The sequence below is a fragment of the Triticum urartu genome, chromosome 2A (genome assembly GCF_056163025.1).
Source record: "Triticum urartu cultivar PI428250 chromosome 2A, HENAU_Tu73, whole genome shotgun sequence".
Lineage (NCBI taxonomy): Eukaryota > Viridiplantae > Streptophyta > Magnoliopsida > Poales > Poaceae > Triticum > Triticum urartu.
The window spans coordinates 655,430,091-655,501,014 of NC_141874.1; the positions used below are offsets into that span (position 1 = coordinate 655,430,091).

The 70,924-nt window shown below is 48.0% G+C and overlaps 6 protein-coding genes across 8 annotated transcripts; 5 read left to right on the forward strand and 1 right to left on the reverse strand.

Moving 5' to 3' along the window:
• The first annotated feature begins 6,336 nt into the window (after positions 1 to 6,336).
• LOC125530929 (F-box protein At5g49610-like) lies at positions 6,337 to 8,205 on the forward strand. Its single transcript, XM_048697234.2, has 2 exons — positions 6,337 to 6,437; positions 6,544 to 8,205. The coding sequence occupies exons 1-2, from the start codon at positions 6,400 to 6,402 to the stop codon at positions 7,892 to 7,894; spliced, it is 1,389 nt and encodes a 462-aa protein (XP_048553191.1). The 5' UTR covers positions 6,337 to 6,399; the 3' UTR covers positions 7,895 to 8,205.
• Positions 8,206 to 10,259: 2,054 nt separating this feature from the next.
• LOC125537697 (PR5-like receptor kinase) lies at positions 10,260 to 20,779 on the forward strand. The gene is made up of 3 exons (XM_087542012.1): positions 10,260 to 10,483; positions 19,135 to 19,597; positions 19,643 to 20,779. Exons 1-3 carry the CDS (start codon positions 10,260 to 10,262, stop codon positions 20,777 to 20,779), a joined length of 1,824 nt encoding a protein of 607 aa, XP_087398138.1.
• Positions 20,780 to 33,982: 13,203 nt separating this feature from the next.
• Positions 33,983 to 36,962, forward strand: LOC125539482 (PR5-like receptor kinase). 2 transcript variants are annotated; one of them, XM_048702939.2, is made up of 2 exons: positions 33,983 to 35,932; positions 36,504 to 36,962. In XM_048702939.2, exons 1-2 carry the CDS (start codon positions 34,047 to 34,049, stop codon positions 36,505 to 36,507), a joined length of 1,890 nt encoding a protein of 629 aa, XP_048558896.1. In that variant the 5' UTR covers positions 33,983 to 34,046; the 3' UTR covers positions 36,508 to 36,962. The 2 variants fall into 2 exon arrangements, with proteins under 2 accessions (XP_048558896.1, XP_087400892.1); XM_087544766.1 differs by lacking the exon at positions 36,504 to 36,962 and having other exon boundaries at positions 33,983 to 36,312.
• Positions 36,963 to 46,335: 9,373 nt separating this feature from the next.
• LOC147986455 (uncharacterized) lies at positions 46,336 to 47,511 on the forward strand. Its single transcript, XM_087542013.1, has one exon. It carries the CDS (start codon positions 46,336 to 46,338, stop codon positions 47,509 to 47,511), a length of 1,176 nt encoding a protein of 391 aa, XP_087398139.1.
• Positions 47,512 to 52,778: 5,267 nt separating this feature from the next.
• Positions 52,779 to 54,193, forward strand: LOC147986456 (uncharacterized). Its single transcript, XM_087540055.1, has one exon. The coding sequence runs from the start codon at positions 52,784 to 52,786 to the stop codon at positions 54,131 to 54,133; it is 1,350 nt and encodes a 449-aa protein (XP_087396181.1). The 5' UTR covers positions 52,779 to 52,783; the 3' UTR covers positions 54,134 to 54,193.
• A 737-nt stretch (positions 54,194 to 54,930) lies between these two features.
• LOC125539483 (uncharacterized) lies at positions 54,931 to 57,996 on the reverse strand. Of its 2 annotated transcripts, XM_048702940.2 has the most exons (3): positions 56,623 to 57,996; positions 55,507 to 56,032; positions 54,931 to 55,406 (listed from the first exon to the last, which is right to left on the reverse strand). In XM_048702940.2, exons 2-3 carry the CDS (start codon positions 56,029 to 56,031, stop codon positions 55,110 to 55,112), a joined length of 822 nt encoding a protein of 273 aa, XP_048558897.1. In that variant the 5' UTR covers position 56,032; positions 56,623 to 57,996; the 3' UTR covers positions 54,931 to 55,109. The 2 variants fall into 2 exon arrangements, with proteins under 2 accessions (XP_048558897.1, XP_087400894.1); XM_087544768.1 differs by lacking the exon at positions 56,623 to 57,996 and having other exon boundaries at positions 55,507 to 56,595.
• Between the last annotated feature and the right edge of the window lie 12,928 nt (positions 57,997 to 70,924).

Sequence of the window (70,924 nt, forward strand, 5' to 3'; positions counted from 1 at the left end):
TCCCGTGATCTCGTAGTGAGACCGCGGGTTTGGTTACTCTCCGATAAAGCTCACGAGGTTCTTCATCTTCCTTCATTGCAAACTCATCGGCCTCATCTTGTACCACTTCATAGTTGGAGCGTTGAATGCTTGCGCTTCCCCGGTAGAGAGACACGACACAATGCCATGCATCTTTGGCCAAGGCGAAGGGACGAAGATGAGGTAGGTCTTCAGGTGGAATTGCATCTTGAATGATGAAGAGAGCATTCTCATTGAATTGATTGTCCGCGGCTTCTCGAGGAGTGAAGTTGCTTGGATCATGTGGATAGAAACCTTCTTCAATGATTCTCCAAAGGTTAGTGTTCACATGATTTAAATGACGTTTAAAGCGGTAAACCCAAGAATCAAAATCCTCATTTTTCACAATCTTAGGGGGAGGACCGGCATGATTCAAATGAGTGGAAGGAACCGGTCCACCATAAACAAGTGGTGGTTCCACATGGGCAAAGATGTCGGTGCCATTCTTGCCACTAGAAGAAGGAGCCATTTCACTACTAGCTTCCCCCTTGTCAGGGATAGCATCCGTCACCTTGTTGGCGGGATCACCCACTTTCAACGGTGCGGTGGATAGTTTAAGCCCCTCAAGAAATTTAGTAAACATGCTTTCAACTTCGGTCATCATGGAGGTTTTCAATGTCTCCAAGGCCACATTGAACTCCTCACGAGAGACCGAAGTTCCCCCATCTCCCGTAGACGAGATCGGATTCACACCGGAGTGTTCCTCCACACCGTCTACGGTATCAACCATACTCTTTGGACGGTAAAGTCCTTAATAAAGAGACGAGGCTCTGATACCAATTGAAAGGATCGATATGGTTGACTAGAGGGGGGGGTGAATAGGCAACTACCATTTTTTAGCTTTTCTTTACCAAATTAAACTTTGCATCAAAGTAGGCTGTCTAGATGTGCAACTAGGTGAGCAACCTATATGATGCAATAACAACAAGCATACAAGCAAGCAAGGGAAGAAACACTAAAGAGCTTGCACAAGTAAAGGTAAGAGATAACCAAGAGTGGATCCAGTGAAGACGAGGATGTGTTACCGAAGTTCCTTCCTTTTGAGGGGAAGTACGTCTCTGTTGGAGCGGTGTGGAGGCACAATGCTCCCCAAGAAGCCACTAGGGCCACCGTATTCTCCTCACGCCCTCACACAATGCGAGATGCCGTGATTCCACTATTGGTGCCCTTGAAGGCGGTGACCGAACCTTTACAAACAAGGTTGGGGCAATCTCCACAACTTAATCGGAGGCTCCCAACAAGACCACCAAGCTTCACCACAATGGAATATGGCTCCGAGGTGACCTCAACCGTCTAGGGTGCTCAAACACCCAAGAATAACAAGATCCGCTAGGGATGAGTGGGGGAATCGAAAATCCCTTGGTGGAAGTGTAGATCGGGGACTTCTCAACCACTCCCGAGCAAATCAACAAGTTTGATTGGCTAGAGAGATAGATCGGGCGAAAATGGAGCTTGGAGTATTTAATGGAGCTTGGGGGAGGAAGAGGTGGGTGAGAAGGAAGAAGGGACTCCCTTTTATAGTGGGGGCAACAATCCCGTTGCCCCCCACCAACCAGCCCCGCACAGGGCGGTACTACCGCTGAGAGGGGGTGGTACTACCGCCAGGACAACGGTACTGCCGCGCCAGCCAGCGGTACTGCCGCGCTGAGGAGACTAGTAGGGAACGGACCCAAATGCGGTACTACTGCGGTGGTAGGGCGGTACTACCGCTCCTGGAACGATACTACCGCCACTACAACCGTGACTAGTGCCGCAAAACCCGACACGAGAAAAAGACCTCTCGAATCGAGGCGGTAGGAGCCAGACTGCCCAGCGGTACTACGGTAGTGGGGTCAAGGGCGGTAGTACCACTGTGGAGCGGTACTGCCGCTTGTGACCCTTCGGTCGTAGTACCGCAGGCAGTGTGGTACTACCGCTGGGGCGCGCGCACGAGAGAGAGAAGGAATCTCTCAAAGATGCTGAGGACAAGGCGGAGGTGCCAGGCCCCCAGCGGTACTACTGCTGTGGAGCCACGGGCGGTACTACTGCTGCGGAGCGGTACTACCGCTTGGCTCCTCAGCGGTACTACCGCTGGGTGCGCGGTACTACCGCTTTGACCCAGACAGGACAAGGAAGAGAGGAGAGATCTCTTCAATGGAAAGGAAATGCTCGGAGGGTGAGAAGCTGATGTGTACATGATGATTCCACCCATGCAAAACCCCAGCGGACCCCCTCTTGATAGTACGGTGCCCTCTACGCAACTAGTCCATCGAGAAAGAAACGAAAAAGCTACACCGTCTTGAAATACACTCCGAGGGGAAGAAGGCGTCTCGTGCCAGGGGAGAATCTGTGAATTATTCAAAGCACAAGATTAGTCCGCAAAAATGTTGTCATCAATCACCAAAACTACCTTGAGAGAGATATGCCGTAACAGCAAGGATTTTAAAGGCGGTTTACTTCCCATCATGTTTTATCTTGAGTGCAGAATTGGGTAACCACCCCAGTCAGATTTGAAGAGCGGTCATGAAAGGACAAGATGCACTTAAGCAGGGTTTGATATGGCACATTGGCAATTGAGCTTCAGCTCAAATTTGGTTAGATAATTTGACTCCTAGGGATGTTATGATGAGACCATTTGGATGCCGATCGCCAATCCTCCTGTTCTTGTTTCGGAACTAATTGATCATACATCTGCTAGATGGGATATTGAGAGGCTCGACGAGGTGTTTTTACCAATTGATATTCCCGCTATTCCTAAAATACCTTTTTTAAGAAACTCTTAAAATACCTTCTTTTTAGACAACAACAACAACAACAACAAAGCCTTTAGTCCCAAACAAGTTGGGATAGGCTAGAGGTGAAACCCATAAGATCTCGCAACCAACTCATGGCTCTGGCACATGGATAGCAAGCTTCCACGCACCCCTGTCCATAGCTAGCTCTTTGGTGATACTCCAATCCTTCAGGTCTCTCTTAACGGACTCCTCCAATGTCAAATTCGGTCTACCCCGCCCTCTCTTGACATTCTCCGCACGCTTTAGCCGTCCACTATGCACCGGAGCTTCTGGAGGCCTGCGCTGAATATGCCCAAACCATCTCAGACGATGTTGGACAAGCTTCTCTTCAATTCATGCTACCCCAACTCTATCTCGTATATCATCATTCCGGACTCGATCCTTCCTCCTGTGGTCACACATCCATCTCAACATACGCATCTCCGCCACACCTAACTGTTGAACATGTCGCCTTTTAGTCGGCCAACACTCAGCGCCATACAACATTGCGGGTCGAACCGCCGTCCTATAGAACTTGCCTTTTAGCTTTTGTGGCACTCTCTTGTCACAGAGAATGCCAGAAGCTTGGCGCCACTTCATCCATCCGGCTTTGATTTGATGGTTCACATCTTCATCAATACCCCCATCCTCCTGCAGCATTGACCCCAAATACCGAAAGGTTTCCTTCTGAGGTACCACCTGGCCATCAAGGCTAACCTCCTCCTCACACCTAGTAGTACTGAAACCGCACATCATGTACTCGGTTTTAGTTCTACTAAGCCTAAACCCTTTCGATTCCAAGGTTTGTCTCCATAACTCTAACTTCCTATTTACCCCTGTCCGACTATCGTCAACTAGCACCACATCATCTGCAAAGAGCATACACCATGGGATATCTCCTTGTATATCCCTTGTGACCTTATCCATCACCAATGCAAAAAGATAAGGGCTCAAAGCTGACCCCTGATGCAGTCCTATCTTAATCGGAAAGTCATCAGTGTCGACATCACTTGTTCGAACACTTGTCACAACATTATCGTACATGTCCTTGATGAGGGTAATGTACTTTGCTGGGACTTTGTGTTTCTCCAAGACCCACCACATGACATTCCGCGGTATCTTATCATAGGCCTTCTCCAAGTCAATGAACACCATATGCAAGTCCTTCGTTTGCTCCCTATATCTCTCCATAAGTTGTCGTACCAAGAAAATGGCTTCCATGGTCGACCTCCCAGGCATGAAACCAAACTGATTTTTGGTCACGCTTGTCATTCTTCTTAAGCGGTGCTCAATGACTCTCTCCCATAGCTTCATTGTATTGCTCATCAGCTTAATTCCACGGTAATTAGTACAACTCTGAACATCCCCCTTGTTCTTGAAGATTGGTACTAATATACTCCATCTCCATTCTTCTGGCATCTTGTTTGCCCAAAAAATGAGGTTGAAAAGCTTGGTTAGCCATACTATCGCTATGTCCCCGAGACCTTTCGACACCTCAATGGGGATACAATCAGGGCCCATCGCCTTGCCTCCTTTCATCCTTTTTAAAGCCTCCTTGACCTCAGACTCCTGGATTCGCTGCACAAAACGCATGCTGGTCTCATCAAAGGAGTCGTCCAGTTCAATGGTAGAACTCTCATTCTCCCCATTGAACAGCTTGTCGAAGTACTCCCGCCATCTATGCTTAATCTCCTCGTCCTTCACCAAGAGTTGGCCTGCTCCATCCTTGATGCATTTGACTTGGCCAATATCCCTCGTCTTCCTCTCTCGGATCTTGGCCATCTTATAGATGTCCCTTTCACCTTCCTTCATGCCTAACCGTTGGTAGAGGTCCTCATATGCCCGACCCCTTGCTTCACCAACAGCTCGCTTTGCGGCCTTCTTCGCCATCTTGTACTTCTCTATGTTGTCTGCACTCCTATCCAGGTATAGGCGTTTGAAGCAATCTTTCTTCTCTTTAATCGCCTTCTGGACATCATCATTCCACCACCAGGTATCCTTATCTTCGCTTCTCCTTCCCCTGGACACTCCAAGCTCCTCCAAGGCCACCTTACGAATGCAAGTCGCCATCTTCGTCCACACATTGTTCGCATCTCCTCCTTCCTCCCAAGGGCCCTCCTTAATGACCCTCTCCTTGAACGCTAGAGCTACCTCCCCCTTGAGGTTCCACCACTTCGTTCTAGCGACTTTGGCACGCTTATCCCGCTGGACACGAATCCGAAAGCGGAAGTCAGCAACCACCAGCTTATGCTGGGGTACAACACTCTCTCCAGGTATCACCTTACAGTCTAGGCACGCACGCCTATCTTCTCTTCTCGAGAGGATGAAATCAATCTGGCTAGAGTGTTGGCCACTACTAAAAGTCACCAGATGTGATTCTCTCTTTCTAAAGAGGGTGTTAGCTACAATCATGTTGTAGGCTAGAGCAAAGCTTAAGACATCTTCTCCTTCTTGATTCCTGATGCCATAGCCAAAGCCCCCGTGCGCCCCTTCAAAACCTGTGTTAGATGTAGCCACGTGGCCATTGAGGTCTCCTCCTATGAAGAGCTTCTCACCAATCGGTACACTCCTAACCATGTCTTCCAGGCCTTCCCAGAACTCCCTCTTGGTGTTCTCATTGTGGCCTACTTGCGGGGTATACGCGCTGATAACATTGAGAACCAAGTCCTCAACTACCAGCTTGACCAGGATAATCCGGTCCCCACGTCTCTTGACATCTACCACTCCATACTTGAGGCTCTTGTTGATCAAGATGCCTACGCCATTTCTGTTTGCAGCCGTCCCTGTGTACCACAGCTTGAAGCCGGTATCCTCCACATCCTTCGCCTTCTGTCCTCTCCATTTGGTTTCTTGGACGCAAAGGATATCAACACCTCTCCTCACCGCTGCATCAACAAGCTCCCGAAGCTTCCCTGTCAGAGACCCTACGTTCCAGCTACCTAAGCGAATCCTCCTAGGCTCGGCTAGCTTCCTTACCCTTCGCACTCGTCGAGTCAAATGCGAAGACCCTTGCCCATTTTCCACTACATCCGGGCACCGATGTAGCGCGCCACTAAGGATGCGACGACCCGATCCTCGCTCACTTGCCACCGTATCCGAATCAAGATACAGCGCGCCACCTTGGGGGTGACGGCCCGGCCCTTGCCCATTTTTCACCACACCCGGGTTCCGATGTAGCGCGTCGCTGAGAGGGTTACGCCCCAACGAAAATCTTTTGGGTTTCATCTTCATAAGAGTGGCTAAGTTTTTACTTTGGCTCGCCAAGCCTATCACAACCCTCCTCCTTTACCCGGGCTTGGGACCGGCTATGTTGAGACAACATAGGCAGAGTTAAATACCTTCTTTTTAGACAAACTCTTAAAATACCTCTGTCTACGAGGCTTCTTTTTCTTTTTCTTTCTGAGGGGGGTGTACGCTAGACAGAAGTGGAGGGGCCAACGTGGCCCTTGAAGTAATGTAGAATGTAGGCCTGATAAGGCCCAGTATTTCGCTGCTACCGATTGCGGCCCAATATCAGCCACTGTCTCCTACGCCGCTTAACATTTCTGATTCCCCATCGCCGCCTACGCCGCTGAGAAGCGCCGTCTCCATGAACAACTGCAGCCTACGGCGCCGCCTCACCCCAAGGTATTTCTCCTCGCGCGCACGGAGACATCGCGACCTACTTCCCCATCAATTTGTCCTTCTCCCCAAGATTAATTTGTCCTTCTCCCCATCAATTTGTTCTTTGAAGCGGCGCCATGGAGGAGAAGAGCTCTGGGTCTGGGCAGAAGAAAGAAGCGAGCACGGCCAACCTGCCGGCGGAGGATGCAGTGCTTGTTCCTTTAAGCGGCGCCATGGAGGAGAAGAGTTCTGGGTCTGGGCAGAAGAAAGAGGCGAGCACGACCAACCTTCCGGCGGAGGAGGCAGTGCCGGCAGCGGCCAGCCTCCTCTCGGAAGACCTCATCTTTGAGATCCTCTCCCGCCTCCCCGCCAGATCCCTCCACCGCTTCAAGTGCGTCTCCCCGTCCTGGCGCGACCTCATCGCCAACCCCGCCAACCGCAATAAGCTGGCCCAAACCCTCGCCGGCTTCGTCTACAGCACCTACGACAGGGTTGACCCCCGCTTCCAGCGCTTCCACTTCGCCAACGTCTCCGTCGGCGCAGCCCCGCCGGCCGACCTGTCCCTCCCTTTCTTGCCACACAACAAATACTGGTACATCGCCCAGCTGGACACCTGCAATGGCCTCCTCCTCTGCCTTGCCTACATGGCCCCTTCTCCTTCCACGGACATGGATTCGACGGTTGAACCCCATTTCGTCGTGTGCAATCCGGCCATCGAGAGGTGGGTCGACCTGCCCCCTATCCCAGAGGTGCGAAGCGACCATCGCATCTTCGCTCGTTTGGCTTTTGATCCAGCAGCGTCGTCCCATTTCCATGTTCTTCAGTTTGAGGAGACCGTTCTGGAGAAACGCATCACGGGAGTGAACATCTATTCTTCACAAACTGGAGCCTGGAAGCATAGACAAAGCCGGTTGGTTGAGAGAATTAGCCTGTGCACTGGCCTTACAAGTGTCTTCATCCACGATATGCTGCACTTGCTTGGTGTGCGGAAATCCATGAAGAAAAACGACGATGCGGTGCTGGTAGCAGTGGACATGGAAGGGCAGGTGTGGAAGACTATCTGTGTGCCATCAGGTGGCTTGAGTTTTAGAATTGGATTGTCACAGGGGTGCTTGCACTATGCTACCACACCCCTAGCTACTGTCGACAAGAACCAGAAGAAGAAAAGTAAGGAGAGTAACACACTGATAGCATCACTCTGGTGCATGGAGGATTATGATAGTAAACAATGGATCCTGAAGCATAGTGTCAGCAATGTTGAGTTACAGAGCGTAACTAGGGTGGAGTACAAGGTGGCTGCTATTCATCCAGACTGTGACATGCTTTTCTTGGATTCATGTGTTGATGATACATTGGCATCATACGATATGCAACATCGGAAATTCCGTCAAATCCTTAATCTTGGGGAAAACAAGGCAACACTATTTGTACCCTATGTTCCACTTTTCTCAGACTCGTTAGCAGGTGCAAATGGGCAGTAGTGTTATCTACAAATCCAAGCTTGTGTTTCCACCAAGAATTTGCTCTTCTGCAAGCTGAACAGTTTGTCTGTTGATTTCTGAATCCACCTAAATTTTGTCATCCAATTGGCTGGTGCTCATGCTTCTGCTAGCTTGATTTTCTGTTTAAAGCAATCCCTGGTAACCTTAAGGATTAAGCATATTGCAATTTCAGAGAACGTTGTTACTGTTGTCTGTGTAGTTATTATCCTGGATACGAAGTCGTTTCATGTGGTTGAATTATTCTGGAATCTGATTTTCTTGGCCATAATATTTAAGGATTATCTGTCCTAGCTCCTAATATTGGTGAGTGTAGTCTGTAAACTTTGAAGTCCTCGGGAGTTCGGTGATGCATTACCATTGAGCATCAAGAATTTTTTATCTACTTTAGCTGTAGCTAAGGAATGCAGTCTGCTGCAGTTTAACTTCTGCTACCCAACTGAATAATTCCATCAACGACGAAAGAAAACACCAGCTTTCCTAAGAAGTTTTCTTGCTGTGTGAGAAAAACAAGAAAAGTCTACTTCTACCCTATGTTCTTCTGTTCTTGGAGTCATCAGTAGTGCAGATGGGCAGTAGTGTTATCCACAGACCACATTTGTGCTTCCTCCAAAAATTGGCTCTTTCCTAGGCTGAATTATTTGCCTCTTGATTTGTGAATCAACTTAAATAATGCTGTTCAATTCCTCAAAAAAATGCTGTTCAATCTGCTAGTGCTTACATTCCAGCTAGCCTGATTCTTTGTTCCGAGCCATGCCTGCTGCTTAGAGAGTAAGCATATTATAATTGCAAAAACAACATGGTTGCTATTGTTGTTTCTAGCTATTGCCATAGACATGAATCTGTTCCATGTGGCTTGGTAAAACTGTGATCTGGCTTTCTTGGCCATAATATTTAAGGAATATGATTGCCCAAAACTCAAATATTAGTTAGTGTACTGAAAGTCTTAACCAGAATTTTCCTGTATCTATTTGATCCTGGTCCTCAGCGATAATGAACTGCATTAAACAATTTCCTTTCATCTAGTTTTGCTGTAGCTAATGAATCATGGTGAATCCAGTTGAACTTCGTCGGTTACGTTGGATCATGTAATCTTGATATATTTTTTGCTCTTGGTCACTGTTGAAATGCCTATTTGATCTTAGTCCTAAGCGGTAATGCACTGTGACTATAGATAATTAATGAGTTCTGATGAATCCAGTGGAACTTCTTTTGACCACCTGACCCTGTTTACCGAGGATCAAGTAGTCTCGATACATTTGTGGCTGTGCATCAGGTGATAAACCAAAGGTAAATGCCATGTAGTCTTGTCTGTGGACTGTGGTTCGTGCATAAGAGTTGAGAGGGGGATTTTGGCAGGTGCCAAGGCATTTGTGTCCGTGCTAGAAATTTGGTACACGTTAAGATAATACTATGGAGATGTTTCTTTCTGTGTGAAGCAACTTATTCCGTGGCATCGACACACTTTGGAAATCTTTCGTGTTTTCCGTGAGAGATCGTGAGATTCACCGGGCATCATGGTTGATCACATGGTTATAAGATCCATTTCACTCCATGGTTCAGCATTTGGTCTGCTTTGAAGTTTCTCTCAAGCCAGTCTCGTGGAAAATGAGACAAGCAGCCAGCACCAGCATGTTTTGGGCGTGACCCCTGAAGGTAGAGCTTTGTTGAGGGACATCATATGATCGATATTCCAGTCAATTCCATGCACCTGCGCAACTTGTTCTTTCTTTTTAGCATGCAACTTGTTGATGTCGGCTCTTGATCATGACCTGTATGTACCTGTCTCCAGACTCCGTAGAAATGAGGATAAATATTGGTTTCTTTCAGTGACAACTTTTTTCTAGTGGAGAAGTTAGGACTAGAGCACGTGCTCTGAGGTGGGAAACACTGTTTTCTGGTGGAAACAAATTCTTAAACAATTGCATACTCAAGCCGTCAATACAATTGTCGTAGAAAAGCAGCATGTCACCGATTGCACAAAATAGATCATGTTTATAGTGCCAAAAAAACACTAAACATTATTTCACCCACACGGCATGCAAAAATGTTATTTTCCAATGAAAACTTGCTGAGGGATAGGGCAGTTTGCTAGTGTGGTAAATATATTATTTTCTTTACATTTTTTTCTGACATTTCGGAAGTACTCCTACGGTCCTACCATGGTTTACATCCCAGGAGCAAAGCCAAACCGCTTACAGGCGCGCATCCTTGACCGAATGATTCGGCCAGTCAACCATGCGTCCACGCCTGAGCACCTTCCCCGAAGCTGCCAACCCCCAGGTTCTTGTACATAACAAACTCTTCAGTTCATGGCAGCCATGCGATGCGAGCAATGGTAACACAAATGTCAGCGGTGAGCGCCGCTTTCGCCCTCCGCTCACTGCCTTTCCTCTTCCTGCTCCTCGTCGCCAACAGCAAAGCCACCATGCTAAACATCACCAACCGATGCTCCTACACCGTGTGGCCGGCCGCTGTGCCAATCGGCGGTGGCGTGCAGCTCGACCCGGGGAAGTCATGGACCCTCAACGTATCCGGCCTCACCTCCAGCGGACGCCTATGGGCGCGCACGTGTTGGGGAACGTAGCAGAAATTTAAAATTTTCTAAGCATCATCAAGATCAATCTATGGAGTAATCTAGCAACGAGGGGAAGGAGAGTGCATCTACATAACCTTGTAGATCGCTAAATGGAAGCGTTCAAGTGAACGGGGTTGATGGAGTCATACTCGTCGTGATCCAAATCACCGATGATCCTAGTGCCGAACGGACGGCACCTCCGTGTTCAACACACGTACAGCCCGGTGACGTCTCCTACGCCTTGATCCAGCAAGGGGAGAAGGAGAGGTTGGGGAAGACTCCATCCAGCAGCAGCACGACGGCGTGATGGTGGTGGAGGAGCGTGGTACTCCAGCAGGGCTTCGCCAAGCACCGCAAGAAACGAGGAGGGAGAGGGGTAGGGCTGCGCCAAGAAGGAGATTGAATCGTGTCTATGGCAGCCCAAAAGCTCAAGTATATATAGGGGGAGGGGAGGGGCTGCGCCCCCACCTAGGTTTCCACCCCTAGGGGTGGCGGCCAGCCCTAGATCCCATCTAGGGGGGTGGCCAAGGGGGGAGAGAGGGGAGCGCACCACTAGGTGGGCCTTAGGCCCATCTGAGCCTAGGGTTTGCCCCCTTCCACTCTCCCTTGTGCCTTGGGCCTTGATGGGGGGCGCACCAGCCCACCAGGGGCTGGTCTCCTCCCACACTTGGCCCATGCAGCCCTCCGGGGCTGGTGGCCCCATTTGGTGGACCACCGGGACCCTCCCGGTGGTTCCGGTACATTACCGATAAAACCCGAAACTTTTCCGGCGACCAAAACAGGACTTCCCATATATAAATATTTACCTCCGGACCATTTCGGAACTCCTCGTGACGTCCGGGATCTCATCCGGGACTCCGAACAACATTCGGTAACCACGTATATCTATTCCCTATAACCTAGCGTCATCGAACCTTAAGTGTGTAGACCCTACGGGTTCGGGAACCATGCAGACATGACCGAGATAACTCTCCGGTCAATAACCAACATCGGGATCTGGATACCCATGTTGGCTCCCACATGTTCCACGATGATCTCATCGGATGAACCACGATGTCGCGGATTCAATCAACCCCGTATACAATTCCCTTTGTCTATCGGTACGATACTTGCCCGAGATTCGATCGTCGGTATCCCAATACCTTGTTCAATCTCGTTACTGGCAAGTCTCTTTACTCGTTCCGTAACACATCATCCCGTGATCAACTCCTTGATCACATTGTGCACATTATGATGATGTCCTACCGAGTGGGCCCAGAGATACCTCTCTGTTTACACGGAGTGACAAATCCCAGTCTCGATTCGTGCCAACCCAACAGACACTTTCGGAGATACCTGTAGTGTACCTTTATAGCCACCCAGTTACGTTGTGACGTTTGGCACACCCAAAGCACTCCTACGGTATCCGGGAGTTGCACAATCTCATGGTCTAAGGAAATGATACTTGACATTAGAAAAGCTTCAGCATACGAACTACATGATCTTGTGCTAGGCTTAGGATTGGGTCTTGTCCATCACATCATTCTCCTAATGATGTGATCCCGTTATCAACGACATCCAATGTCCATGGACAGGAAACCGTAACCATCTATTGATCAACGAGCTAGTCAACTAGAGGCTTACTAGGGACATGGTGTTGTCTATGTATCCACACATGTATCTGAGTTTCCTATCAATACAATTCTAGCATGGATAATAAACGATTATCATGAACAAGGAAATATAATAATAACCAATTTATTATTGCCTCTAGGGCATATTTCCAACAGTCTCCCACTTGCAATAGAGTTAATAATCCAGTTCACATCAATATGTGATTAACACTCAAGGTCACATCCCCATGTGACTAACACCCAAAGAGTTCTGGGTTTGATCATGTTATGCTTGTGAGAGAGGTTTTAGTCAATGGGTCTGCAGTATTCAGATTCGTATGTACTTCGCAAATTTCTATGTCATCTTGTAGATGCAACTACTACGCTACATTTGGAGCCATTTCAAATAACTGTTCTACTTGGAGCTATTCTAAATTGTTGCTCCATTATACGTATCCGGTATCTCTACTCAGAGCTATCCGGATAGGTGTTAAGCTTGCATCGACATAACTCTTTACGCCGAACTCTTTATCACCTCCATAACCGAGAAACATATCCTTATTCCTCTAAGGATAATTTAGACCGTTATCTGGTGATCTACTCCTAGATCACCTTTGTACCCTCTTGCCAAATATGTGGCAAGGCACACATCAGGTGTGGTACTCAGCATGGCATACCGTATGGAGCCTATGAAGAAAGCATAGGGGACGACCTTCGTCCTTCCTCTTTCTTTTGCCGTGGTCGAGCTTTAAGTCTTAACTTCATACCTTACAACTCAGGCAAAAACTCCTTCTTTGACTGATCCATCTTGAACACCTTCAAGATCATGTCAAGTTATGTGCTCATTTGAAAGTACCATTAGGTGTTTTGATCTATCCTTATAGATCTTGATGCTCAATGTTCAAGTAGCTTAATCTAGGCTTTCCATTGAAAAACACTTTCCAAATAACCCTATATGCTTTCCAGAAATTCTACGTCATTTCTGATCGACAACATATACTCATCAGAAATTCTATAGTGCTCCCACTCACTTCTTTGGAAATACAAGTTTCTCATAAACTTTGTATACACCCAAAAACTTTGATCATCTCATCGAAGCATACATTCCAACTCCGAGATGCTTACTCTAGTCCTTAGAAGGATTGCTGGAGCTTTGCATACTTGTTAGCATCTTTCAGGATTGACAAAACCTTCCGGTTGTATCACATACAACCTTTCCTCAGGAAAATCGTCGAGGAAACAATGTTTTGACATCCTATTTGCAAGATTTCATAAATAATGCAGTAATCGCTAATATAATTCCAACAGACTCTTAGCATCGCTACGAGTGAGAAAGTCTCATCGTAGTCAACTCCTTGAACTTGTCGGAAAACATCTTAACGACAAGTCGAGCTTTCTTAATGGTGATACTTACCATCATTGTCCGTCTTCCTTTTAAAACCCATATGTACCTAACAGCCTTACGACCATCAAGTAGTTCTTCCAAAGTCTACACTTTGTTTTCATATATGGATCCTCTCTCGGATTATATGGCCTCGAGCCATTTTGGAATCCAGGCCCACCATCGCTTCTCCATAGCTCGTAGGTTCATTGTTGTCTAGCAACATGACTTCTAAGACAGGATTACGTACCACTCTGAAGTAGTACGCATCCTTGTCATCCCACGAGGTTTGGTAGTAACTTGATCTGAAGTTTCATGATCACTATCATAAGCTTCCACTTCAATTGGTGTAGGTGCCACAGGAACAACTCCCTGTGCCCTGCCACACACTAGTTGAAGAGACGGTTCAATAACCTCATCAAGTCTCCACCATCCTCCCACTCAATTCTTTCGAGAGAAACTTTTCCTCGGGAAAGGACCCGATTCTAGAAACAATCCCTTATTGCTTTCGGATCTGAGACAAGAGGTACACCCAACTGTTTTGGGTGTCCTATGAAGATGCATTTATCTTCTTTGGGTTCGAGCTTGTCAGCCTGAAACTTTTCACATAAGCGTCGCAGCCCCAAACCTTTTAACAAATGACAGCTTAGGTTTCTCTAAACCATAGTTCATACGGTGTCATCTCATCAGAATTACGTGGTGCCCTATTTAAAGTGAATGTGGTTGTCTCTAATGCCTAACCCATAAACTATCATGGTAATTCGATAAGAGACATCATGGTATGCATCGTATCCAATAGGGTGCAGTTATGATGTTCGGACACACCATCATACTATGGTGTTTCAGGCTGTGTTAGTTGTGAAACAATTTCCACAATGTCTTAATTCTGTGCCAAACTCGTAATTCAGATATTCATCTCTATGATCATATCATAGATATTTTATCCTCTTGTCACGACGATCTCTCACCTTCACCCTGAAATTACTTGAACCTTTCAATAATTCAGACTCGTGATTCATCAAGTAAATATACTCAACATCTACTCAAATCATCTGTGAAGTAAGAACATAACGATATCCACTACACGCCTCAGCACTCATTGGACTGCACACATCAAAATGTATTACTTCCAACAAGTTGCTTTCTTTGTTCCATTTTACTGAAAACGAGGCTTTCAGTCATCTTGCCCATGTGGTATGATTTGCATGTCTCAAGTGATTCAAAATCAAGTGAGTCCAAACGGTCCATTTGCATGGAGTTTCTTCATGCATATACACCAATAGACATGGTTCGCATGTCTCAAACTTTTCAAAAACGAGTGAGCCCAAAGATCCATCAACATGGAGCTTCTTCATGCGTTTTATACCGATATGACTTAAGTGGCAGTGCCACAAGCAGGTGGTACTATCATTACTATCTTATATCTTTTGGCATGAACATGTGTATCACTATGATCGAGATTCAATAAACCATTCGTTTTAGGTGCAAGACCATTGAAGGTATTATTCAAATAAACAGAGTAACCATTATTCTCCTTAAATGAATAACCATATTGCGATAGACATAATCCAATCATGTCTATGCTCAATGCAAACACCAATCTCGATGGTAGAGGGAGCGTGCGATGCTTGATCACATCAAGCTTGGGAAAAACTTCCAACACATATCGCCAGCTCACCTTTAGCTAGTCTCCGTTTACTCCGCAGCCTTTTATTTCGAGTTTACTAACACTTAGCAACCGAACTGGTATCTAATACCATGGTGCTACTAGGAGTACTAGTAAAGTACACATTAACACAATGTATATCCAATATACTTCTATCGACCTTGCCAGCCTTCTCATCTACCAAGTATCTAGGGTAATTCTGCTCCAGTGGCTGTTCCCCTTATTACAGAAGCACTTAGTCTCGGGTTTGGGTTCAACCTTGGGTTTCTTCACTAGAGCAGCAGCTGATTTGTCGTTTCATGAAGTATCCCTTCTTGCCCTTGCCCTTCTTGAAACTAGTGGTTTCACCAACCATCAACAATTGATGCTCCTTCTTGATTTCTACTTTTGTGGTGTCAAACATCGCGAATATCTCAAGGATCATCATATATGTCCCTGATATATTATAGTTCATCACGAAGCTCTAGCAGCTTGGTGGTAATGCGTTCGGAGAAACATCACTATCTCATCTGGAAGATCAACTCCCACTCGATTCAAATGATTGTTGTACTCAGACAATCTGAGCACAAGCTCAACAATTGAGCTTTTCTCCCTTAGTTTGCAGGCTAAGAAAATCGTCGGAGGTCTTATACCTCTTGACATGGGCACGAGCCTGAAATCCCAATTTCAGCCCTCGAAACATCTCATATGTTTCGCGACGTTTCAAAACGTCTTCGGTGCCTCAACTCTAAACCGTTTAACTGAACTATCACGTAGTTATCAAAATGTGTATGTGAGATGTTCGCAACATCCACAGACGACGTTCGAGGTTCAGCACACTGAGCGGTGCATTAAGGACACAAGCCTTCTATGAAGCAATGAGGACAATCCTCAGTTTACGGACCTAGTCCGCATAATTGCTACTATCAACTTTCAACTAAATTTTCTCCAGGAACATATCTAAATAGTAGAACTGAAGCGCGAGCCATGACATAATTTGCGAAGACCTTTTTGACTATGTTCAGGATAATTAAGTTCATCTTATGAACTCCCACTCAGATAGACATCCCTCTAGTCATCTAAGTGATTACATGATCCGAGTCAACTAGGCCGTGTCCGATCATCACGTGAGACGGACTAGTCAACATCGGTGAACATCTTCATGTTGATCGTATCTTCTATACGACTCATGTTCGACCTTTCAGTCTTCCGTGTTCCGAGGCCATGTCTGTACATGCTAGGCTCGTCAAGTCAACCTAAGTGTTTGCATGTGTAAATCTGTCTTACACCCGTTGTATGTGAACGTTGGAATCTATCACACCCGATCATCAGGTGGTGCTTCGAAACAACGAACTGTCGCAACGGTGCACAGTTAGGGGGGAACACTTTCTTGAAATTATTATGAGGGATCATCTTATTTACTACCGTCGTTCTAAGTAAACAAGATGTAAAAACATGATAAACATCACATGCAATCAAATACTAGTGACATGATATGGCCAATATCATATAGCTCCTTTGGTCTCCATCTTGGGGCTCCATGATCATCTTGTCACCGGCATGACACCATGATCTCCATCATCATGATCTCCATCATCGTGTCTCCATGAAGTTGCTCGCCAACTATTACTTCTACTACTATGGCTAACACGTTTAGCAATAAAGTAAAGTAATTTACATGGCGTTTCTCAATGACACGCAGGTCATACAAAAAATAAAGACAACTCCTATGGCTCCTGCCGGTTGTCATACTCATCGACATGCAAGTCGTGATTCCTATTACAAGAACATGATCTCATACATCACATATATATCATTCATCACATCCTTTGGCCATATCACATCACAAAACACTTGCTGCAAAAACAAGTTAGACGTCCTCTAATTGTTGTTGCAAGTTTTTACGTGGCTGGTATAGGTTTCTAGCAAGAACGTTTCTTACCTACGCCAAAACCACAACGTGAATTGACAATTTCTATTTACCCTTCATAAGGACCCTGTTCATCGAATCCGATCCGACTAAAGTGGGAGAGACAGACACCCGCCAGCCACCTTATTCAACTAGTGCATGTCAGTCGGTGGAACCGGTCTCACGTAAGCGTACGTGTAAGGTTGGTCCGGGCCGCTTCATCCCACGATGCCGCCGAATCAAGATAAGACTAGTAACGGCAAGATAATTGACAATATCGACGCCCACAACTACTTTGTGTTCTACTCGTGCATAGTAACTACGCATAGACCTGGCTCATGATGCCACTGTTGGGGAACGTAGCAGAAATTCAAAATTTTCTACGCATCACCAAGATCAATCTATGGAGTAATCTAGCAACGAGGGGAAGGAGAGTGCATCTACATACCCTTGTAGATCTCTAAGCGGAAGCGTTCAAGTGAACGGGGTTGATGGAGTCGTACTCGTCGTGATCCAAATCACCGATGATCCTAGTGCCGAATGGACGGCACCTCCGTGTTCAACACACGTACAGCCCGGTGACGTCTCCTACGCCTTGATCCAGCAAGGGGAGAAGGAGAGGTTGGGGAAGACTCCATCCAGCAGCAGCACGACGACATGGTGGTGGTGGAGGAGCGTGGTACTCCAGCAGGGCTTCGCCAAGCACCGCAAGAAACGAGGAGGGAGAGGGGTAGGGCTGCGCCAAGAAGGAGATTGAATCGTGTCTATGGCAGCCCAAAACCTCAAGTATATATAGGGGGAGGGGAGGGGATGCGCCCCCACCTAGGTTTCCACCCCTAGGGGTGGCGGCCAGCCCTAGATCCCATCTAGGGGGGCGGTCAAGGGGGGAGAGAGGGGGCGCACCACTAGGTGGGCCTTAGGCCCATCTGAGCCTAGGGTTTGCCCCCTTCCACTCTCCCTTGCGCCTTGGGCCTTGGTGGGGGGGGGGCGCACCAGCCCACCAGGGGCTGGTCCCCTCCCACACTTGGCCCATGCAGCCCTCCGGGGCTGGTGGCCCCACTTGGTGGACCACCGGGACGGTCCCGGTACATTACCGATAAAACCCGAAACTTTTCCGGCGACCAAAACAGGACTTCCCATATATAAATCTTTACCTCCGGACCATTCCGAAACTCCTCGTGACGTCCGAGATGTCATCCGGGACTCCGAACAACATTCGGTAACCACGTATATCTATTCCCTATAACCTAGCGTCATCGAACCTTAAGTGTGTAGACCCTACGGGTTCGGGAACCATGCAGACATGACCGAGATAACTCTCCGGTCAATAACCAACAGCGGGATCTGGATACCCATGTTGGCTCCCACATGTTCCACGATGATCTCATCGGATGAACCACGATGTCGCGGATTCAATCAATCCCGTATACAATTCCCTTTGTCTATCGGTACGATACTTTCCCGAGATTCGATCGTCGGTATCCCGATACCTTGTTCAATCTCGTTACCGGCAAGTCTCTTTACTCGTTCCGTAACACATCATCCCGTGATCAACTCCTTGATCACATTGTGCACATTATGATGATGTCCTACCGAGTGGGCCCAGAGATACCTCTCCGTTTACACGGAGTGACAAATCCCAGTCTCGATTCGTGCCAATCCAACAGACACTTTCGGAGATACCTGTAGTGTACCTTTATAGCCACCCAGTTACGTTGTGACGTTTGGCACACCCAAAGCACTCCTACGGTATCCGGGAGTTGCACAATCTCATGGTCTAAGGAAATGATACTTGACATTAGAAAAGCTTCAGCATACGAACTACATGATCTTGTGCTAGGCTTAGGATTGGGTCTTGTCCATCACATCATTCTCCTAATGATGTGATCCCGTTATCAACGACATCCAATGTCCATGGTCAGGAAACCGTAACCATCTATTGATCAACGAGCTAGTCAACTAGAGGCTTACTAGGGACATGGTGTTGTCTATGTATCCACTCATGTATCTGAGTTTCCTATCAATACAATTCTAGCATGGATAATAAACGATTATCATGAACAAGGAAATATAATAATAACAAATTTATTATTGCCTCTAGGGCATATTTCCAATAGCACGGGCTGCTCATTCGACGGCAAAGGCGACGGTTCATGCCAGACGGGCGACTGCGGCGGCACGCTCGCCTGCACGGACTACGGCCAGCCGCCGGTCACGCTAGCCGAGTTCACGACCGGCCAGGACCAGATGGAAGATTTCTTCGATATCTCCCTCGTCAACGGCTTCAACGTGCCCATGGATTTCCTGCCGGTGCCAGCAAAGGGAGGGCCAGGGTGCAGCAAGGGGCCGCGCTGTGAAGCCAACATAACGTCGCGGTGCCCGACTGAGCTGCAGGCTCCGGGAGGCTGCAACAACGCGTGCATCGGGAACGGGACGAGCAACTGCGAACCCACCACCTACACCGTCTTCTTCAAGCATATGTGCCCGGACGCCTATACCGACTACAACGACTCTACTTGCCCGACGGGAACCAACTACCAGGTCATCTTCTGTCCCCCGTTCAATCTAACAGTTGCACCGGCACCCGCGAGCTCTCTGCCTGCACCTATTGGGCCATCGTGCAAGAGGCTGAAATCCTCTGTCCTAAGAAGCCATGCTGTGATTATAATAGCTCCTGTGGGTGGTTTCATTTTGCTCGCGGTATTGGTTACAATCATTTTCTTCACATGTAAATGTAACCAAAGTGCAAAACGGCACCAGGAGATGGAGGAAGAGGAAGAGTTTGGTGAGCTACAAGGAGCACTAGTAAGGTTCACATTTCAGCAACTACAGGTAGCAACCTGGCAATTCGCAGAAAAGCTTGGGGAAGGAGGATTTGGGTCTATTTTCAAGGGGCAATTTGGTGAAGAAAGAATCGCTGTGAAACGTTTGGACCAAGCTGGCCAGGGGAAGATGCAATTTTTGGCAGAGGTTCAAGCAATCAGCAGCATCCACCAGATCAACCTGGTGAGATTGATCAATTTCTGCGCAGAGAAATCTCATAGGCTCTTGGTATACGAGTATATGCCCAAGAGGTCCTTGGATAGGTGGATTTATAGTCGACGTGACAATAATGCTCCTCTTCTGGATTGGAGCATGCGATGCAAGATTATTACTCACATCGCTAAGGGTCTCTCTTATCTTCATGAAGAGTGCACAAAAAGAATTGCTCATTTGGATGTCAAACCACAAAACATCCTCTTAGATGATAACTACAATGCAAAACTTTCTGATTTTGGACTATGCAAGCTCATTGATAGAGATATTAGCCAAGTGGTTACTCGAATGAGAGGCACGCCTGGATATTTAGCTCCTGAATGGTTGACATCACAAATCACAGAAAAGGCTGATGTTTATAGCTTTGGTGTCGTGGTCATGGAAATCATTTGTTCGAGAAAGAACCTTGACATCTCTCAATCTGAAGAAAACATCCATCTTATTACACTAGTGGAAGAAAAAGTGAAGAGTGGTCGGTTGGTAGATTTGATTGACAAGAGCAGTACCGACATGCAAGCACACAAGCAAGATGTAATTGAGATGATGAAGCTTGCGATGTGGTGTTTACAGACTGAGTGCAGAAACAGACCTAATATGTTCGATGTTGTAAAATTATTGGAAGGTGGTGACATGAAAGCAAACACTAACATAAGTAATAACTTTGTTGCAACAAGTCCAACAAAGTTTGGCATGGCTGGAAATCTGAGCTACTCAGATTCACCTTAGGTCTTAGATCTATCAGGCTAAGGTGAATTGAGAGAACCCCAAGAACATATGCAATTAGACCGCAAGCAAGAGACTTTTTGTCTAAATGTATAATGTTTAACTTCTTTGATTTAGAAAAAACAACCTAGCTAAGACCAAACATGGTGGTAGTGATAGACCGATGGTTGGTGGTAGCTTCTCATCACTAACCGGCCAAGTGGCCCGTCAATGATAAAGAAGTCATCACTGGCCCAAAACAGATGGGCCAATCGTGCGTCAATGATGATATGATTTGACCGGTCAGTGCTATCCACGCCTGTAGTAGTGGGAGTCCCCAAGTGTCTTTACCCAAACCATAGATGAGAGGTCACACAGTTGTTAAGAGTATTAGTTAGTTGTATAGCTTGTATGTGTAAAGGCAAGCCCATCCGGCCCATGTAGTTGTGTATATCTTATTATTGCAGAGAAATAGAGAAGGTTGACTTGGCCATTCCCCACTTTATCTAACATGGCATCAGAGCTTGGGCTGTCCAATCCCTAAACTAGCCTCCTCTCTCTCTCTCTCACCACCAACAAGTCATTGGTGGCCGTTTTCATTCCCGTCAGGTACAATTGATATGAGTTGGATCCCATCATATATTGCCCCGCCCACGACGATATGTGCCTGATTAGCAGTGAGAGTAGATAACATCTCTTGAAGAAAAACCTCTGGCCGAATCTCACTGACACTCAAAATCTCTTGAAGGGTAAAACACTCAAATTTTGGTCTCCCTATCAGCTCTCACTGACACTCGCACTACTACTACTCTGATGGAGCTCCACTTGCAGTTGCGTCCTAGTGATGGAATTCTCCTTAAAGATCCTTCGTGCTATTGCCATCTTGCGAGAAGCCCTGTCTATCTCACCGTGAGCAGGCCTGACATTTCACATATTGTTCACATTTTGAGTTAATTTGTCAGTGCTCCTACATCTGTTCAATGTAGCCACTTTTTTACGTGCTTCGATACTCAAGGGGGTCATCTTCTCATCAGTTATTTTATGCTCACTCCAACTAGCTCCAGCTTCATGCTTACTTTGACTCCACGTGGACAAGTGATCCTGTTGATCATCGGTCATCGCTCTGTCACTGGCTATTGTCTCTTTCTTGTCACTTCTCTGTTTGCATGTGTAGGGGAACGTAGTAATTTCAAAAAAATTCCTACGCACACGCAAGATCATGGTGATGCATAGCAACAAGAGGGAGAGTGTTGTCTATGTACCCTCATAGACCGACAGCGGAAGCGTTATGACAACGCGGTTGATGTAGTTGTACGTCTTCACGGCCCGACCGATCAAGCACCGAAACTACGACACCTCCGAGTTCTAGCACACGTTCAGCTCGATGACGATCCCCGGACTCCGATCCAGCAAAGTGTCGGGGAAGAGTTCCGTCAGCACGACGGCGTGGTGACGATCTTGATGTTCTACCATTGCAGGGCTTCACCTAAGCACCGCTACAATATTATCGAGGATTATGATGGAGGGGGGCACCGCACATGGATAAGAGAACGATCTCCAAGATCAACTTGTGTCACTAGAGGTGCCCCCCTGCCCCCGTATATAAAGGAGCAAGGGGGAGGGGCGGCCGGCCAGGAGGAGGCGCGCCAGGGAGGAGTCCTACTCCTACCGGGAGTAGGACTCCCTCCTTTTTCCTTGTCCAACTAGGAGAGGGGGAAGGAAGGGAGAGAGGAGAGGAAGGAAAGGGGGGGGGCGCCGCCCCCCTCCTTGTCCAATTCAGACTAGAGGGGGAGGGGCGCGCAGCCTGCCCTGGCTACCCCTCCTCTTCTCCACTTTGGGCCCATGAGGCCCATTAACCCCCGGGGGGGTTCCAGTAACCCCCCGGTACTCCGGTTTTATCCGAAACTTCTCCGGAACACTTCCGGTGTCCGAATATAGCCATCAAATATATCAATCTTTATGTCTCGACCATTTCGAGACTCCTCGTCATGTCCGTGATCACTCGAGACTCCGAACAATCTTCGGTACATCAAAATATATAAACTCATAATCAAACTGTCATCGTAACGTTAAGCGTGCGGACCCTACGGGTTCGAGAACAATGTAGACATGACCGAGACACGTCTCTAGTCAATAATCAATAGCGGAACCTGGATGCTCATATTGGCTCCTACATATTCTACAAAGATCTTTATCGGTCAGACCGCATAACAACATACATTGTTCCCTTTGTCATCGGTATGTTACTTGCTCGAGATTCGATCGTCGGTATCTCAATACCTAGTTCAATCTCATTACCGGCAAGTCTCTTTACTCGTTTCGTAATACATCATCTCGCAACTAACTCATTAGTTGCAATGCTTGCAAGGCTTATGTGATGTGCATTACCGAGAGGGCCCAGAGATACCTCTCCGACAATCGGAGTGACAAATCCTAATCTCGAAATACGCCAACCCAACATGTACCTTTGGAGACACCTGTAGAGCTCCTTTATAATCACCCAGTTACGTTGTGACATTTGGTAGCACACAAAGTGTTCCTCCGGCAAACGGGAGTTGGATAATCTCATAGTCATAGGAACATGTATAAGTCATGAAGAAAGCAATAGCAACATACTAAACGATCGGGTGCTAAGCTAATGGAATGGGTCATGTCAATCACATCATTCTCCTAATGATGTGATCCCGTTAATCAAATGACAACACATGTCTATGGTTAGGAAACATAACCATCTTTGATTAACGAGCTAGTCAAGTAGAGGCATACTAGTGACACTTTGTTTGTCTATGTGTTCACACATGTATTATCTTTCCGGTTAATACAATTCTAGCATGAATAATAAACATTTATCATGAAATAAGGAAATAAATAATAACTTTATTATTGCCTCTAGGGCATATTTCCTTCAGTCTCCCACTTGCACTAGAGTCAATAATCTAGATCACATCGCCATGTGATTTAACGTCAATAGTTCACATCACCATGTGATTAACACCCATAGTTCACATCGTCATGTGACCAACACTCAAAGGGTTTACTAGAGTCAGTAATCTAGTTCACATCTATATGTGATTAACACCCAAAGAGTACTAAGGTGTGATCATGTTTTGCTTGTGAGAGAAGCTTAGTCAATGAGTCTGCCAAAATTCAGATCTGTATGTATTTTGCAAATTTCTATGTCTACAATGCTCTGCATGGAGCTACTTTAGCTAATTGCTCACTTTCAATATGTATCCAGATGAAGACTTAGAGTCATCTGAATCAGTGCCAAAAACTTGTATCGACGTAATCTTTTACGACGAACCTTTTGTCACCTCCATAATCGAGAACATATCCTTATTCCACTAAGGATAATTTTGACCGATGTCCAGTGTTCTACTCCTAGATCACTATTGTACTCCCTTGCCAAAATCAGTGTAGGGTATACAATAATCTGGTACATAGCATTGCATACTTTATAGAACCTATGGCTGAGGCATAGGGAATGACTTTCATTCTTTTTCTATCTTCTGTCGTGGTCGGGCTTTGAGTCTTACTCAATTTCACACCTTGTAACACAGGCAAGAACTCTTTCTTTGACTATTCCATTTTGAACTACTTCAAAATCTTGTCAAGGTATGTACTCATTGAAAAAACTTATCAAGCGTCTTGATCTATCTCTATAGATCTTGATGCTCAATATGTAAGCAGCTTCACCGAGGTCTTTCTTTGAAAAACTCCTTTCAAACACTTCTTTATGCTTTACAGAATAATTCTACATTATTTCCGATCAACAATATGTCACTCACATATACTTATCAGAAATGTTGTAGTGCTCCCACTCACTTTCTTGTAAATACAGGCTTCACCACAAGTCTGTATAAAACTATATGCTTTGATCAACTCATCAAAGCGTATATTCCAACTCCGAGATGCTTGTACTAGTCCATAGATGGATCGCTGGAGCTTGCACATTTTGTTAACACCTTTAGGATTGACAAAACCTTCTGATTGCATCATATACAACTCTTCTTTAAGAAATCCATTAAGGATTGCAGTTTTGTTATCCATTTGCCAGATTTCACAAAATGCGGCAATTGCTAACATGATTCGGACAGACTTTAAGCATCGATATGAGTGAGAAAATCTCATCGTAGTCAACACCTTGAACTTTGTCAAAAACCTTTTTCGACAAGTCTAGCTGTGTAGATAGTAACACTACTATCGGTGTCCGTCTTCCTCTTGAAGATCCATTTAATCTCAATGGCTTACCGATCATCGGGCAAGTCAACCAAAGTCCATACTTTGTTCTCATACATGGATCCCATCTCAGATTTCATGGGCTCAAGCCATTTTGCGGAATCTTGGCTCATCATCGCTTCCTCATAGTTCGTAGGTTCGTCATGGTCAAGTAACATGACCTCTAGAACAGGATTACCATACCACACTGGTGCGGATCTTACTCTGGTTGACCTACGAGGTTCAGTAGTAACTTGATCTGAAGTTTCATGATCAATATCATTAGCTTCCTCACTAATTGGTGTAGGTGTCACAGGAACCAGTTTCTGTGATGAACTACTTTCCAATAAGGGAGCGGGTACAGTTACCTCATTAAGTTCTACTTTCCTCCCACTCACTTCTTTCGAGAGAAACTCCTTCTCTAGAAAGGATCCATTCTTAGCAACGAATGTCTTGCCTTCGGATCTGTGATAGAAGGTGTACCCAACAGTCTCCTTTAGGTATCCTATGAAGACATATTTCTCCGATTTGGGTTTGAGCTTATCAGGATGAAACTTTTTCATATAAGCATCACAACCCCAAACTTTAAGAAACGACAGCTTTGGTTTCTTGCCAAACCACAGTTCATATGGTGTCGTCTCAACGGATTTAGATGGTGCCCTTTTTATGTGAATGCAGCTGTCTCTAATGCATAACCCCAAAAATATAGTGGTAAATCGGTAAGAAACATCATAGATTGCACTATATCCAATAAAGTACGGTTACGATGTTCAGACACACCATTGCATTGTGGTGTTCCAGGTGGCGTGAGTAGTGAAACTATTTCACATTGTTTTAACTGAAGGCCAAACTCGTAACTCAAATATTCGTCTCCGCGATCAAACCGTAGAAACTTCATTTTCTTGTCATGATGATTTTCCACTTCACTCTGAGATTCTTTGAACTTTTCAAATGTTTCAGACTTATGTTTCATCAAGTAGATATACTCATATCTGCTCAAATCATCTGTGAAGGTCAGAAAATAACGATACCCGCCGCGAGCCTCAACACTCATCGGATCGCATACATTAGTATGTATTATTTCCAATAAGTCAGTTGCTCGCTCCATTGTTCCGGAGAATGGCGTTTTAGTCATCTTGCCCATGAGGCATGGTTCGCAAGCATCAAGTGATTCATAATCAAGTGATTCCAAAAACCCATCAGAATGGAATTTCTTCATGCGCTTTACACCAATATGACCTAAACGGCAGTGCCACAAATAAGTTGCACTATCATTATTAACTTTGCATCTTTTTGTTTCAATATTATGATTATGTGTATCACTACGATCGAGATCCAACGAACTATTTTCATTGGGTGTGTAACCATATAAGGTTTTATTCATGTAAACAGAACAACAATTTATTCTCTTACTTAAATGAATAACCGTATTACAATAAACATGATCAAATCATATTCATGCTCAACGCAAACACCAAATAACACTTATTTAGGTTCAACACTAATTGGTGTAGGTGTCACGGAAATAGATTTCTGTGATGAACTACTTTCCAATAAGGGAGCAGGTACAGTTACCTCATCAAGTTCTACTTTCCTCCCACTCACTTCTTTCGAGAGAAACTCCTTCTCTAGAAAGGATCCATTCTTAGTGACAAATGTCTTGCCTTCGGATCTGTGATAGAAGGTGTACCCAACATTTTCTTTTGGGTATCCTATGAAGATTTACTTCTCTGATTTGGGTTCGAGCTTATCAAGTTGAAACTTTTTCACATAAGCATCGCAGTTCCAAACTTTAAGAAATGACAGCTTATGTTTCTCGCCAAACCATAGTTCATACGGTGTCGTCTCAACGGATTTAGATAGTGCCCTATTTAACGTGAATGCAGCTGTCTCTAATGCATAACCCCAAAACGATAGTGGTAAATCGGTAAGAAACATCATAGATTGCACTATATCCAATAAAGTACGGTTATGACGTTCGGACACACCATTATGCTGTGGTGTTCCAGGTGGCGTGAGTAGTGAAACTATTTCACATTGTTTTTAACTGAAGGCCAAACTCGTAATTCAAATATTTTACTTCTGCGATCATATCGTAGAAACTTTTATTTTTGTTATGATGATTCTCCACTTCACTCTGAAATTCTTTGAACTTTTCAAATGTTTCAGACTTGTGTTTCATCAAGTAGATATACTCATATCTGCTCAAATCATCTGTGAAGATCAGAAAATAATGATACCTGCCACGAGCCTCAATATTCATCGGACCACATACATCAGTATGTATGATTTCCAACAAATCTGTTGCTCGCTCCATTGTTCCGGAGAACGGAGTCTTAGTCATCTTGCCCATGAGGCATGGTTCGCAAGCATCAACTGATTCATCATCAAGTGATTCCAAAAGCCCATCAGCATGGATTTTCTTCATGCGCTTTACACCAATATGACCTAAACGGCAGTGCCACAAATAAGTTGCACTATCATTATTAACTTTGCATCTTTTGGTTTCAATATTATGATTATGTGTATCACTACGATCGAGATCCAACGAACTATTTTCATTGGGTGTGTAACCATATAAGGTTTTATTCATGTAAACAGAACAACAATTTATTCTCTTACTTAAATGAATAACCGTATTACAATAAACATGATCAAATCATATTCATGCTCAATGCAAACACGAAATAACACTTATTTAGGTTCAACACTAATCCTGAAAGTATAGGGAGTGTTCAATGAAGATCATATCAATCTTGGAACCACTTCCAACACACATCGTCACTTCACCCTTAACTAGTCTCTGTTTATTCTGCAACTCCCGTTTCGAGTTACTAATCTTAGCAACTGAACTAGTATCAAATACTGAGGGGTTGCTATAAACACTAGTAAAGCACACATCAATAACATGTATATCAAATATACTTATGTTCACTTTGCCATCCTTCTTATCCGCCAATCACTTGGGGTAGTTCCGCTTCCAGTGACCAGTCCCTTTGCAGTAGAAGCACTTAGTCTCAGGCTTAGGACCAGACTTGGGCTTCTTCACTTGACCAGCAATTTGCTTGCCGTTCTTCTTGAAGTTCCCCTTCTTCCTTTTGCCCTTTTCTTGAAACTAGTGGTCTTGTCTACCATCAACACTTGATGTTTTTCTTGATTTCTACCTTCGTCGATTTTAGCATCATGAAGAGCTTCGGAATCGTTTCCGTTATCCCTTGCATATTATAGCTCATCACGAAGTTCTACTAACTTGGTGATGGTGACTAGAGAATTCTATCAATCACTATTTTATCTGGAAGATTAACTCCCACTTGATTCAAGCGATTGTAGTACCCAGACAATCTGAGCACATGCTCACTAGTTGAGCGATTCTCCTCCATCTTTTAGCTATAGAACTTGTTGGAGACTTCATATCTCTCAACTCGGGTATTTGCTTGAAATATTAACTTCAACTCCTGGAACATCTCATATGGTCCATGACGTTCAAAACGTCTTTGAAGTCCCGATTCTAAGCCGTTAAGCATGTTGCACTAAACTATCAAGTAGTCATCATATTGAGCTAGCCAAACGTTCATAATGTCTGCATTTGCTCCTGCATTAGGTCTGTCACCTAGCGGTGCATCAAGGACATAATTCTTCTGTGCAGCAATGAGGATAAACCTCAGATCACGGATCCAATCCGCATCTTTGCTACTAACATGTTTCAACTTAGTTTCCTCTAGGAACATATCAAAATAAACATATGAAAGCAATAACGCGAGCTATTGATCTACAACATAATTTGCAAAATACTACCAGGACTAAGTTCATAATAAATTTAAGTTCAATTAATCATATTACTTAAGAACTCCCACTTAGATAGACATCCCTCTAATCATCTAAGTGATCACGTGATCCAAATCAACTAAACCATGTCCGATCATCACGTGAGATGGAGTAGTTTTCAATGGTGAACATCACTATGTTGATCATATCTACTATATGATTCACGCTCGACCTTTCAGTCTCCAGTGTTCTGAGGCCATATCTGTATATGCTAGGCTCGTCAAGTTTAACCCGAGTATTCCGCGTGTGCAACTGTTTTGCACCCGTTGTATTTGAACGTAGAGCCTATCACACCCGATCATCACGTGGTGTCTCAGCACGAAGAACTTTCGCAACGGTGCATACTCAGGGAGAACACTTATACCTTGAAATTTAGTGAGAGATCATCTTATAAAGCTACTGTCGAACTAAGCAAAATAAGATGTATAAAAGATAAACATCATATGCAATCAAAATATGTGACATGGTATGGCCATGATCATCTTGCACCTTTGATCTCCATCTCCAAAGTACTGTCATGATCTCTATCGTCACCGGCATGACACCATGATCTCCATCATCTTGATCTATATCAATGTGTCGTTACATGGTCGTCTCGCCAACAATTGTTCTTGCAACTATTGCTATCGCATAGCGATAAAGTAAAGCAATTATTTGGCGCTTGCATCTTATGCAATAGAGAGACAACCATAAGGATTTTTCCAGTTGCTGATAACTTCAACAAAACATGATCATCTCATACAACAACTTATATCTCATCACGTCTTGACCATATCACATCACAACATGCCCTGCAAAAACAAGTTAGACGTCCTCTACTTTGTTGTTGCAAGTTTTACGTGGCTGCTACGGGCTTAGCAAGAACCAATCTTACCTACGCATCAAAACCACAACGATAGTTTGTCAAGTTGGTGCTATTTTAACCTTCGCAAGGACCGGGCGTAGCCACACTCGGTTCAACTAAAGTTGGAGAAACTGACACCCGCCAGCCACCTGTGTGCAAAGCACGTCGGTAGAACCAGTCTCACGTAAGCGTACGCATAATGTCGGTCCGGGCCGCTTCATCCAACAATACCACCGAACCAAAGTATGACATGCTGGTAAGCAGTATGACTTATATCGCCCATAACTCACTTGTGTTCTACTCATGCATATAACATCAACACATAAAACCTACTCTAGGGCATATTTCCTTCAGCATGGACGTCTAAGAAACATATTGCAGTATCCCGTTCCAGTGTTGAGGGTAAACTTCAACCCCTTGCCACTACCACGCCTTTGGCTCTGGTGGTTCCTGGCTGATCTTGGTGTGTCATGTGATGCACCCACCTTGCTCCCTTGTGATAGTACCGTTGTTATTCAGATTGCCAATGATCCCGTTAAGCATGAGCTAACCAAGCATATTGGCGTGGATGCATTGTTCATGGGTTCTCACTACCAAGAGTCAATTATTCCTCTCCAATATGTTCCATCGGAGCTTCAAGTGGCAGATTGCTTCGCCGAGGCTTAGACCAAGGAACACCATAGGCTTCTCAAACTCAATGTTCCTCCCACCCCTTTGAGTTTGAAGGGGGTGTTAAGAGCATTAGTTGGCTACGAGCGAGTTGCGTCTTCTCCCAGCACATAGAGCGCCGTCTAGGAGGTCCCCACTCCTTGGGCCAACCGAGGTGGGGGGGGCTCCCTTGTGCTAAACGGTTTTGTCACTTGTGGCATCGGTGGGTGATATTTTGCAATTTTAGGAGCAATTTCGTGACGGACAGGGGTATAGACAAGTAAAATGCAGGAGCTAGCGAGTATGTCAGTTTATCGTTCACGAGTACAGGGAACAGATAGTCGTCGCCGCCACCGCTGGTCTATGCTCTCCTCCAGCCGCCTCCCTCCACCAGCGGTGCATCTTCCTGTAGATCTCCTCTTCCAGACCTCCTTCTCTTCTAGATCTTCTCCTCCTTCGGCCGTCTCCCTCCTCCAGCGCATCCTGTCCCTCCCGTCACTCTTGCGAGCGACAGCAAGGAAAACCTAGTCGCCACTGGGGTCTCCCCTTCTCCGTCCTCCTCCCTCGCCATCACCAGATGGTGCTCCTCGCGGCGGCTACATCGTGGCTATGGAGGCTGCTCCTCACGGCGGCAGCATGTCTCCATGCCTGGCGTGGCCTTTTGACGACACGACGGAGCTGCTATTATTGGACCTTCTAGTCATAGTTATGGAAGGTCAAGCACGACTGACCTTGAGGCGGCGCACGATGGATTCGGAACCTAGTGCCCGATTCCGACGGCCGTGACAACGGTTGTCGTTGTATGGGCCGACAGTTGCGCGGGTTGGTGCTTCCTGTAGCACTTGAAAATTGAGGTGGCGACCTCTCTTCTTTGACGGCGGCGGACTCCGTGGTCGTGCAGGCGACACGGAGTCTGGATATCGAGGTGGTGACAGCCTTCTGAGGCTGATGACAGTATGGGACGTTACCATGCAATTGAGTAATTTAATTATATAGAGGCAAGCCCATTAGGTCCATGTGGCCCATGTAACTGTCTGTATCTTCTTCCAGAGAAATAGAGAAGGTTGACTTGACCATTTCTCATTTTATCCAAAACAACTTCATGCTAGGTCTTCTCTTTTACTTCCTCTGTCCCATAATGTAGTGTCAAATAAATGGAAAATGCACAGGAGCTCCTGGGTGCTCCACACCCCTATACGAATATTAATCGTAAAAAAAAACCAAAAAATCAAAAAAAATCTGCAATTTAAGGATACCAAACATGGGTTCTCAATCTACTCCCGTGTGAAATTTCATGAAAAAATACCAAGGAAGGTATCCGTGGCGAAGGAAATACTGTCCGAATAAAAATCCATCCAAACAATTTTTTTTCTATACATAGGAAATTTTTGTCTTTTTTTCCACGAATGCGTTTCCTGGTATTTTTTACGAAATTTCACACGAAAGTAGATCGAGTACCCCGGTTTTGATATCCTAAAATCTCAGATTTTTTTTAAATTTCTCAGTATTTTTTGAATTTAATGTTCGGATAGGGGTGTGGAGCACCCGGATGCTACAAATCCGCTTCTCAAATAAACGTTTTACATTATGGAACGGAGGGAGTACTTGTCTTGAAAATAAATATGCGAGAATCATGCGGGAGCCTCATTTACCTATTTTCAGGTCGTGGCGACGACGACTCTTTTTATCTCCCTACTCGTGATACTGAAGACGCGTTCCACGATGCAAGAACCTGGGAGGCGGGCCTCGGAGCCGCTCCATGAGCAAGTGGAGGGTCATGGACTTAATGCTGCTAGCTTCTGATAGGTGCTTCAGACCTTCGGTGTTGTATCTCTCCATTTCAATAAATAAGGTGCGCACGCATTTTAAAATTGAATTTTGCCTATAGATCAGGCCAACCAAATGTGGGCTATATGTAACCGAAATCATACTGTTGAATTCGTATTAACTATTCAATGGTATAATTTTGAACTCATAACAAAAATACTATTGATATAAGCGATAGTGAAAGTTGAATTTTGAAATGCCTGCACGTCTTATTCATTGGAATGAAAGGGGTGCCTCACACCTTGGATGAAGTATAGCTGGCCAAATGGGCCGGGCCAAACAGGCCAGCCCGCGAGCACGCCGGCACGGCCTGCTATGGGCCAGGCACGGCACGGGCTAAACGGGCTATGCCCGGCACGCGGCACGCCTTGGGCCGGGCCTGGGCACGCGGGCCGGCCTGGCCCGGCCCGTTTATTATTATTATTATATATATATATATATATATTTCATTTTTTATAAATGTATACGTAAAATATAGCCCAATAAACCTAAAAACCAGCCCCACAGGCTGAAAATATGCAGCCCAACGTGCTAAACGAGCCATCGGACCGACCCGTTTACTAATCAGGCCGTGCTTGGGTCAAGGAGCAGCGCCTGTGGCGGGCACAGCACGGCCCGACTATTAAACGTGTCATGGCGGGCCGTGCCGGGCCAGACACGATTAGCACAGGCTGGGCCGTGCCGTGCCGGGCCGACCCGTTTGGCCAGGTATGGGATGAATTACCGGCGCTTGGTCGAAGTGTTGCCATGCCTCATACGGCAGTGCCCTGCCAGTACTATGGGGTGTTGCCATGCCTCATACGGCAGTGCCCCTGTCAGTACTATGGTGTATGATGTGCCCGGAGTCGCAGACAACTTCGTCTATAGCAACTTTGTCTCAAAATACAAGATGTTTTTGTACACTAGACTAGCCTTAAAAACATTTCATATTTTGATGCGGAGGAAGTAGCATCTTAGTAAAGGGGACCTTGTCTTTTTCTCACGGAGCCAGCTTGGCGGCATCCGGACGATGAAGACGGAGACTCCTTTGGTGTATTCAGCATTTGGTCTGCTTTGAAGTTTCTGTCAGCTGGCGGGGCGGGGCCAAGTTGAAGCCGGTCGCATGGAAAATGAAACAAGCAGCCAGCACCAGCAGGACTTGGGCGTAGACCGTAGTTGACGGTCAAGCAAGGTTTCCTTCCGCGCACCTGCCGCTGCCATGCAACTTGTTATCTGATGTCGACTCTTGATTGTGACCTGCATGTATGTACCTGCATCGGGTCACAAAGTTGTGGTCAGCGAGACACTGGAACACGTGCTCTAATTAAGGAGCATTTCTAGTCCTCCTTTGGTTTGGTTTAGAGGAATTTCATAGAAAATTCTAAATGATAGGATTCGTATAGGATTTTTTTTCTTTTAGAGCCCTTTGGTTTATAGGAATAGATTCCTATTCCTACTTAGGATTAGTTCCTATCCTTCACATTTTATAGAAAAATAAAAAAAAAGCCTAGATTCAATGAAAAAATTCCTTTGGTGTCAACCAAATCATATTTTGTTTTCTATTCTTACTCATAGAATTTGAAATACATGTCATCTCATTTCCTACAAGATTCCTATTCCTATGATAATCCTATCCTATGAACCAAAAGAGCCCTAAAAATCTCTAAAACAACCGCATTCGAGTGATTAGTTACAATTGTCAATGAAATGGAGTATTCCAAAATATAGTGTGAAAAAGAGCCTAAACCGCTCAGGGGCCAAATGAAAACTTTTGGGACTATGGTTAGGCCAGTCAACGCTGCTCTGCTTTGGCACCATTACTTGACTGAATGATTCGGCCGGTCAAGCAGGCGTCCAAAGCCCGAGCAGCTTCCACGCAGCTTCTGCTTGCACCCAAGCTCTCGTACATAACAAAAGTTTCGGTTCATGTGACGAGCAATCATAACACAAATGGCAGCGGTGAGCGCCTGTCCGGCCATCCACTCACTGCCTTTCCTTCTCCTGCTCCTCGTCGCTGCCGGCGAGGCCACCATGTTAAACATCACCAACCGATGCTCCTACACCGTGTGGCCGGCTGCCATGCCGGTTGGCGGTGGCGTGCAGCTCGACCCGGGGGCGACGTGGACCCTCAACGTCTCCGGGCTCGCCTCCCGCGGGCGCGTGTGGGCGCGCACGGGCTGCTCATTCAACGGCAGAGGCAGCGGCTCGTGCCAGACGGGCGACTGCGGCGGCATGCTCGCCTGCAAGGCCTACGGCCGGCCGCCCAACACGATGGCTGAGTTCACAATCGGCCAGTTCAACAGCACCGATTTCTTCGACTTGTCCTTCGTCGACGGCTTCAACGTGCCCATGGACTTCCTGCCGTTGCAGGACCAGGGAGGGCCAGGGTGCAGCAAAGGGCCACGCTGCGCCGCCAACATCACGTCGCAGTGCCCAAGCGAGTTGACAGCCCCTGGGGGCTGCAACAACGCATGCACTGTGTTCAAGCAGGATCGATACTGCTGCACCGGGAATGCAGCGTACAATTGCGAACCCACCAAATACTCTTTGTTGTTTCAGCAAATCTGCCCAGATGTCTACGACTACTCCATGGATGCTGACTGGAAGAAGACGTTCACTTGCCCGTTGGGGACCAACTACCAGATCGTCTTCTGCCCACCGATCGATCTAAATACTTCTTCTCCAAGCACGGGATCGTCGTCATCCAGCAAACGGCGCATTGGTCTGATTCTAGGTACTGTGGTCGGTTTCATCTTAATTGCCGGATTCCTCCTTTTTTTCGTGCATAGACGAAGAACGCGACAGCACCGGGAGATGGACGAAGAGGAGGAAGAGTTTGGGAAGCTACAAGGAACACCAATGAGGTTCACATTTCATCAGTTAGAAGTAGCAACCGAGCAATTCAGAGACAAGCTTGGCGAAGGAGAATTTGGTTCTGTGTTTGAGGGACAGCTTGGTGGGGAAAGGATTGCAGTAAAACATTTGGATCAAGCAGGTCAAGGAAAGAAAGAATTCTCAGCAGAGGTTCAGACGATCGGCAGCATCCACCATATCAATCTGGTGAAACTAATTGGTTTCTGCGTGGAGAAATCACATAGGCTTTTGGTATACGAGTATATGCCGAAAGGATCCTTGGACAGATGGATCTATTGTCAAGATGATAATACTGATCCTCCCATGGATTGGAGCACGCGATGCAAGATTATCACTCACATAGCTAAGGGTCTCTCTTATCTTCACGAGGAGTGCACGAAAAGAATTGCTCATTTAGATGTTAAACCACAAAATATTCTCTTAGATGACAACTTCAATGCCAAACTTTCTGATTTTGGATTATGCAAGCTCATTGATAGGGATATGAGCCAAGTGGTTACTCGAATGAGAGGCACACCTGGATATTTAGCTCCTGAATGGTTGACATCACAAATCACAGAAAAGGCTGATGTCTATAGCTTCGGCATTGTGGTAATAGAAATCATCAACGGAAGACAGAATCTCGACCCTTCCCGGTCCGAAGAGAGCATGCATCTTATTACCCTTCTGGAAAAAAAGGTGAAGCATGATAACTTGGTAGATATGATTGACAAGACCAGTAATGATATGCAAGCACACGAGCAAGATGTAATTCAGATGATGAAGCTCGCAATGTGGTGTTTGCAAATTGATTGCAAAAGAAGGCCTAAAATGTCCAAGGTAGTCAAGGTCTTGGAAGGTACCATGAATGCAGAGAGCAATATAGATCATAACTTTGTTGCAACGAATCAAGTGAATTGTCGCATTGCTGACAATGCGGCTTCTTCAGTTCCACCTCTAGCCTCACATGTATCAGGCCCCAGGTGAAATAAGGCAATCCTGACAAGATAGGCAATTAGATTATGAGCCGGACAGTAGATTTTCTTATGTAGAACAAAAGCCATGATCTGTTGTATTTTGTCTAACTACAATCTGAAGTGTCTATTCTTCACTTAATTTCGCTTTAATTGCTTTGTCCAGTTATCCATATGAGAATTGTAAAAAAAAAAGAGTTACAGAACTTGAAATCAATAGCATGCTTAAAAATGCCACTTAAGAAATTAGAGAAATGCACAGAATTAAGCAAATTGGGATTTTGATAGACTAACAAACACTGATCAATTAGTAGGTTCAGGTGGTTTATAGTTCTGCGCGATTTCATTGTTATTTGTTATGAAGTTAGCGATGTATTTAGAGTTCTTAAGTATATGCAGATGCCACGGTCCCTCACTTAAAAAGATTAAAGACTTAAATCTTTTGAATTAAGAGAATTGTTCAATTGCAAATATATTGGAAATTTGCTCTCTCTCTCTCTCTCTCTCTCTCTCTCTCAATCACTCTAGATAACTTACAATTTTGTTGGCTCATGGGCATTTTTCCTTTTCCGTTCAACAGCTAGAGGGTCTTTCTATGTTTTAAGCGGAATATTTAAGATTTTGAGCCCATAGAGCTGTGTCGAAGGCATGAAAGCATCACTGCACTGACTGCAGCTACAGGGGCTGCATACTGCACCAGAACTATATCCTTGGAACTTTGGGACAATATCAAATGCTTTTACAGCTATAAAATGCTTTTGCTGGGACATGGAAATGGTGAACAGGAGGAAGCCCAATGACGGATCCATGATTGGATAAGCAAAATGAGCTTTGTGAGGGAATAACCGAGCACCGGGCATCAACTGGATTTGACAAGGGAACTTGCCAGTTCTAATGAACCAAAGCTAGAAATTGTACAACTATAACGATACTGTTCTTTGACATATGCACATCACTAAGTGATGCCAAGTTTATGTCACATTTAGTTTCTACTCAATTAGTTTATGCATCGATCATCCAATAATTTGGTATGCTATTAGTAGTTGGAAGGTGTGCAAGACGTCGCTGCTCTTACTTTGAATTGCGGCTCGTGTGGTTTTCGACTGAACCGCTGGTATGATTTATCCCCATTCAGCCATTCTTGGCCTTCAGGTGGCATACATGTGTGTGAGTTTTTCTTCGTCGAACTGTTGCCTGAGTGAGTAGTTGACACGAGACTTACCTCAGTCGACGAGGATGAGACCACAGACGGCGATGAGGTTCCTCGTGGGCCCCCTCTCCGGAGGCCGGCGGGGCGGCGCGCCTCGAGATGGGAAGAAGGGGAAAGATTGTTGGCGCAAACCCGGAAACCATACGCACAAGATAACCTAACTCGAGCACGAACTCAGAGCAATGGCGATGAACGCCGTGGTCGCGGACCGGCCTGTATCTTGGCAACCTTTATTCACTGGGTTTGGCACTTCGACAACACGATTACACGACCCCTTTTAAAGGCTACGGCAACCAACAGCCAAGCAGTCCACTCCTAAAATGCCTCCACTAGCTAACTAACTCATGCATGCACCAACTGCACGCTCACCGCACCAGCCACTACCTGCATGCACGCCCAGATCCAGCCTCTTCCAACGGCCACATGACCGGCCATGCATATAGCTAAGCCAGCCACGGCTGCTCCACTCAACGCGGCCAGTCCAACGGATCTCTACAGCTGCTACAACACACGCCATAATACATTCATGGTTTATTTTCTAACATACTCTCCCTAAATCACGACATCGTCATCGTCGAAGTTGGTGTAGCTCTCATCATCGATGTCACCACGACCGTGACCCAGCCCGCGGACCCGACCTGGCGCACCAACGCCAGTTCCACCGTGCTCCGTCACGTCTCCAGCAACATACGCCGAGCTCCTCCTCCGCCGGCGACACACGCCTGACGTCCCGCGACGCCCCGCACGTCCCGCGCACACCCGACGGGCCCGACCACCCCAGTGCGTCCCGCGCGCACCCGACGCGCCCGACGAGCCCGACCACACCAGTGCGTCCCGCACGTCCCGCGCGCATCCGACGCGCCCGACGAGCCCGACCACACCAGTGCGCTCACCGCGCGCCCGCGGTCCCGACCCGACGCGCCCGACGCGTCCAGTGCGCACCCATAACACGCACCGGTCGCGACCGGCTCGCCGCCACGGCTTATTGCCCTGCACCGCCGCGGCCTCCATGCCGCCATGCAGTGCCTCCACGCCGCCACGCCGTGCTGCGCCGCTGCGCCACCACGCAGCGCCTCGGCGGCCTCCGCGGTCGCCGCACGTACGACGTCACCGCCCGCCGCCTCCGCCACGTGCCATGACAGCCACAGCGCCGCCCACCTCCATGGGCCGACACACGGCCCGGAGCTCCGTCGCGCAGCTGCCAGCGAGCGCCGCCATCGCTGCCACGCCTCCGGCACGGCAAGCACACCCAAGACACCAAGCTCTGATACCAATTGTTGGCGCAAACCCAGAAACCATACGCACAAGATAACCCAACTCGAGCACGAACTCAGAGCAATGGCGATGAACGCCGCGGCCGCGGACCGGCCTGTATCTTGGCAACCTTTATTCACTGGGTTTGGCACTTCGACAACACGATTACACGACCCCTTTTAACGGCTACGGCAACGCAACAGCCAAGCAGTCCACTCCTAAAATGCCTCCACTAGCTAACTAACTCATGCATGCACCAACTGCACGCTCACCGCACCAGCCACTCCCTGCATGCACGCCCAGATCCAGCCTCTTCCAACAGCCACATGACCGGCCATGCATATAGCTAAGCCAGCCACGGCTACTCCACTCAACGCGGCCAGTCCAACGGATCTCTACAGCTGCTACAACACACACCATAATACATTCATGGTTTATTTTCTAACATACTCTCCCTAAACCACGACATCGTCATCGCGAAGTTGGTGTAGCTCCCGTCATCGATGTCACCACGACCGTGACCCAGCCCGCGGACCCGACCTGGCGCACCGACGCCAGTTCCACCGTGCCCCGTCACGTCTCCGGCGACATACGCCGAGCTCCTCTTCCGCCGGCGACACACGCCTGACGTCCCGCGACGCCCCGCACGTCCCGCGCGCAGTCGACGCGCCCGACCACCCCAGTGCGTCCCGCGCGCACCCGACGCGCCCGACGAGCCCGACCACACCAGTGCGTCCCGCACGTCCCACGCGCATCCGACGCGCCCGACGAGCCCGACCACACCAGTGCGCTCACCGCGCGCCCGACGCGTCCAGTGCGCACCCATAACACGCACCGGTCCTGCCCGGCTCGCCGCCACGGCTTATTGCCCTGCACCGCCGCGGCCTCCATGCCGCCATGCAGTGCCTCCACGCCGCCACGCCGTGCTGCGCCGCTGCGCCACCACGCAGTGCCTCGGCGGCCTCCGCGGTCGCCGCACGTACAACGTCACCGCCCGCCGCCTCCGCCACGCGCCATGACAGCCATAGCGCCGCCCACCTCCATGGGCCGACACACGGCCCGGAGCTCCGTCGCGCAGCTGCCAGCGAGCGCCGCCATCGCTGCCACGCCTCCAGCACGGCAAGCACGCCCAAGACACCAAGCTCTGATACCAATTGTTGGCGCAAACCCGGAAACCATACGCACAAGATAACCCGACTCGAGCACGAACTCAGAGCAATGGTGACGAACGCCGCGGCCGCGGACCGGCCTGTATCTTGGCAACCTTTATTCACTGGGTTTGGCACTTCGACAACACGATTACACGACCCCTTTTAAAGGCTACGGCAACGCAACAGCCAAGCAGTCCACTCCTAAAATGCCTCCACTAGCTAACTAACTCATGCATGCACCAACTGCACGCTCACCGCACCAGCCACTACCTGCATGCACGCCCAGATCCAGCCTCTTCCAACAGCCACATGACCGGCCATGCATATAGCTAAGCCAGCCACGGCTGCTCCACTCAACGCGGCCAGTCCAACGGATCTCTACAGCTGCTACAACACACGCCATAATACATTCATGGTTTATTTTCTAACAAAGATGTGATGCCAGGGAGGGAGGATTGACGGCGAGGAATGGCCGAGGCTCGTGCAAGAGGAGAGGCCATTGGGCAGTTCGCCGTCGCCGCAGACGCAAGGTTGGTGGTGGAGGAACTGTATGAGCCGGTCCGCCTCGCGCGGCCCAGTTATCGTCAAGTACGCTGCTGAGCCCACTAATTGTCGCAGCGAGAACGTCCATTAGTATTTGGGCCTCCATCTGGGCCGCATAAATTTGATTGAAGGCGTCTACAAGTCTAGAACTGCCTCACTGACATATGCAGCCGCCGGCGAGAACTTGAAGGCAGTTTATTTCCGAGAGGTTTCTATTCTTGAGGCCGAGCTTGGGGCACACCCTTCTCAAATATGGTGCTCGATCCTTGATGGTCGGGATGTTTTGATACAAGACATTGTGAAGAGGATTGGAGATGGTGAGACCACGGATATCTGGAGACATAATTGGATACCTGGATACCGAGGGACAGAGTAAGGAGGCCAATCACATCGCTCACTCAAGATCCACCCACGATGGTCTCCGAGCTCATGGACAGTACCACGGCGTCATGGAAGGAGGAGCTGATCAAAGCAACTTTTGCTCGTTTTGACGCTGAAGATGTCCTCAACATACCACTGTGTACCCGCAAGGTTGACAATTTTTGTGAAGGAAATATGCCCTAGAGGCAATAATAAAGTTATTATTTATTTCCTTATATCATGATAAATGTCTATTATTCATGCTAGAATTGTATTAACCGGAAACATAACACATGTGTGAATACATAGACAAACAGAGTGTCACTAGTATGCCTCTACTTGACTAGCTCGTTAATCGAAGATGGTTATGTTTCCTAACCATAAACGAAAGAGTTGTTATTTGATTAACGGGGTCACATCATTAGAAGAAATGATGTGATTGACTTGACCCATTCCATTAGCTTAGCACCCGATCGTTTAGTATGTTGCTATTGCTTTCTTCATGACTTATACATGTTTCTATGACTATGAGATTATGCAACTCCCGTTTGCCCGAGGAACACTTTGTGTGCTACCAAACGTCACAACGTAACTGGGTGATTATAAACGAGCTCTACAGGTGTCTCCAAAGGTACATGTTGGGTTGGCGTATTTCGAGATTAGGATTTGTCACTCCGATTGTCGGAGAGGTATCTCTGGGCCCTCTCGGTAATGCACATGACATAAGCCTTGCAAGCATTGCAACTAATGAGTTAGTTGTGAGATGATGTATTACGGAACGAGTAAAGAGACTTGCCGGTAACGAGATTGAACTAGGTATTAAGATACCGACGATCGAATCCCGGGCAAGTAACATACCGATGACAAAGGGAACACCGTATGTTGTTATGCGGTCTGACCGATAAAGATCTTCGTAGAATATGTAGGAGCCAATATGAGCATCCAGGTTCCGCTATTGGTTATTGACCGGAGACGTGTCTCGGTCATGTCTACATTGTTCTCGAACCCGTAGGGTCCGCACGCTTAAGGTTTCGATGACAGTTATATTATGAGTTTATGAGTTTTGATGTACCGAAGGAGTTCGGAGTCCCGGATGAGATCGGGGACATGACGAGGAGTCTCGAAATGGTCGAGACGTAAAGATCGATATATTGGACGACTATATTCGGACATCGGAAAGGTTCCGAGTGGTTCGGGTATTTTTCGGAGTACCGGGGAGTTACGGGAATACGGGGAAGAAGTATATGGGCCTTATTGGGCTTTAGGGGAGAGGGAGAGGCAAGCCGCGCCCCCCCCATTGACTAGTCCGAATTGGACTAGGGGGAGGGGCGGCGCCCCCTCCTTCCTTCTCTTCCCTCTTCCCCTTCCTTGTCTCCTACTCCTACTACTTGGAAGGACTCCTAGTTGGACTAGGAAAGGGGGAATCCTACTCCCGGTGGGAGTAGGACTCCCCTAGGGCGCGCCATAGAGAGGGCCGGCACTCCCCTCCTCCACTCCTTTATATACAGGGGCAGGGGGCACCCCATAGACACACAAGTTGATCTTCATGATCGTTCTCTTAGCCGTGTGCGGTGCCCCCCTCCACCATAATCCTCGATAATATTGTAGCGGTACTTAGGCGAAGCCCTGTGACGGTAGAATATCAAGATCGTCACCACGCCGTCGTGCTGACGGAACTCTTCCCCGACACTTTGCTGGATCGGAGTCCGGGGATCGTCATCGAGCTGAACGTGTGCTAGAACTCGGAGGTGCCGTAGTTTCGGTGCTTGATCGGTCGGGCCATGAAGACGTACGACTACATCAACCGCGTTGTCATAACGCTTCCGCTGTCGGTCTACGAGGGTACGTAGACTACACTCTCCCCTCTCGTTGCAATGCGTCACCATGATCTTGCGTGTGCGTAGGAAATTTTTTGAAATTACTACGTTCCCCAACATTTTGGGCCTGGCAGGAAGAACCAAGGGGCAACTTCAGCGTTTGATCCTGCTATCGTATGATTCTCAGAACAAAGCTTGAGCGTGAGGCTTGGCTGAACGAAGAAGAGGGGACATCTATTGTGCAGCAAGTGGAGGACAAGTGGAGTAATATTTGGCACCTACAGGTTCCATCGAAACTCGCATGTTTGTCTGGCGGCTGGCGAGAAACTCCATGCCCACTATTGACTTACTGAAGCACCACAATATGGCTACTGAGGACAATTGTCCCTTGTGCGGGGTGGTTGATTCATGGAGGCATGCTCTTTTTACGTGTCCGATGTCAAGTAGCGTTTGGGACCTAGCTCCGGAGGATTTGGTTCAGCATCTTGTGGATAGAATGGAAGAACATCCCAAGGATTGGCTCTTCGCTATGAGTGATGCTCTGAACAGAGATATGTTTGCGCATATGATTGTCATCATGTGGGCTATTCGGTGAGCTCGTAGGAAAGCGATCTATGAGGACATCTTCCAATCGCCACACTCCATTCATGGATTCATCACAAGCTTTCTGGATGATCTGAGGCATATCAATGCAGGTGAACCTCGAAGGACCGCCGTGAAAGCCACAAGGCCAACCCAGTGGCAGGCTCCAGCCACTGGATGTGTGAAAATAAACGTAGATGCGGCGGCACCCAGGCATGCTAGGTTTGGGGCTGTGGGGGCAATCTGTAGAAGCCCGGATGGTTTGTTTTTGGGAGCTTCAGCTTTGATTATGAGGCACATCGGGGATCCGGAGATGCTAGAAGCCATAGCGATCAGAGAAGGTCTTGCACTTGCGGAGGACCTGCACCAAAGGCGCATTCATGTTGCATCTGACTGTAAGCAGGTCGTCGACTCACTGAAGAAGGAGGACGCTTCTCCATATGGTGCTATTGTGCATGAAATATTAAGCCACTCTTCAGCTTTTGATATGTGTAAAGTTAGCCATGAATTTAGGAGCTCAAATTATGAAGCTCACAACTTAGCGAAGCATGCTTTATCTCTCGGGGCCGGACACCGTGTGTGGTTGGGACACCCCGGAGATCTTCTCTTCGTCCCTGTAAACATTGTGACTATTCAATAAGAAGCTTCGTGAGTTGTCTCAAAAAAAAAGCCGCCGGCAAGCACCGTCGCTCGCGACGGGAAAGGTCCTCCTCGGAAGTCGGAACGGCGGCCGCCGCTCGCCGGGGAACAGGGAACAACCGACGTATATCGGTATATGTGTGGACATACCCTGCGACAGATTCCGAAGTTCCGAACATGCACGTTGTGTTTTTTTTTGTTAGTAGAAAAAAAAGAGTCAATTACATCGCAGGTGTCTGAACTTGGCAAGAAAAGTCAGTTTGGTACTAAAACTTGTGGGATACATTGAACCAGTGATAAAACTTGGCTTGAGCGTGCATCTACAGTGCTAATCACGTATGTATACGTACATGATGCTGATGTGGCACGCCAGCATGACGCGCGGGGTACCTATAAGTGAATGGGGACGGGGCGAAGGAGTGCGGCCTGGCTTTTTTTCAGAAAGCACCTCGAATTTTTTTGTCATGAAAAAGGCCCTTATTTTTTTCTTTTCTATAAAAAATCTCAGAAACATAACTTTGTCTCTATCACCCTTGGGGCCCACTCGTCAGGAAACAGTATGAAGAGGAAATTAATATGAAAAACTGTGTCCGCCATGGGTCGAACCAGCGACCTCAACCCAACAACACGGCAGACTAGCAATCACACCAAGTATTTATTATTTGCAGTCAACTTTTTGTTGAGACAAATTTCCTGTCTACATGGGATAGCTAGTCCTAATATCATATGAGCGGACACGCATTGCTGTCAACTTTTTTTTTAGACAAATTTGCTGTCTACATGGGATTTTTTTTTTTGAGCTGTCTACATGGGATAGCCAGTCCTAATATCCCCTATGAGCGGACACGCACATGGGGCATAGGCTGCACCGCTGCAGTTACCACGGCCCATTTCTCACATGTTAGTTTTTTATTTCAAAAATACAATTATAATTAATATTTATAATATTGTCTCAAAAAATTAATATTTATAATTTTAATTATATATATATATATATTCAAATAATACATTAATAATTTTTAGAATTACATGAAATGTTATATTAAAAAATAATATTTCTCCCTTGACAATGACGAGTGATGGTATCTCGAAGTCATTCATCTTATCTCTGCATCAGGAGATTCTTCACAGGACAGAAGTGTGAATACGTGTAGATAGCCTAAAAATACATGAATAGATGAATGTTTTTCTGAATCATTGAAATATTTTCATAATTCCTGAACATTATTATAAATAATACATATTATTAAAAACATAAATATTATTCTAGTTATATAAATATTTTTAAATTATCACATATACTTATAGAATTACACGAATATTCTTTCAAATAATAACATTTATTAGAATTATATGAACATTATTTTAAATAAGACTATTTTAGAATTATATGAACATTATTTTAAATAAGTATATTGTATAAATTACATAAAATAATTTTAAATAATTTATTTAATTTGTATTTAAATTACTTATAATTTACATGATAGAACATAATCATATATTTTATATTTTTTGAGAAACAACACAACATAATTCTAAGATAGGAATAAACTAACATTTGGAAAATAGGCCGCGGGGACAGGCGCCCATTTAAGCCTTATGTGCGTGCTTGCCTATAGTTAATTGGGACTAGCTATCCAATTTAAATGTGTTAAAAAAAAGCTATCCAATTTAAACAACAAATTACACCTGGTATGTTCGGACCTCCGTGGCGCAATATTTTTCATATTAATTTTCTCCATGTAATGTATCATGAAGATGGCAGGCCCGCCGCTCGGCCTCCATGACTCCTGACGCCAGGAAGATCGACGTCACCAAGGTGCAGCGCCTCCCCGACGGAGCTGTCATTCCAGCATCAGGTAGAAGAGCTCGGCACCGCGCGGCTGCGCCGAAGAGACGCTCGCGGTCCTGTGAAGTGGCATGCCGTGCACGCTCCGAAGACAGTCGTGGAAGATCCCCACCACCCTCCCCACGCACCACATCCCGCGACATCATCGAGCTGAGACCCTCTTCGGCAATTCCGGACTGGCTGCGTCGTGTTGCCCCGTGCCTGGGCTTGCAGGTGTCTCCTGAGTCTCCTCCAGGTTGGGCTGGGCAACAAAGCTCCAGCCCTACACCTCCAAGTCCACGCACGCCTCTGCATCTTCCTGCTTCGGTGACAGAACCTGACACTGACCTGGTTGTGGTGAGCGCAACGTCTGCTGCTGTCCATGATGCTTCGCAGGTCCTGGGCGACCCGGTGGGCACTCCTCCCTTCATGCTTCGGCCTCCTGCGATCCTGCCAACGCCTAGCTCAACACCGCCAAGGCCTCCAGTTGCAAGGAGGAAGACTCTCGCGGGAGTCACTGGTCTGCACCTGATTCGCAGCAGCCCATGGCTTCAAGCGAAGAACAAAGACATACCCATCGCTCTGCTGGCAGAAAGACTGTTTTGCCAGCGTTTGGGTGTGGTGGACGAAGGCGAGATGGTCACTGAAGCAGCTATCTCCAAATTTGTGGCTCTCTTTCGTGGCCAATTGCCAGACATTACTGTTGCTGCTCTACGCGCCCTCTTCAGACTCAACTGCGACCTCGCCTCTGCCGTTGAAGACGTGCTGATAGACCACGGTGGATATGCTGGCCCGGAGATTCAAGGCCAAGACGGGGAGGATGCCACAACATCTGCCTGAAACTGCAGCTCTGCTCTGCTGATGATGTACCCAATTACTTATGTTTAGCTGCCACCATTATGTTGTCTTGTATGCTGCACTAGTTATGCTTGTTTGTAGCTTTGTCCTTCAGCTACCTGATGATGTTACTTTGGCAAGGCTCGTGTCCGTGCCCTCCTGTAGCTTTGATGTAGCAAATGTTAGCAATGAATGAAAGCTTCCCTTCCATCCTAAATTGGAACGTTCGTGGTCTTAATTGTCCAAACCGTCGCGCTGCCGTCCACGAGACCATTGCCGCGACCCCGTGTAACATTGTTTGCCTCCAGGAGACCAAATTGGTTGTGGTTGACCCCTTCCTGGCTGCCTTCCTTGGGGGCCAGAGATTGAAAAGCTATGCTGAAAAGCTCACTGATGGCACAAGGGGAGGCATCCTTCTACTCTGTAATGAGGACATAATCAAGGTGGACAATATTACCACTGGATCTTTCAGCCTATCTGCAAACATCACCCTGATCAATACCACCACTTCTTTCAAGCTGACATCTGTTTATGGTCCTACTCGTAGCAACCTCAAAGATGCTTTCTTTCAAGAGCTTGTGAGCCTGAAACCTCAGCAAGACACGAGATGGCTGGTGTCGGGTGATTTCAACCAAATTTATCGTGCCCGAGACAAAAACCGCACAAATGTAGATCGTAGCCGCCTCGTGCGCTTCCGAAATGCACTCAAAACCTGTGAACTGAAAGAAGTTCACCTACAAAATAGGAAATTTACTTGGAGCAATGAACATGCCAACCCAACCTTGAGCAAATTGGACAGTTTTTTCTGCAATGATGACTGGGATGTTGCTTTTGGCTCTCATATCCTACATTCCCTTTCATCCTCACTCCCTGATCACTGCCCACTTCTCCTGGCCTACGACAAAGGACCAAAGCGACCAAAAACTTTTCGATTTGAATTTTTTTGGATTAAGATGCCAAACTTCAAGAAGACGGTCCAAGATGCCTGGAATGAGGAATTGACACATACTAAGCCCTACCAACTGCTTTTCCACGAGCTAAAGAGAACGAGCCAGCGCCTTCGAACCTGGAGCAAGTCGATCTTCTCTAACCATAAAGTGCAACTCCACATGGCTCTCGAGATCATCCTCCGCCTTGACGTTGCGCAAGAACAAAGGCCGCTCAGCTTGGCTGAATGGAACCTGAGAAAGGAGCTTAAAAGGAAGGTGGTGGCGTTAGCGGTTCTGGAACGGGCGAGAAAGAAACAAAGTTCAAGAATTAATGGGCTCAAAGAGGGGGATGCAAATACCCGTTTTTTTCATCTCCGCATCAACCATCGCCGTAGAAAGAACTTCATCCACCGTCTTAAACACAATAACGGCTAGGTCACAGAGCATGACCACAAGAAAGATATTATCAAGCACCACTTCACGAGAGCAATTGGGAAGGGTCCTCCGCGTGAAAAGGACTTCAACTGGGTCTGCATTCCACCGACGATGAGAGATCTCTCAGGATTAGGGGATTTATTCTCTGAGGCTGAGGTCCAAGCAGCCATCAATGATCTACCTAGCGATAAAGCTCCGGGTCCAGACGGCTTCACCGGGGCTTTTTCAAAGAATGTTGGGATGTAATCAAACCAGAGATGATGAAAGTGATAAATAGTTTTTCAACCCTTCATGTTGCTAACCTTCATTGGCTCAATTCAGCGAATATTGCCCTCATCCCCAAAAAGGATGGGGCGGAGGACATTTCCGACTTTAGACCCATAAGCCTGATCCATGCGGTTGCGAAGATCATTGCAAAGATGATGGCAACTCGCCTTGCCCCTCACATGCCCGCGCTCGTTTCCAATACGCAAAGTGCATTCATCAAAAAGAGAAGCATACATGATAACTTTATGTATGTTCGCAACTTGGCGCATCGGTTCCACCGCAACAAGTCTTCAACCCTGCTCTTCAAGCTAGACATTAAGAAAGCCTTTGACTCGGTTAGATGGGACTACTTGATGGATTTATTGAGGCATCACAACTTTCCAAGCCGATTCCGCGACTGGATTTCCGCTCTCCTTTCCACGGCCTCATCCAGAGTCCTTCTCAACGGTGTTGCGGGCGACCCAATCATGCATGGACGTGGTCTTCGTCAGGGGGATCCTCTCTCCCCCCTCCTTTTCGTCCTAGCCATTGACCCGCTCCATCACATCCTCGCAAAGGCTACCGATCAAGGCAATTTGCACCCCCTTCGTGGCCACCCAATTCGGGCATCTCTTTATGCGGATGATGCGGCCATTTTTGTTGCGCCAATCAAAGAGGATATCCATTTCCTGGCTTCGACTCTCAGCTCCTTTGGTGATGTTACTGGCTTGGTCACCAACTGCAACAAAAGCCTTGTGGCGCCCATTCGATGCTCAAACATAGATCTTGATGGTATCCTGTAGGCCTTCCCAACGGTCCGGACCTCCTTCCCAATGAGATATCTTGGCCTTCCCCTTTTGGTTAGGAGGCTCAAGCGCATTCATTTCCAATGCTTGGAGGATAAGGTGGCCGGCAAACTCCCTCCCTGGTCGGCCATGCATGTGGCCACCCCAGGGCGCATTGTTTTGGTCAAGGCGGTCCTCACGGCCATCGCCATATATCATCTCACACCCCTTGATCTCCCTGTTGAAGTTAGAAGAAAGATTGATAGTCTGAGACGAGCCTACCTTTGGGCGGGTTTTGAAAAGGTGTCAGGAGGCAAGTGTAAGGTTAACTGGAACCTTGTCTGCAAGCCCAAGATCTATGGAGGACTGGGTGTGCTGGATCTAGAGAAATTTGCCACCGCTCTACGACTCCGTTGGCTGTGGTTTGAGTGGGCCGACCCACAAAAAACTTGGACTGGAATGGAAACACCTTGCTCTGACGGTGACAAGGATCTTTTTGCTGCGGCCACTAGGGTGTCCATTGGTGATGGTTCGAAGGCCAAATTCTGGGAATCCTCTTGGCTTCATGGTTTGCGACCCAAAGATGTTGCACCCAAGATTTTCGAGATATCAAAAAGAAAGGCATGCGTGGTGAGCAAGGCGCTTGACAACAACTTTTGGATTCGTCAAATTGACATTCAACAGGGCCTCACTTTAACTCATATTCAGGAGTTTACTTCTCTTTGGGAAATGATTTCCGGCGTTACCCTCAGGCACGACAGACAAGACACTATCTCTTGGAAATTCACAACCAGCGGGGAATACTCTGCGTCGTCGGCGTACTTGGCCCAATTTACGGGTCTCACCTTCAGTCCCAATATGGCCACGATTTGGAAGATGTGGGCACCTCCAAAGTGTAAATTCTTTGCCTGGTTAATTCTTCAGAACCGCGTTTGGACGGCTGATCGCCTAGCTCGGCGAGGTTGGTCTAACTGCGGCCTTTGCCCGCTTTGCAAGCAGGTACATGAGTCTGTTGTCCACCTTCTTTTCCAGTGCAGATTTTCCGCATGAGTTTGGAACGAGATCGCCGCTTGGCTAGGCATTCAAGACCACTCACCAATGTTGTGGAGGCATGAAGATTCAGTCCGATCATGGTGGCAGAAGGTGGTGAGTGCTGGAGGTCAAAGCCGGAAGGCCATTGCTTCGGTTATGATGTTTGTCTCATGGGAAATCTAGAAGGAACAGAACGCAAGAATTTTTCGCAACACGGCTGCCCCGACCTACATCGTCGTCAGTAAAATCAAAGAGGAAGCCCATCTCTGGGCATTGGCGGGAGCCAAGCATTTGAGTCTTCTAATGTTGCGAGAGTAGTTTTCCTTTTTTTTTGCCACTTTGCGGTTTATGTCTAAACCTTCTCCTTAATGAATGAAAATGGCAAGTCTTTTGCCTTGTTTAAAAATAAGAGTAATAATCTTGACATAGGGCGTGCGTGCGGCAGTTCATGCATGTGCGTGTGTTGATCTGGCCAGGTCGTGTGTGCTGTTGTGGAGACCGGCGGACATGGTTCATGCATCAGATGGATCTGCCCGTGGACTCTCGGCCGTGGCAGTTGGTTAGTCCAGCGCGTAGTACTTAGTCCAAGCAGTTAGTTGGTTAGCTAGCTTCATGACGTGATAGCATAGTCATGCATGAATTAGTGGATAAGCCGGCCGTGAGTATGTGCTAGTGGTGGCCGGGTTAGTGGCGTGTGTGCGCGTTTGTGCTAGCCCGGGTATAAAACCTCCGTCCTGTCTATTAATGGAATGCGCCGGTCTGTTGCCACGCCACGGTGACGGTATGTGCCGAGCCGAGGGAAAGGGTTTAAGGAAGATGTAGTCTCCGTCGGGACCGTGGTATACGTCCGGTTGATGTGAGAGTTCTTTCGGGGTTGTGCTGCGTGTGTGCCTGTGTTTCTCCATGTGTGTATTTAAGATTGTAACACCGTTTTCTTTGGGTAAGATAATGAGAGAAAAGGCCTGCTGTGTGGGCAGGGGCACAAAACCTCCTGTGTTCTTTCTTGCGTGAGCTGTGAGGGCAGTTCTAGAGGAAGAAGAAGGAGCTGCTCCGGTTATCTCCAACATGGACATGGCAATGCCAGTCTGGGATCGCAAGACCAGTCGCTACAAAACCACTAGGACTGACTGGAACACACAGGCTTGTGGCGCTGGAGCAGAATCATGGAGATGCTGGCCGTACAATCTCTGTATAGGGATGCCGGCGTTGTGCACTTCGTAGAGAACAGCACTATGAACGCGCAGAGAGATTCAGGGATCATAAAAAAATTTTCCTCTTCAGAGGTTTCTTAACGCTGGAAAAATATGCTAGTACTTCTGAAACACCCTTTTCCGTTCGGTTTTTGTTGGATACCATGCAAGAAGCTGTGATGTAAAGCGTAAATAGGAAACTTATCATTCATAGTGGTTGTCCGGTGGTTTAGACATCTCGATATAGGTTTTTTTATGCTTGAGGCGTTTTCTATTTCTATTGAACTTTTATAATAAAAACTCGACCCAAGGGGGGAGAAATCCCAAAGGCACTATATTGTAAGGTCGAAAAAAGGCCCTGAAACTGGCTTATGCAGCGCAAGTATACGCAACGAACATGCTGGCTTGCACAACACAAGTATACGAAGGAGGGGCCTTTTTTGTGAGAAATTTGAACCATGGTTGGCATTCTCACTCCAGGAGGACTTTACCACCGTGCTATACACTCATTCTCAGTATTCTATTTGAACGAGTAAATTGCACAAAACCACCACTTTGAAAATTAGGTTTCCGAAAAACGCTACAATACATTTTTTTTGCAAAAAACACCATATCTACGGTAATCTTTTTGCAAAAAATACTGATCGACGGATCTTGTTCAGTTAAGTGAGTTTATGATAAATGAGGCCCGCCAGTCAGGCTGACGTGGCACAGCCTAAGTAACGGCGACATTGGCTAACGTTATCATCATATGTGGCCCCGTGGGGTCCACTTGTCATTGAAACAAAAAGAAAAAAAAACTGATTCGTCAACCTCCCGTCGTGCACCCTGCTTGCCGCGGCCACCACGCCTCGTTGTTGCCGTGCCCGCTGCTCACCGCCGCTGCCGCACCTGCTGCATGCTCGCTGTTCGCCGCACCCGCTGCGCCCCGCTGGCTGCTGCTCACTGCCGCGGCCGCCGCGCCCGCTGCCTGCTCGCTGTTCGCCGCACCCGCCGCGCCCGCTGCCTGCTGCTCACTGCCGCGGCCCGTCCCAACCCCGACCGAGGTCGCCTGTCCTGCCCCCAGACGAGGCAGAGCCCGCCATAGTCGTTGCACGTAAATTGTTCGATGGAATGCCCAGGAGAGGCTTGTTAGGCTGACAAGCAGGTCCCATGTCCAGCAAACGTTTTCATGTAACGGTGTGAGAAATTGGTCCACGTCAGCCTGACTGGCGGGGCCCATTTGTCATAAACTCACTTAACTGAAAGCATGTAACGGTGTGGCAAGATTTTCTTAGCCTTGCCAACTTGTGGCTTTCATTTTGAAAAACTAACCTTAGGCAAATGTGGCAAAATTGTATGGCAAAGTGTAGCATGGTTAGGTCTAGAACCAAACAACCCCGGCCTCCGATTGCGTAAAACAGAGCATGTTTATACTGCGAAAAAAACACGAAACATTAACGCGGTGCAAAATCTCTACTTTCCAATGAAAACTTGATGAGGGATAGGGCATTTTGCTAGTGTGGTAAATATATAATTTTCTTCGTTCTTTTTTATGACATTTTGGAAGTACTACTATGGTTTACTCCCTTTGTTTCTAAATATATAAGTTTTTGTAGAGATTTCGGTATGGACCACATATGTACAACAGAGGGAGTACATTCCAGGAGCAAATCCAAACCGCTTACAGGCGTCCTTGTACATAACAAAAGCTTCAGTTTCCCTCGCAAAAAAAAAAAAAAAGCTTCAGGTCATGTCATGTCAGCCTTGCGAGCAATGGTACACAAATGGCCTGAACCCGCGGCCAGTCAACCATGCGTGCACGCCTGAACCCGCACGTTCTGGTTTTTGTTAGGAAAAAAAATAGTACTCGAGCTCGAGCGATATTATCGATCGCGCATCGCGTACTTTGTGAGCCAACCCAACCCAGCCTCGACGTACAGACCACACAAACATATCAGATCGAGCCCTAGCCGGCCGGTCGACACGATGTCCACCAACAAACGCGCACGCGCACGCCCTCGACACGCCGCCGGCGACATGGCGGACGACGTCCTCCGCGACGTCTTCGCGCGCCTGCCGGGCTTTCAGGACCTCCTCCGTAGCGCAGCCACGTGCAAGCGATGGCGCCGCCTCATCACCGACCCGGACTTCCTCCGACGCATCGGCCTTTGGTCGGAAACGGCACGCCACCCGTCCATCCTCGCCGGAATCTTCTACCAGAACGCGCATCCCACCTGCCCGTCCGGTTTCATGCCAAGGAAACCTGGTTCAGCCCCGCAATTCCTGAGCCTCCACCTCCAAGCCGGCGGCGACGGGCGTCTCGCCTTCGACTCGTTCGTCGCCGACGACGATGGCCTCTTCGACTTCGCGAGGCCGCTGGCGTCGCGCCGCGGTCTTCTACTCGTGCGCGTCATACGGCCAACCCGCGTCGGTAACGGCATCGACCGCCAGCCTCTCCATCTAGCCGTGTGCCGCCCCCTGATCGACAAGAGGAGCACGCGTGTTCTCCCGCCGCCCCTGCCTGACAGCATGGCATTCTTTGCCGGCGACCTTACCGGCTGTGCGCTTCTCACCGACGCGGACTACGGCGATCATTGTACTGCTGATTCGGACAACAACCATCGGCAACCGGCGTTTCAGGTGCTCTTGATCTGCGCCGACCGCGACTGGCTCGTGTGCGCCTGCACGTACTCCTCGGCCACGGGTAGCTGGGGCGCGCCCATCAAGTGTCCTCAGGTTTCCGGCATGAGATGGAGGTGCGGGGCGCGAGCCGGCGTCGTCACCGGCGACACAGCGCATTGGCTGTACACGGATAACGCAGACTTCTACACCCTAAGCATAAACGCCAGCACGTCACACGTCTCCATGGCCAGGATCCCAGTTAGTAGATTTGACGCTGGCATGCGTCTATCACATCCGCCATTCCTGTGCATCGCCGGAGAAGGAAGGCTCTCGTTTGTCACCATACAATACCACGGCGTTCTAGAGCTCTGGACCAAGCAAGAGCAAAACGACGAGGATGAGGCGGGCTGGCAACGCTCTCAGCTGACGGATTTGGGGAGCAAAAAGAGAGTAAGCAGTGTCTTCTTTGCAGAGAGCAGAGGTGCTTTGCTCATTAACCACGATGGTACATTCATTGTTATAGATCTCAAGAGTAAGGAAAAAATGCTACTAGTTGATCTCGAGGACGAGAAAATGAGGCATGTTGGGAACAGATGTTGGTTTATGTTGCAAGGGCGTTGTAGCAGCACTTGCTGCAGAGGAGGGCACGAATATGATCGGACGTGTCCGTCCAGACCCCCGGTTCTCTACGAGATGGATTGTGTATTTAGCCGCCGTATGTTCCTCGCCTCTTCTCAGCTGGGGGATGAGATAACAACCGATTAATTCAAGGCTATGTCAAGAATCTTAGTGCAATGGAAGAGCAGCAGGCTAGACTGTCTAAAGGGTCAGTAATGCAATCATTATCTACTTAAGTAGTAACAGCTTTGTGATGCTTCAGGTTATACACATATATGTGGTTTTTTGTTTGCAAATAGGAGTACATGTTAATGAAGATGAATTTATATATGGCTGGTGATATTCAAGAAACAAACATGCACTGTCAGATTTTCCTTTAGTTGTTGGTTTTGTTTCTGTATTCGACTCTGGGCACTGCATTTCTGGTCGATGCAGGCTAACCGCAATGTCATTCGCGTCAGCCTCTCTGTGATTCTGCTCGAGCGTCACAAGCCTCCGGCTTTTCACCGGCGCCTCGTCTCCGGTGGGGATGTTTCATCTGGAGTTTTTGTGTGTGGTGTGTGGTCCAGCCACACCGTACTGGTTTTCTAGCGACTGATCTTGTGATCCTGGACTGGTACTAATCCTTACCGTTGCTCCTGCCCTTGGCATTCTTGGCAGGTATAATCTCTGAATCCAATGCAGGGATGCCCTCCCCTGAACACATCGTACAGAACAACACCGTGAACGCTCAGAGAGATTCAGGGGTCGTCGATAAAGACTGAATTTTTCTTACTGCACACTCATGGATACTGAAGCATTTGCAACTTTCAAATCAACACTTTTTCGCCAGTCTGGAAGGATTGAAGTTGACAGTGCGTTTGGATTAGACATGAGAGTCGAACCAATGTATATTGTGGCAAGATAATATGTTTATGCAAACTATTTAAACAGGGGACAATGCATAAACACAACAACTTCAGAATGTTCAGCGTCTCATTGAAATCCTACGATGAATTGTTCAACAATAACCAACAGATAAACTACCGCATCCTCAGAGCATGACGGTTGCAACAAAATGAACATGGGAGCTCCGTTACAAATGATAGCATGGAGCCACATACCACTCTGCATATTTGGAGGCCTAATTGTCCGTGGCCAATCTAGGAGCCTTGCTTGGGCGTGTCTGTTCGCCTCGGCTACGGCAAGCCAAGTCGCAAGGGCTGCTGCCACTCAGGCACCTGTCTCCATCACTTGCAACAGCTTCTTTGGTAGCTCTTTTGTGCTGACGGTGACAGAGTTCCTCAAGCTCACACTTCATGTTCTCGACTTGCTGCTGGAGGGATTCAACGTCGTCCTGGAGTCTGTTGATGACTTTGATTGCCTTCTTAGGGAACTTCTTGTCCAACCATTTGCTGAACTTGCAGTCTTCTCCGGAATGCTGATCAAAAAGGAAAATTTCATTGTGGACGTACTGATGCAGAGATTGTTCGGAGCAGTAATGATACAATCGTGATAAACATTTTCCGAAGGAAACTCACCATGAAGAGAGGGCAGCGGAAGAGCCTTCGACCTGGGTCTTCGGTGCGCCATGAGGTTTCGATGGTGCATGGTCTATCGTGCTTGCAATTTGGCCAGCTCCCATCATCGGATTCATCAGCTTCGTCTGGAACTGTTGTGTTATTGCTGTCTGTTGAATTGGGAGCAGAGCTTGTTTCCTTGACATTCCATCTGGCGAACAATCTGAAAGAGCGAACATTACGGGCTGCAACATTTAGAAATGTCCTCCAGGAATCCTCCCCTATTATATCAATCAGTACATTGCATGGAGGAGTGCCAGGATCTGTCCTTGGATACACAAGGTGCTGCAAAGTGAGCTCGTGTGTTGCTTCATTCAATTGAAAAACCTTCATTATCTGGTGTCGCACTTGTTGGAACGGTTTATCCTTGAGCTCTGCCATCCGTCTGATCACAAATGGGCAATCAGGACTCACTTTTACCCCATCAGGCCCATGCCAAAATTTTCCTTCCGTGCGAAATAGCGTATATTCAGATGGGTATGACATCCTGCACACAAATATCAAGTGCATATTATTACGCCGCATCTTCCACCTTAAATACTCCCCACATCGCCAAGCATTTTCGAGACATTTTTGTTCCGTTTCTTCTAAACTGGTAGATCGCTACCACAGACAAATCTATCACCGTTCCGTGACATTCTCCATCCATGACAGTAGGAACTTCAACAATTTCTTCTCCTACATTTTTATTGTTTAACTATTTTCCATGCCATACGAACTATCCCGTTCTTAAATATTTGTCTTTCTAAAGATTTCAACAAATGACTACATACGAAGCAAAATGAGTGAACCTACACTCTAAAATATGTCTACATACAACTGTATGTGGTAGTTCATTTGAAATGTCCAGAAAGACAAATATTTAGGAACGGAGGGAGTACAAGTCTACAACTTCACAGCGAATCGAATCGATTCAAAAACCACATTTCTACAACTTCGCAGCGATTTGGAAGGGAAAGCCAGATCTGCTGTGCTCTCCGACAATTATATCCCCACTCGTCAAGCTATTCTCTAGCATTTTCCCCCTTCCATTTCCCACTGCGGTAGAAGAAAGCAGCGGATCCGAGAGAAACTCACCTGGCTGGCTGATGATGCGGCTCCGAGCAATGGCGGAACCACCAGATCTGGAAGAGCCCGTCTCTTGCTTCCTCCCCCCCACGAACCTTATCCAGCTTCTCCTTTTTTCCCGGATGAGATTAACCGAGATATTTTTCCCCACTGGGTGGCGGTCCTTTCTGTACAGCCCTGATGGGCGAGCTGCCGCCATCCTCAATGGCGGCAGGTGCCACGCCACCACACCTATCCAGTCCTACTGGTTGCAGGTGTCGTCGGAAAAATGCAGGGCGGAGGACCAACAGGCAATGGCAGCAACGTATCAACGTGTATGCGGAGCAGAGATGGAGAGGCCCCGACCACGGCCACGCACGGCATAGGTAAGGCGAACGGAGTCATTTGCCGTCCGGCGTCCGTGTGTGTAGGTCGTCGCGTACGGCCGTGACACCGATGCATGTGAGGCGACAATACGTTAATCCCTCCGTTCACAACAGTAAAGATGTTTTGCTCTGTTTCGGCGCGCTGCGGTGCGGGCCGGTCAGTTTAGGTTCTTCTCTCTCCCTCCCTGAGCTCTCGGCCCCGCGTCGCCCCTCCCCGCGGGCGACTCGGGCGCACACCCTAACCGCCGCCGGCCAACCACCTTCCTCTGCCCCTTCTCCCCCGCCGCCGCCGGCAAGCTCCGCCGGGCAAAGCCCGCTTGGAGCCGGCGGCGGCGGGCCCTTCTTTCCCCGCTCGTTTGGCGTGCTGCGCGGGGGCAGCCTCGTCAGGTGATGTGGCGGGTAGCCGCGGCCGGAGGGCTGGCCGGTGCGCTAGTCGGGCGCGGCGACGTGCGCGCCGGATCCACGAGATTGGCGTCGGATCCACGGGGTGATGAAGTAGCTGCTGATGCGCCAGATCAGGGGCGGCTGGTTCGTGCGGCAAGAGGAGGGCGCTGCCGGTCTGCGTGGGAGGACGTGGGCGCGGTGCGAGGGCATTGCCGGTCCGTGCGGCTGGACGAGGGTGCTGTGCGGGGGCGCGCCGTTGTGCTGCTGCAGTCAGATCCAGGGCGGCGCGTGCGCGTGTTGCTCGGGCGCCGTTCTCTGCGCGGATCTGCTGCAGCATCGCGGGATGGGCGTGGGCCTCGCCGTGGCCTTTCTCGATCTGGCGTGCTCGTGGACGGATCTAGCTATCTGGGGCAGCGGTGGTTGGCGTGGTTGCGGGTCACCGTGCGAGAGAAGATGTGGGAGATGAATGGCACCTGCTTGGTGTTCCATCCTCCTGATGGTGGTTCGGAAGCTCTACGCTGTTTCGGGTGGGAGGATGAGATGGTGGTGGCTGGAGGGAGAGGAATGGCCTCGTTGTGGGTGTTGCATCCTTCGTCGGGAGATGAATGGCCGGCAGGCGTTGCATCCTCGGGGAGACGAATGGCGTTGTGCTTGGTTGCATCCTTCTGATGGGAGACTGTAACACCCCGGATGTAACTTTTCCAATTTGTACTCCAACTCTTGCCGTTTCCGGCGTTAAGTTAATTTATTTCCTCGGGTTCGGGTTCTTTGTCTCCGTGTGTTGTTGTCGTTGTCATGCATCTCATATCATGTCAACATGTGCATTGCATTTGCATACGTGTTCGTCTCATGCATTCGAGCATTTTCCCCGTTGTCCGTTTTGCATTCCGGCGCTTCGTTCTCCTCCGGTGGCCATTTCTACCTTTCTTTCGTGTGTGAGGATTAAGCATTTCCGGATTGGACCGAGACTTGCCAAGCGGCCTTGGTTTACTACCGGTAGACCGCCTGTCAAGTTTCATATCATTTGGACTTCGTTTGATACTCCAACGGTTAACCGAGGGACCGAAAATGCCTCGTGTGTGTTGCAGCCCAACACCCCTCCAATTTGGCCCAAAACCCCCCTAACTCTGCTCCATCATCTAGAGCGTTCGATCACGATCGCGTGGCCGAAAACCGCACCTCATTTGGACTCTCCTAGCTTCCTCTATGCCTATAAATAGATCCCTCCATGAAATTCACGGGTCTTCCCTCCCCCCTAAACCCTAGATCCATCCGCCGCCGCCGCCGGACGTGTCCGGACGGAGCCGGACAGCGTCCGCCCGCCGCCTTCAGCCATCCGCGCGCTGACACGTGGCAGCCGCCACCTCCCACCGCCGCCGGCCCGCCCGGCCCAGGCGAGGCCCCCGCAGACCGAAGAGGCGCGCCGCCCCGCGACCTCACCGCGCCGCCACCTCCCTCCTAGCCGGCCGCCGCCCCGGGTCGCCGCAGCGCCCGCCGCCCACGTCGCGGCTCCGGCCGCCGCCGCCGCCGCGTCCGCGCCCGCCGCCACCAACCGCTGCCGCCGCGCCGGCTTCGCCGCGCTGTCCCCGCGCCGTGGCCGCCGCCCCGCCGCCTCTCCGGCTCCCCGCCGATCGGATCCGGCGAGATCCGGCCCGGGAGCACCTCGCCGCCGTCATCCTGCTCCGGCCACCTCCGTTTTCTGGTGAACCTCGTTAGGCGCGCCGCGATCCAGATCTGGCAGCTACAGTAAACCCTAGGTCGAATTTCTTCTGAGTCCTGAGATTTCTAATCCATGTGCTCCTGTTCGTCATGCTATATCTCCGCATCTGTAACTCCATTTTTGACATATAGCATATCAAAATGTTCATCTCAGAGAGTACATCATTTCATTCCATTACATCATTTTCATCTGAGTGCATCTTGATGCCCGAAATGCTGTTATAAGAGGGCTACTTGAGATAATTGTCAGATCTGCTAATCCGTTTAGGTTTTTGTCATTTTTGCCATGATTAATGTGTGCATGATATGCCCTGATGCTCTAGATGTGTTTTGTTAAGAGTTTTGTCATCTTTCCAGAGGTGCAACCCATGTATTTTTGTGATGTGTGTGGTGACTTGTGCAAGCTTGCAAAGTGGTGCACTTGCTAATTCTGTTTTCAGGGACTTAGCATTTCCACTAAGTCCTTGAGCTGTTTATCTCATATGCTCATATGTTCATGTTGTTTCCTAGTGATCTGTGCCTCTTTTGAGGATGATCAGTAAGGATGTTTTGTTAATCTTGTAGTGCTCTATCCATCCATGTCTTTGTTTGCAATTATGGAGCACCCTAGCTTGAGTCAATCGAGCTCTACTTTTGATACTTTGTGAATCTAGGCAGATTGTCAACTTGTTTGCAATTTTGCCGATGTTGTTGTACTTGATCCGTGCATGCTATGTTATTGTTCTTGCCATGTCTAGCTTGAATTTTGTGCCTTCTTGATGGATGTATGCTTGTCTTGCCATGAGTTGCACCGTAATGAGTGCATCGAGCTCGTAAACATGCCTACTTGAGTTATATTTCAGCATGCTCCAGTTTTTCACCAAGTCTGTGGTCTGATTATGTTTTTGCATGTTCACATGCTTGCAATTGTATTTTCTGATCCCTTTTGGCTCAAGGTCACTAAGGGACTTTTGTTAAGCTCTTTGAGTAGCTCCATGCCATGCTTTACTTTTCCATGTTCAGATCCTGTAGCATGTAGTTTTGTTGCTCCGAAGAGGGCTACCTGATCTGAAATTCCAGACAAGTGTTAATTTCACTAAGTCTGAGATATGTTCGCCATATGCATTTTTGCCATGCTTGTTTGAACCTGTTAATGGATGATTTGGCCGTAGCTCAGTGCTAGAATTTTGTTAAGCATCTTGAATGCATCCCTGCCATGTATTTTGTTGTCATGTTTGGGTGCTGTAGCATATTCATCTCATTGCATTTAGAGGGTTATTTGCTGTAAATCGCAAACCGGTGTCATTTTTGAATCGCTTGCCATTTCCAAACCGTAACTCCGATTCCGGTGTTCTTTATATCGTTTTCAAGCGATTTCATCTCATCTTTCCAGTGGCACACTTGGATTTCCAAGTTGAGGCCAGGTTCATGCATTTCCTGTCATATCTTGCATTTTGCATCCCGCATCGCATTCCACATAGCATATCATCATTGCATCATATTGCTTGGTCTTGCACGTGGTTGATTGTATCCTTGTTGCTTGTTTGTATTGTTTGGGTAGAGCTGGGAGACGAGTTCGCTAACGAGGAGCCCGTTGAGTTTGCTTTCGAGGAGCTAGTCAACTCTGACAACTGTGCAGGCAAGATGATCATACCCTCGAAATCACTACTATCTTTGCTATGCTAGTTTGCTCGCTCTTTTGCTATGCCATTGCTACGATGCCTACCACTTGCTTTCAAGCCTCCCAAATTGCCATGTCAAACCTCTAACCCACCATTGTCCTAGCAAACCGTTGATTGGCTATGTTACCGCTTTGCTCAACCCCTCTTATAGCGTTGCTAGTTGCAGGTGAAGATTGGAGGCCGTTCCTTGTTGGAACATTTATTTACTTGTTGGGATATCATTATATTGCTATGTTATCTTAATGCATCTATATACTTGGTAAAGGGTGGAAGGCTCGGCCTCTCGCCTAGTGTTTTGTTCCACTCTTGCCGCCCTAGTTTCCGTCATATCGGTGTTATGTTCCCGGATTTTGCGTTCCTTACGCGGTTGGGTTATAATGGGAACCCCTTGATAGTTCGCCTTGATTAAAGCTTTTCCAGCAATGCCCAACCTTGGTTTTACCATTTTCCACCTAGCCTTTTCTTTCCCTTGGGTTCTGCAGACTCAAGGGTCATCTTATTTTAACCCCCCCGGGCCAGTGCTCCTCTGAGTGTTGGTCCAACCGAGCGATGTCCGGGGCTACCAGGGGCAACTCTGGGCTGGCCTACCCGACGTCTGGCTCATCTGAGTGTGCCCTGAGAACGAGATATGTGCAGCTCCTATCGGGATTTGTCGGCACATTCGGGCGGTGTTGCTGGTCTTGTTTTAACCTGTCGAAGTGTCTTGAATTACCGAGATACCGAGTCTGATCGGGACGTCTTGGGAGGAGGTCTATTCCTTCGTTGACTGTGAGAGCTTGTCATGGGCTAAGTTGGGACTCCCCTACAGGGATTTGAACTTTCGAAAGCCGTGCCCACGGTTATGGGCAGATGGGAATTTGTTAATGTTCGGTTGTAGATAACTTGAACCTTAATTAATTAAAATGAATCAACTGCGTGTGTTACCGTGATGGCCTCTTCTCGGCGGAGTCCGGGAAGTGGACACGGTGTTGGAGTAATGTTTGCGCAGGTGGTTCTCTAGTTTCTCGCTCGCGCTTTGCCTCCTCTTCTCACTCTCTTCTGCGTATAAGCTAGCCACCATACTTGCTAGTCGCTTGCTGCAGCTCCACTCATATTTTACCTTGCCTATAAGCTTAAATAGTCTTGATCGCGAGGGTGCAAGATTGCTGAGTCCCTGTGGCTCACAGATTACTATTACACCAGATGCAGGGCCTGATGATTCCGCTCCAGGAGACGCGCTTGAGCTCAAGTGGGAGTTCGACGAGGACTCTCAACGTTACTATGTTTCCTTTCCCGATGATCAGTAGTGGTGCCCAGTTGGGGGGTGAACGGGACCGTTGTCGCATGTTGGGTTCTCTTTTATTTTGGCGCCGTAGTCGGGCCATGAGTGTTTGCATGATGTAATGTTATTTATGTACTTGATTGACGTGGCGAGTGTAAGCCAACTATGTTATCTCCCCTTTATTATTCATATTACATGGGATGTTGTGAAGATTGCCTAACTTGCGACATATGCCTTCAATGTGATTATGCCTCTAAGTCGTGCCTCGACACGTGGGAGATATAGTCGCATCGAGGGTGTTACAGAGACGAATGGCGCCGCTAGGGGTTGCATCCTCCGTCCAGTGGGGGATGCGGATGCAAGGTTTGGAAGCACGTCGAGCTTGCCGGGAAGGTGCGGTTAGCCATGGAGGCAGGGATAGTGGTTCGGTTTGTAGGCTGATCGGATCCTAGGTTCGGGCTATGCAGGTGAGACTGCCGGCGAAAGTCGTACTCCGGTTGTGGCCGGAGTCGTCGATGGCGGCGCTTTCAGGCGTCGCTCCCTTGTTGGAGGCATCGATGTAGCTGCGCTCACCTTGCCTTTCCTGACGCACTCTGGGGGAAACCCTTGATTTAGTTAGATCGGATGATGGCGGCGCTACTCGGCGTCGCGTTCTCTCTTGGGAGCATCGTCATGGAGGTGGATCTGGTCAGAGGGACTCGTGGCTCGTGAGGATGTGTGTGTTGTTGTTTGCCGAAAGGCGCCGTTGTATGGTTTTCGGGTCCGGTTTCCCTCATAAACTGGACCAACCTCCTTTCTTCTGATCAATGAATTTGGTAGAACTACTACCAACATTAAAAAAAAACAACAGTAAAGATGTTATAATTTTTTTAACGAAAAGATAGATCTATTACAAAGATTCATCAAAATACAAAACACCACAAAAAAGGATTCATTAAAATACAAAACACCTCAAATACAATAAAAATTATATCAAGGTTCATGGATCACCGAGAGACCAATGCGGCCGCAGCGTCGCCAGAACGAGCCGCCGCCGCGCCGCTCCATACTGGAGCCGGCCTAACCTTGTCAATGACAGCTGAGAAGTCTTCGTGCACGTGCCGGTAAGGACCAGCGTCCCGGAGCCGCAGTCGTCACAATTGAATCTTTGAGTCTATCTGAAGAATCTGACATCAAATATCACCGTTGCGTATGCACGGCAAGAAACCCTAACCTGGCCACCCCGAGGAGCTGGCAAGAATCTACACCGGAGCTCCATCTAATCCGTCCGGGCGGACAAACTTGAGGAGGATCAAAGCCCGGAAGTCCGACTCGAAGAAGAAGTGATGCAATCCTTCCAAACGTCACCCCTGCGAGGACTAAAACCCTACCTATCTACTAGCCGAAGCCGAGGCACCAGAAATCCCCTCCCGCCACCGGCTGCCTGAGTGGCAGATGAAGGGGAGGTCATTCCATGGGCTCGCCGATGAAAAGCAAGAGGAGAAAGGCTTTTCCTAGTCGCCTTACGAGAGGGGAAAAACCCCCGTGTCACCCTCCCCCTAGGGCAACTCGGGCGGAGCCCAGAAACCTAGCCGCCGCCGCCGTCGCGAACTCCCTCCTCCTCTCCCTCCACCGCCGCCGGGCTAATGAAGGAAATATGCCCTAGAGGCAATAATAAAGTTATTATTTATTTCCTTATTTCATGATAAATGTTTATTATTCATACTAGAATTGTATTAACTGGAAACACAATACATGTGTGAATACATAGACAAACATAGTGTCACTAGTATGCCTCTACTTGACTAGATCATCGATCAAAGATGGTTAAGTTTCCAACCCATAGACATGAGTTGTTATTTGATCAATTGGATCACAACATTAGGAGAATGATGTGATTGACTTGACCCATTCCGTTAGCTTAGCACTTGATCGTTTTGTTTACTGATATTGCTTTCTTCATGACTTATACATGTTCTTAGGACTATGAGATTATGCAACTCCCGAATACCGGAGGAACACTTTGTGTGCTACCAAACGTCACAACGTATCTGGGTGATTATAAACGTGCTCTATAGGTGTCTCCGATGGTACTTGTTGAGTTGGCATAGATTAAGATTAGGATTTTTCACTCCGATTGTCGGAGAGGTATTTCTGGGCCCTCTCGGTAATGCACATCACTATAAGCCTTGCAAGCAATGCAACTAATGAGTTAGTTGCGGGATAGTGCATTACGAAACGAGTAAAGAGACTTGCCGGTAACGAGATTGAACTAGGTATTGGGATACCGACGATCGAATCTCGGGCAAGTAACATACCGATGACAAAGAGAACAACGTATAGTGTTATGCGGGTTGACCGATGAAGATCTTCGTAGAATATGTAGGAACCAATATGAGCATCCAGGTTCCGCTATTGGTTATTGACCGGAGACATGTCTCAGTCATGTTTACATAGTTCTCCAACCCGTAGGGTCCGCACGCTTAAAGTTCTGTGACGATCAGTTTTATGAGTTTATATGTTTTGATGTACCGAAGGTAGTTCGGAGTCCCGGATATGATCGCGGACATGACGAGGAGTCTCAAAATGGTCGAGACATGAAGATTGATATATTGGAAGCCTACATTTGGACATCGGAGAAGTTCTGGGTAAAATCGGGATTTTACCGGAGTACCGGAGGGGTTACCGGAACCCCCCGGGGGCTAATGGGCCTTGTTGGGCCATAAGGGAAAGAGAGAGAGGGGCCGGCCTATGGCAGGCAGCGCGCCCCCTCCCCTCTGTCCGAATTGGACTAGGAGAGAGGGGGGCGGCGCCCCCCTTTCCTTCTCTTTCTCTTCCTTCCTTTCCCCTCCTAGTAGGAGTAGGAAAGAGGGGAATCCTACTCCTACTAGGAGGAGGATTCCTCCTCTTGGCGCACCAACAAGGGCCGGCTGGCCTCCCCCGTGCTCCTTTATATACAGGGGCAGGGGGCACCTCTAGACACACAAGTTGATCACAAAGATCTCTCCCAGCCGTGTGCGGTGCCCCCCTCCACCATAATCCACCTCGGTCATACTGTAGCGGTGCTTAGGCGAAGCCCTATCACGGTAGATTCATCAACATCGTCATCACGCTGTCGTGCTGATGAAACTCTTCCCCGAGCTCTACTGGATCGTGAGTTCGCGGGACGTCACCGAGCTGAACGTGTGCTAAACGTGGAGGTGCCGTACGTTCGGTACTGAGGATCGGTCGATCGTGAAGACATACGACTACATCAACCGCGTTGTCATAACGCTTCCGCTTAACAGTCTACGAGGGTACGTGGATGACACTCTCCCATCTCGTTGCTATGCATCACCATGATCCTGCGTGTGCGTAGGATTTTTTTTGAAATTTCTACGTTCCCCAACAGTGGCATCCGAGCCAGGTTTTATGCGTAGATATTATATGCACGAGTAGAACACAAGTGAGTTGTGGACGATACAAGTCATACTGCTTACCAGCATGTTATACTTTGGTTCGGCGGTATTGTTGGATGAAGCGGCCCGGACCGACATTACGCGTACCGAGGGAGTCCTGGATTAGGGGGTCTCCGGAAAGCCGGACTATATCCTTTGGCCGGACTGTTGGACAATGAAGATACAAGATTGAAGACTTCGTCCCGTGTCTGGATGGGACTCTCCTTGGCGTGGAAGGCAAGCTTGGCAATATGGATATGTAGATCTCCTCCCTTGTAACCGACTTTGTGTAACCCTAGCCCCCTCCGGTGTCTATATAAACCGGAGGGTTTAGTCCATAGGACAACATACAATCATACCATAGGCTAGCTTCTAGGGTTTAGCCTCTACGATCTCGTGGTAGATCAACTCTTGTAATACTCATATCATCAAGATCAATCAAGCAGGACGTAGGGTATTACCTCCATCGGGAGGGCCCGAACCTGGGTAAACATCGTGTCCCTGCCTCCTGTTACCATCCGCCTTAGACGCACAGTTCGGGACCCCCTACCCGAGATCTGCCGGTTTTGACACCGACATTGGTGCTTTCATTGAGAGTTCCACTGTGCCGTCACCGTAAGGCTTGATGGCTCCTTCGATCATCGGTAACAATGCGGTCCAGGGTGAGGTTTTCCTCCCCGGACAGATCTTCGTATTCGGCGGCTTCGTACTGCAGGCCAACTCGCTTGACCATCTGGAGCAGATCGAGAGCTACGCCCCTGGCCACCAGGTTAGGTTCGGAAACTTGAATTACATTGCCGATATCCGCGGAGACTTGATCTTCGACATATTCGAGCCCATGTCAGGTGCGCCGCACGATCACGACAGGCATGATTCAGCTCTGCCGTTAGACAGTGTTCGGGAGATCACACCTGCAACTACTCCGGCCTTCAATCCGGAGCAAATTGCGCCATCCGAGGAGGGGTGAATAGACCCCGCCATGGAGGCCGCACACTTAGTGGCGATAGAGCCGGATACTGACTTTACCCCTTACGAGAGCCATGTTGCCGAACCATTGGATTCGTCCCCGGCCACGGGCTCCGAACCACCTGCATCCGCGCCCATCGAATTCGATTGGGCACCGATCATGGAGTTTACCTCCGCGGATATCTTTCAGCACTCGCCTTTCGGCGATGTGCTAAATTCATTAAGATCTCTCTCCTTGTCAGGAGAACCTTGGTCGAATTATGTCCAGCTAGAATGGGATGCGGACGACGAAGAAATTCGCTCCCCACCCACCACCCACTCAGTAGCCACTGTCGACGATTTAACCGACATGCTCGACTTCGACTTCGAAGACATCGACGGTATGGACGACGATGCAGGAGACGAACAGGAACCAGTGCCCACAGGGCGCTGGACAGCCACTTCATCACATGACATATATATGGTGGATACACCCAAAGGAGGCAATGGCGACGAGACATTGGAGGATGACCCCTCCAAGAAGCAACTCAAGCGCCGACGTCAGCGCCGCCGCTCTAAGTCCCGCCATAGCAAAAACAGCGATAACAGGGCAAGAGAAAATAACACTCCAGTCGACTCCAGAGGAAAGGACGACCACATTGACCCAGTGGAAGAGCACGATGAAACTGCAAACGGCGAACATAGTACGGATCCGATGTCCGAACACGGTGACGCCGAGGATAAACCTCATCAACCCCTCTCTGGTGAAGAAAACAGTCCGGACGAAGATGCACACATCATCCCGGAAACGCACTTGGAACAAGAGAACCTCCGTAGAAGGCTTATTGCCTCAGCGAGGAGTCTAAAGAGGCAGAAACAAAGGCTTAAGGCCGCACAAAATACGCTCAACAACAAGTGGAACAAAGTGCTCGACAACGAAGAAAAGTATGGTGGAAGTTACCACACAAAGAGCTATCCAAAGTGCAAGCTATTACCTGAATTCGATGATGAGGCCTTAGAGCCCACACAGCTGAAAAATAAAATGGCCAATCGGCCGGATCAACCACCTTGTGACCACGATAGAGCGGCTAACAAGGCCGCACATAAGTCAACACACGATCTACGTGAGGACTTGCGCCAAAAATCCAGTATGACCAGATCCATCTATGGATCTAGGAAGCGCGCTCCGGCACAAAATCAAAACCGAATACTACAACCGTATGAACGCCATGATGCATCCAAATATAGGGGTGCCGCACACCCCCTATGTTTCACCGATGAGGTGCTGGACCACAAATTTCCAGAAGGATTCAAACCAGTGAACATAGAGGCGTATGACGGGACCACAGACCCTGGGGTCTGGATTGAGTACTTTATCCTCCATATCCATACGGCTCGTGGAGACGATCTCCACGTCATCGAGTACTTGCCCCTCAAGCTTAAAGGACCAGCTCGACACTGGCTGAAAAGCCTCCCCGAAAACTCAATTGGAAGTTGGGAGGAGCTCGAGGATGCTTTTCGGGCTAATTTTCAAGGGACCTATGTCCGACCTCCGGATGCAGACGACTTAAGTCATAAAATTCAACAGCCCGGAGAGTCAACCCGAAAGCTTTGGAACTGGTTTCTCACTAAGAAGAACCAAATCATCGACTGCCCGGACGCCAAGGCCTTAGTAGCTTTCAAACACAGCGTCCGAGACGAATGGCTCGCAAGACACCCCGGCCAAGAAAAACCGAGAACAATGGCAGCCCTGACAAGCCTCATGACCCGCTTTTGCACGGGCGAAGATAGCTGGTTAGCCCGCAGTAGCACCAGCGACCCAAGCACATCCGAAGTCAGGGATGACAATGGAAAACCACGACGCAGTAAAATCAAGCGTCGAAATAAAGAAGACAGCCCAGATAATACGGCGGTCAACGCCGGATTCAGGGGCTCTCGACCAGGTGAGGGAAAAAGCCTTTCAAAGGCAACAGAGATGGATCGTCCAGCCTAAATAAGATTCTAGACAAACTATGTCAGGTTCATGGCACCCCCGATAAACCTGCAAATCACACCCACAGAGAATGCTGGGTCTTCAAGCAGGCCGGTAAGCTAAACGCCGAACACAAGGGGAGGGAGACACCAAGTGAAGACGAGGACAAGCCTCCCCAGCAAAGCACTGGGGGACAGAAAAAATTCCCACCAGAGGTTAAAATAGTAAACATGATCCACGTGACAAAGAGGAGAAGCAAACATGCACTCCTAGACACATGCGCCATAGAGCTCGTCACCCCTAAGTTCAACTCCTGGTTAGCCTGCCCGATCACTTTTGATCGCAGGGATCATGTGACAAGCATCCGGCATGAAGGATTGGCTGCCTTGGTGTTAGACCCAATAATAAATGGACACCATCTCACACGAGTCCTTATGGACAACGACAGTGGTCTAAATCTGATATATCAGGACACAGTCCGCAAAATGGGGATAGACCCGAAAAAAATAAGCCACAGTAATACCACCTTCAAGCGATTTTGACGGCAGGACTACTATATAGCCCCTCGTACCTCCGCGCTCGTCCGAATACGGTGCGCGTATGTACATGACCAGGAAACGGCCCTTCGTTAATGCGGAGGAACCCCGAAGATTCCGCTAAGTCATCGAGTGGTTGACCAGTCTCGCGCTTTATCATGACAGTCAGTTTTCGACTTTCTCTACTGAAGTGCTCATCCGGATGAACCAGGGCACAATCGCAGTAGTTCTCCCGGTGCCGCCTTAGCCGATAGAACTGAACGTAAGGTAGCAAAACACGGGAGCCGGGCAAACCCAACATTTGACCAAAGACATGATTCGGAGCTGATGCATATAAGGCCAAACTCGCGATGCCGAACACCCCCTAAGGTTTTCAGTCTTTATAACATATGCCGGGCTGGACAATGCCCTTAATAATAAACCCCGAGTTTCCAGGTACGTGCAATATTCTGACCTGGCGAAATGCCAATAACACCAGCATCCTTCTCGGTTGTAGTGAGTATCCGGAGGATGTGAACAACAAGAGACAGTAAAAAAGGTTTACGCTGGGTCTTAATCTAAAAAGAAACCTTTGAGCGGGTCCCTGCTGCACGTCTACGCCCGTGTCTCTGTTGTGCCGTATCCTGGACGGGTGTAGCATGATTGTTATCTGCAAAAGAGAAGAACTTAGGTGAAAGTTGTCATGCCAAATTTTTTTTGGTTATTCTAGATAAACCATTAAAATTCAAGATAAGTCAAGTTGAGCCGAACTAGCCCTGATTACACGCGTGAAGCCCCTGGTACTGTCTATGAGGGTTTAACCATCAAACCAATCTCAGGTTTAACCATCAAAACCGGCGGATCTCGGGTAGGGGGTCCCGAACTGTGCGTCTAGGCCGGATGGTAACAGGAGGCAGGGGACACGATGTTTTACCCAGGTTCGGGCCCTCTTGATGGAGGTAAAACCCTACGTCCTGCTTGATTAATATTGATGATATGGGTAGTAGAAGAGTAGATCTACCACGAGATCAGAGAGGCTAAACCCTAGAAGCTAGCCTATGGTATGATTGTATGTTATGGTTGTTGTGCTACAGACTAAATCCCTTCGGTTTATATAGACACCGGAGAGGGTTAGGGTTACACAAGGTTGGTTACAAAGGAGGAGATATCCATATCCGTATTGCTTAGCTTGCCTTCCACGCCAAGTAGAGTCCCATCCGGACACGAGACGAAGTCTCCAATCTTGTATCTTCATAGTCTAACAATCCGGCCAATGGAGATAGTCCGGCTGTCTGGAGACCCCCTAATCCAGGACTCCCTCAGTAGCCCCTGAACCAGGCTTCAATGACGATGAGTCCGGCGCGCAGGATTGTCTTCGACATTGTGTCGGTGTCAAAACCGGCGGATCTCGGGTAGGGGATCCCGAACTGTGCGTCTAGGCCGGATGGTAACAGGAGACAAGGGACACAATGTTTTACCCAGGTTCGGGCCTCTTGATGGAGGTAAAACCCTACGTCCTGCTTGATTAATATTGATGATATGGGTAGTACAAGAGTAGATCTACCACGAGATCAAGGAGGCTAAACCCTAAAAGCTAGCCTATGGTATGATTGTTGTATGATGAAGTTGTCCTACAGACTAAAACCCTCCGGTTTATATAGACACCGGAGAGGGTTAGGGTTACACAAAGTCGGTTACAATGGTAGGAGATCTTGAATATCCGCGTCGCCAAGCTTGCCTTCCACGCCAAGGAAAGTCCCATCCGGACACGGGACGGAGTCTTCAATCTTGTATCTTTATAGTCCTGGAGTCCGGCTGAAGGTATAGTCCGGCTACCCAAACACCCCCTAATCCAGGACTCCCTCAGTAGCCCCTAAACCAGGCTTCAATGACGACGAGTTCGGCGCACAGATTGTCTTCGGCATTGCAAGGCAGGTTCCTCCTCCAAATTCTTCATAAAAGTTTGTAAACACCAAGAGTAGTGTCCGGCTCTGCAAAATAAGCTTCCACGTATTGCCATAGAGAGAATAATATTAACACAAATCTAATCTGCTGATGTATTCCGCAGCATGA

What these genes read in the sequence shown, in the direction of transcription:
- LOC125530929 (XM_048697234.2), top strand. Translation starts at nt 6,400, where the DNA reads ATGAACAACTGCAGCCTACGGCGCCGCCTCACCCCAAG. An exon ending in CGGCGCCGCCTCACCCCAAG is followed by an intron (nt 6,438 to 6,543) that starts GTATTTCTCCTC and finishes TGTTCTTTGAAG; the next exon opens with CGGCGCCATGGAGGAGAAGA.
- LOC147986456 (XM_087540055.1), top strand. Translation starts at nt 52,784, where the DNA reads ATGGCGGACGACGTCCTCCGCGACGTCTTCGCGCGCCTGCCGGGCTTT.
- LOC125539482 (XM_048702939.2), top strand. Translation starts at nt 34,047, where the DNA reads ATGGCAGCGGTGAGCGCCTGTCCGGCCATCCACTCACTGCCTTTCCTT.
- LOC147986455 (XM_087542013.1), top strand. Translation starts at nt 46,336, where the DNA reads ATGAATGAAAGCTTCCCTTCCATCCTAAATTGGAACGTTCGTGGTCTT.
- LOC125539483 (XM_087544768.1), bottom strand. Translation starts at nt 56,070, where the DNA reads ATGCGGCGTAATAATATGCACTTGATATTTGTGTGCAGGATGTCATAC. An exon ending in TCCGCTGCCCTCTCTTCATG is followed by an intron (nt 55,407 to 55,506) that starts GTGAGTTTCCTT and finishes CTTTTTGATCAG; the next exon opens with CATTCCGGAGAAGACTGCAA.
- LOC125537697 (XM_087542012.1), top strand. Translation starts at nt 10,260, where the DNA reads ATGTCAGCGGTGAGCGCCGCTTTCGCCCTCCGCTCACTGCCTTTCCTC. An exon ending in GGACGCCTATGGGCGCGCAC is followed by an intron (nt 10,484 to 19,134) that starts GTGTTGGGGAAC and finishes TATTTCCAATAG; the next exon opens with CACGGGCTGCTCATTCGACG. An exon ending in TCAATCTAACAGTTGCACCG is followed by an intron (nt 19,598 to 19,642) that starts GCACCCGCGAGC and finishes CCATCGTGCAAG; the next exon opens with AGGCTGAAATCCTCTGTCCT.